The sequence below is a fragment of the Eriocheir sinensis genome, chromosome 48 (assembly GCF_024679095.1).
Source record: "Eriocheir sinensis breed Jianghai 21 chromosome 48, ASM2467909v1, whole genome shotgun sequence".
In the NCBI taxonomy this organism is placed as follows: domain Eukaryota; kingdom Metazoa; phylum Arthropoda; class Malacostraca; order Decapoda; family Varunidae; genus Eriocheir; species Eriocheir sinensis.
This window is the reverse complement of record NC_066556.1, coordinates 11,850,183-11,922,271: the sequence shown is the minus strand read 5'-3', so window position 1 is coordinate 11,922,271 and position 72,089 is coordinate 11,850,183. Positions and strand designations below refer to the sequence as shown.

Below are 72,089 nucleotides of genomic sequence, written 5' to 3'. Positions count from 1 at the left end.
TTCCTCACACTTCCACTATACGATGTTCATTATATTGAGCATGGTCTTACTTTTAATATAGCAACATGTAGCTACAGTTTTCTATGTAGAGCGTCGCAGATTTTATAAAAAAAATAATTATTTATAAACAAAAGGTAGTATAGGGGCAGGAAGGAGTAAACCTTACCCATATGCAAATTACAAGGCAATATTTGACTCAACGTCAACCAACCCTGGTACACAATCATGCATGTTATTGTTAGAACTATAATAACCAGTAGATAAAGAATATGCAATATATAGGTCAGGCAACAATACTTAATTCTCATTGAGAAAAGTTGGTTATATGTTTTGTGGAGGAGAAATAGTTGTGGACCGGTGGAGACGGCTTGATCTCCAAAAATAACAAGACATACAAAATTGGAATTAAAAATAGAAAATAACTCCTGTAAAAGATAGATAGATAGATAGGTAGAGAGAGAGAGAGAGAGAGAGAGAGAGAGAGAGAGAGAGAGAGAGAGAGAGAGAGAGAGAGAGAGAGAGAGAGAGAGAGAGAGAGAGAGAGAGAGAGAGAATGAGAATGAGAGATAATGAAAATGAAAATGAGAGAGATAATGAGAATGAAAATGAGAGGCTGAAAATGAGAATGAGAGAATGAATGAGAATGAGAGAATGAGAATGAAAGAGAATTAAAATGAGAAAAAGAGACAGACAGAGAATGTGAGAATGAAAATGAGAGGTTGAGAATGGGAATGAGAGAGAACGAAAATGGGAATACGAGAGAGATTGGGAATGAGAATAAGAGGGAGAATGAGAATAAGAGAGGGAATGAAAATGAGAGAGCGAATGAGAATGGGAATGAGAGAAAATGAGAATGAAAATTAGAGAGAATAAGAATGAAAATGATAGAAAGCGAGAATGAAAATGAGAGAGAGAGAGAGAGAGAGAGAGAGAGAGAGAGAGAGAGAGAGAGAGAGAGAGAGAGAGAGAGAGAGAGAGAGAGAGAGAGAGAGAGAGAGAGAGAGAGAGAGAGAGAGAGAGAGAGAGAGAGTAGTTGAAGGCGACTCGGTCCTACCAAGGCTCGCACTCATTTCACTTGTTTTGAGAAATAACTATGTGCTCATAGTATTTCTGATAGCACCCAAAGAACTCTACATTCCATTAATTTGATTTTTTTCGTGTGTAAAAGTGATGGAAGACGAATTACAAATGACTTCCTTGAAATCACTACTTGGGCAATCATGCAACATGTGCATTCTTCTGGGCCGCTCTTTTTCTAGCCCAGTTATCTTGCCTTTTATGTAAGGTTTGCCACAGAAATCATTGTATCTAACCGATGAAATGTTATGCTTCCATCCTGACCTCTGTGGGTGCAGCCAAAGGCCAAGAGTAGCAACAGTAGAAAGAGGAGAATGAGTAGCAAGAGAGAAAGAGTAGAAAGTCGAGTGCAGCCGGGCTGCGGGAGGGGGGAGGCATGGAGCTAGAAAGTTCAGTGGAGCAGTCAGCATGAAAATATTGATAGAAGATAGAAGTAGAGGCAATATTTCGGCGGAATTTAAGAGGTAAAAGGAGAGCGAGTTGATGAGACGAAGAGCCTTAGACTCTATTCTGTCCAAAAGGGCTGTATGTGTGGAGTCCCCCCACAGGTGAGATGCATACTTCATACGAGGGCGGACAAGGAACTTGTATATGGACAGCATCAGTGAGGGGGAGAAGACCTGGCGGAGACGATACAGAACGCCTAACCTCGAGAAAGCTGATTTAGTAAGAGATGTGAAGTTTCCAGTTAAGATTTTGAGTTAAGGATAGACCGAGGATGTTTAGTGTAGAAGGTGACAGATGAGCGTTGTCAAGAAGAGGGGATAGGTGTTGGGAAGATTGTGTCGAGTGAATAGGTGGAGAAATTGAGTTTTGGCGGCACTGAAGGACACGAGGTTCCTCTTACCCCAGTGAGAAAAGATGGCAAAGTCTGAGGTTAAGCGTTCTGTAGCCTCCAATCTGGAGTCTTGTAATTCCTGTTGGGAGGGTCTTTTGTTGAAAGAAGATGAATAATGCAGAACAGAGTCATCAGGGTACGAGTGGATAGGACAGTTTGTTTTGGAAAGAAGATCATTGATGAATGATAGAGAGTGGGAGATGGGACAGAGCCCTGCGGGACACCACTGTTGATAGGTTAAGGGCAGGGGTCGTTAGCCTTTTCAGTGCGAGGGCCAGAGAAAGCTTCTAGGAGTAGTCTGTGGGCCGGAGTGCCATAGATAACCCAAAAATGACAGTGTATAAAGATATTATAGAAAAACAGGCAAATCAGTGACTAGATTACAATAAACCTATTGAAAAACATGCAAATCATTGACTGCAGAAAAGTTTGTAACAATATACAAATAAATATAGAAAGGCAGGCAAATCAGTGACTAGATTACAAGAAATTTATTAAAATACATGCAAATCAGTGACTGCAGAAAACAGTTTTATCAAGAGACATGCAAATTAGTGGGATGATTGGTGATGTTTGCCATGGAGAAGTGATTCAGTGTCTGGATCGATTGATGAGGTAGACAAGAGCAGAATGTTATTGAGGTGGCGATCATTTAGCTGGGAGCGAATGCGAGACTTTGTATATTTAATTTTGGAAAAGAGTTGTTCACAACTGTAAGTGCTGCCAAACATGGCAACGATGCGTTTGACATGGTCAGTGTAATTTGGAAATTTGTTAAGAAGGAGGACGAGTTCACAGAAGAAGAACAGTGGAGAAGGGGTACGGTAGTTTGCCTTCAGTTCGTATTACACTGAAGCTCCACCAACTCCATCTGCAGGGGGGCAGGGGCTTCGTCCACAGGGAAGTCAAAGGGGGAGGTAAACAGCTTGAAGCCCGGAGCCAGTGGCCTGACACCTGTGAAACGGGAGGCAAATTCCTCCCGCAAAGAAGTGACAACACCAACACAAGTGTTCAGGTCCACGTCATCAGGTGCACAAGCCGGCCGCAATACAAGGAAAATGCATAAACTGACCAGCAGCCAGTTGAGCCTCCCAAAAGCGCAGCTTTACCTCAAAGGCGGTGATGTGCGAATACATGTCTGTGACTAGATTTTTTTTGCCTTGCAGCTTCACTTTGAGGTCATTTAGGTGCGTAGTGATGTCTGCGAGCAGGGCCAGACGAGCAAGCCATTGCGGGTTGGAAAAATGATCAGCAAAGGGGAGGTTCTTTTGACGGAGGAAGGTGGCCATCTGCTGCAGGTCGCACACGCGGGACAGCATGGCTCCATGGCTCAACCAGCAGACATCACAGAAGTAAAGCAGGTCACCACAGTGTGCGTTGACTTCGCCCGTTAGTGCCTGGAACTGGCGGTGGTTAAGGCTGCGGAAGAGGATGGAGTTGACAATCTTCACGACTACAGACATGACATCAGTAAGGCTGGCAGACATGGAGCACAGGGACTCTTGGTGGATGATGCAGTGCAGTGCAGTGGATGGGCTGGGTGTGTCCGGCGGCCTCACAGTGACGCACTAACAGTGAGGTGGTACCCCCTTTATATCAAGACACCTCTTAGGGGCCCAAGGGGGAGTTCAATCTGGGGGTAGCTATTTGTGGTCGCCCCTTAGACCGGTACTCCGAGGCTGTGTTATGTTTAGCCATTTTAAATTTTGATAAATTTTGGGAAATGGTATATGTGTTGCATGTATGTAGTGTGGAAAGTAAGAGGATTTGTCTTCAGAGAGCATGTGAATTACTCTCTGGTGTTAATGAGACAATAGGGAAACGAAAAGTGAGGACACGGGAAGGGTCTTTGCTGGGCTTGCAGCACCCTCTTCGCTTCCCGTATATACCTCACCGGGAGTGGCTTGCGCCCGTTTCGGTAGGTATCCTCCTACCTACTCCCCTCAATACATACATATATATATATATATATATATATATATATATATATATATATATATATATATATATATATATATATATATATATATATTGATAGATAGATACATAGATAGATAGATAGATATGTATATAATTATGTATGTACATATATATATATATATATATATATATATATATATATATATATATATATATATATATATATATATATATATATATATATATATATATATATATATATATATATATATATATATATATATATATTTATACGTTACCGCCTGTGGCGCCGATAGGCTTTCTTGAGAGGGCCTGATGGTCGGCCCCAGCATAATGTGTCGCAGGCAAGTGTTCATAGTGGCCCCATCTTCTTTGGCTTATGCTGCCCTCTCGGAGCTCTTCGTTGACCCTCTCTTTCAATCAATCAATCAATGGGAGACAATCCGATGAGCAGGATAAGCTTCCGGAAAACGTGCCACGTGCCCTTATAGCCGGAGTTGGCGTTGACGGACTATGCAAGTAATATATGTCGAATCAGTCTCACGGAGTAGTCGCCGGTTTGACAGTCATTCCAGCGATATCCCATGATTCTGCGTAGACACTTCTTACCAAAGGCATCAATCCGCCTCTCCAAGTCTCCATTTAGTGTCCACGTCTCACAACCATAGAGTAAGACAGGGAGCACAAGGGACTTGAAGATCCGGATCTTTGTCCTTCTGCACAGGTATCGACAACGCCATATACTCGTGTTGAGCGAGTCCATAACACCGTGGGCCAGACCAATCCGTCGTAAGACTTCCTGGCCAGACTCACCGTTGTTATGAACTACGCTACCAAAATACGTGAAACTTTCTGAGATCTCAACGTCCTCGCCATACGCATGAACAGGCTACTGTGTCATTCAGCAATCCTCCAAACACTTGTACCTTGGTCTTGGCCCAGGAGACCTGAAGTCCCAAGGGCTTCGCCTCCTCGTGCTGTGCCTCCAGAGCCATCACCAAAACCTCCAGCGACTCCGCTAGGAGTACTGCATCATCAGCAAAAAACAAGGTCAGTGACCCTGGTATTGCCAGTGGATGCTCCGCAATGACTCCGGTCCACAACTTTGCCCAGTACCCAGTCCATACAAGTTTTGAAAAGCGATGAGGCAAGGACACAGCCCTGCCTCACTCCTGCATTCACAGGAAGAAGCTGGACAAGCCCCCCTTACACTTCATAGCACTCTCTGTCCTAAAATACAGGCCAGTCAGCAAACCAATAGTCCTCGCAGGAATCCCACGGACTCACAGAAGATCCCAGAGTGCCTCACGATGCACTGAATCAAATGCCTTCTTGAGATCGACATAGGCTGCAAGCCTCCCCTGTCGAAACACTCGTCGACGCTCCACCAGTACGCGAAGCGCTAGGATATGGTCAGTTGTTGACTTACCAGGCGTGAACCCAGACTGTTCAAGTCTCTGCAGCTTCAGCAGCTGGCTGCGAATTCGCATTAGCAATAGGTGGGCAAGCACCTTGCCTGGCACACTGAGCAGTGTAATACCTCGGTAGTTGTTGCAGTCCTGGCGGTCCCCTTTCCCTTTACAGATAGGGACGACCAACCCCCTCTTCCAGTCAGGAGGAATGGTACTGGACTGCCGTACGGCAGTCAAGACCGCATGTAACCCGCGGATCATGGCCTTACCTCCGGCTTTGAGCAGCTCCGCGCTGATGTTACAGGCGCCAGGTGCCTTCCCACCCCTCAACTTGGCCACAGCCTCTCTGACCTCGCCCAGAGAGGGTGGGCTTTCGTCAATGGGTGTGTCAGCATTCGCCACCTGCAACCCAGCAACTGGAAGCTGCTCACGTGGAGGGTCCGCCATGTACAGCTGCTCAAAGTACTCAGCCCAACGAGCCCTCTGCCCATCCATGTCCGATACGAGGTAGCCGTCAGCTGTTCGGATAGCGCTCACCTGAGAGAAAGACTTGGAGCGGAGCTTCATCAGGGCTCGGTTGGCAGGTCGGAGGTCATTCGCATTTAAATGGCCCTCGATCTCCTCGGCGAGACCCCTGACATACCTCTCCTTGCCTCTCCTCAGGAGAGCTCTAGTCCTACGTGACAAAGCCCTATATTGGTTCCGGTTCCCAGCAAGTCTGGCAGCGCGACTCTCCTCGATATTCTCCAGCGTCTCCACCGAGGCAAAGCCACTATTAGATCTCGGACGCTCTCCAATGCACTCTTTGGCAGTTTGCAGAGTCTCACGTTTGAAGGTATCCCACAGTTCTACAGGGTCCTCCAGGGTACCGAGCACTTCAAACCGATTTGAGACTGTCACTGCATACTCCTGAACACATGCCAGGTCCTTCAGCCTCTTGAGATGGAATACAGTTGTGTTGCATCTCGAGATTCTTCTTGACCTGACATGAAGCTTGAATGTTGCAACAACAAAACCTGTGGTCAGTTGCAAAGAACTCAGCACTCCGGTAAACCCTTCAGTTCTGAAGGATCCTCCAACGAGTACTTACGAGAATGTGGTCGATCTCCTTAGCTACCCCTCCGACATCGCTGTACCAAGTGCGGCTCTGGTCTCTGGTACCAGGAACCCGCAATTCTCAACCTTCTGGATTTCGCAAAATTCAGGAGGAGAGAGCTGTTGATGTTCCTGGTACCAGATCCATGGGGACCAACACATAGCTCCTAGCCAACCCTGTCAATGCCAGTAGTAGCATTGAAGTCGCCCAGGACAATGAATGTTTCCCGGGGAGGGCAGTGGTCTATTACGGAGTCGAGTTTGGCGGTGGCTGAGTCGACAGAGTGACGGCGCCGAGTTCAGGAGGACGCGAGTTCAATCCTCGCCCGGTGCCACCAAGTTGGGATTTTTCAGCCGCCGCCGAGTGGCTTTAAACTACCCACATGCTGTCCAGAAGACCACCTATCAACCCGGACTCTAGATTCTAGGATTAAAGATGAGCTCCGGGAGGGCAACATGAGCCAATGCAAGAGGCGCCACTATAAACACTCGCCTGCGCCAGAACGGGCTGGGCCGACCATCAGGCCTCACCGTGAAGAACCCTTGGGCCGACCATCAGGCCCCACCGGGAAGAAACCTACTGGCGCAATAGGCCGCGACGTAAAAAAAAAAAAAAACCAAACGTCTCCTCTTCAGTTTCACGCATCTCGGTAGAAGCGTACACTGCAACAAGAGACATGAAGCCCAGTGTGTGCTTCAGCTTCGCTCGCATTATACGCTCATCAACCGGAGCAACCTCAACCACAAACGGCAGCAGTTGGCTGGAGATGCCCATAGCTACCCCCTTGACATGGAAGCCATTGCTCATGCCGGAGCAGTAGAAAGTGTAACCCCCCTCACTGATCTCGCCACTGCCAGGCCTCATTGTCTCAGAGAGTGCCACTATGTCCACCCTCAGCCTTCTGAGCTCATTTGATAGGTAGGGCAGTCGATCATCGTCCGAGAGGCTCCGGACGTTCCAGGAGCCCATACGCAGAGCCCTCCGAAGGTTAACCCCGGGCCTGGTTCTGCGGGTGGGCGCAACCTCTGTACTACCCCGGCCATCCCCAAAACAAAAAGAGGGGTAGGGGGTCCTTCCTCCTTCGAGGTACAGGGGTCCCGTAGGCTTTGCCCTGCATCCGTCACTGACGGCAGGCTCCCCGGATGCGGATGCATCGTGGAAGCCGCCGCGCGGTCGGGGCCCCCAGCAAGACCGGATCGGGGTCGAGGCTCACGCTCCGACCCCGAAAGATAATCTAGATTCCGGGATGATAGGCGGTCTTCTGGACAGCATGTGGGTAGTCTTAAGCCCCAAATACACTGCCGAATTTTGGCCACGAACTTGACGCCGAATCAGTTCGTGAAAAAATTCGGCGACCGGTTCGCCGACATAACCAAGATTCTTACAGTTCGTGAGCATTCGGCGACATGTCGGCGAATGCTCAAGACAATTCGGGGACAGTTCGGAGACATGTCGCCGACTATTCGGCGTCCATGTCGCCGAGCTCAAAATCTGAAATTTTAACGTTTTTTTTTGTCGCGGAATAACTGGCGACAAGTCTCCGAATTGTCTTCGCATGTCCCCGAAGTGTCGGCGACATGTCGGGAACAATTCTCCGACATTGCCAAGATTTCTGACAGCTGATCATCTGATGCCCATGTGGCATATAAAAGCACGGGAATCCGCGCCTACCTCATGGACTACTACAACACCCGAGGAGCAGTGGCCTAGCAGGACAGAATTGTGGGCTAGTAAATACCATGTGTGGTAATATGTATGATAGTATGTGTAATAAAATGTATAAATGTGACTTGTTTTTGTTTTGCTCTCCTTCAAATATTTTAGAATGAATTAATGTTTACGTAATATCAGTAAACAAACCAGTAACTGAAAGAAGAAATAAATCTAAATAACTGAAAATGAAACAAAGGTTAAATAATGGCAGAATAATGATATTAAGAAATAAATAAAGCAATAAATAGTAAATTAGTTATGAAATAAATGAAAATGTTAGTTCCATACCTATTTTATATATTCATGATTCTTCTTGTTTTCATATTTTCTTGTTTACTATTTATTATTATAGTATTATTTCATTCCGTATATATATGTATATATATATATATATATATATATATATATATATATATATATATATATATATAGAGAGAGAGAGAGAGAGAGAGAGAGAGAGAGAGAGAGAGAGATAGAGATAGATAGATAGATAGATAGATAGATAGATAGATAGATAGATAGAATGAAAGATAATACATAAATAGATAGATAGATAGATAGATAGATAGACAGACCCCCGTGTACACCTTCCACCGCGACCCGTTTGCCGTGTCGTGATTAATTCGCCGAATATTCGGGGACATGTGCCCGAATAGTCTTGGCCATTCGGCGACATGTCGGAGACATGTCCCCGAATTGTCGGCGACATGTCGGCGACAAATTTGCCAATAAAATTTAAATTTCAACGGTCAAAATTCGGCGACAATTCGCCGAACACCGCGAATCGGACGCCGAATTGTCTGCGACATGTCGGCAACATTTCGGCGACAATTCGGCGTCCATTTTGCATTCGTGCACATTCGGCTAACGGCCGCGAATTTTTCATGCAACATGAAACTTTCGTGGCGGTCGTGACCAACTGTCAAAAGTCGTGTGGTGGACGCAGACATGTCCCCGAACGGCCAAGAATAGGCAAGAAAGATGCCGAACTTGTTCGCGACACAGGATGACTTACATATTCGCGCACATTCGTGAGCACAAATTCGGCAGTGTATTTGGGGCTTTAAGGGGCTTTCACACATACACGATCCTGAACGCGACACCTACACGACTGCCATTCGTGCAGCATTCGAGTTCATAATCGTAGCACATCGTCTAGTCATCGTTAGAGGAATCCGTGTAGAGCTAGTGCTAGTCGATGAGTCGGCAAGGTGCACGAAAAATAACCGCTGCGTTTATTTTTCGTGCAGCCCTCGGCGTGGCCGGCGACCTGTCAAAGATCGGGCAGGAGTGCTGTAGGCATCACGCAGCAATCTCAGTGATTGTCCAGCTATAGTGCAGCATTCATGAAGCTTTCGTTTTAGGTCAGGCAGAACATGTTGAGTGATCGGGCACAAAATTCAAATTTTGGCCGTTACAACTGCTGTACAACAACTGCACGACAGCTGCACAACAGCTGCACGTTAGTTGCCCGGCAAATCGTTTACCTGATCGAATGCCGGACGATAGCTAAACGAGTACTGCTCGATATGTGTGTGTGTGTTTGTGAGTGGTTTGGCAACTTTGTAGCCCGTCGGCTACAAAAACCTCCACCACGATCGCTTCCCCTCGAAGTTCTGCAACCCTACTTGACACCCTGGTTCTCCCTGTCGCCCTGCCTGCCACCCTACGCTCCAGACAACCTACCTGACGCTCCTGTGTGCTACTCTGACTTGACGCCCCTGCTTCCTGCACTTGCTCACCCACTTAGCATTATTGCCCGATCACCTGACAACTTTGCTACCGAAAGCCAGACACAGAGGGTGGCGGAGCACAATAAGCTCACGGGGGAGAAGCCCGAGACCCAGGATTCACAGGGCATGGACCCGTGGGATGAGTTGACACCTGTGATCTCTCTCTCTCTCTCTCTCTCTCTCTCTCTCTCTCTCTCTCTCTCTCTCTCTCTCTCTCTCACACAGAGAGAGAGAGAGAGAGAGAGAGAGAGAGAGAGAGAGAGAGAGAGAGAGAGAGAGAGAGAGAGAGAGATTTACATAGATTTACATAGAAAATCAGACCACACAGACCCCATGGTCCAGACTTGGTGGTCTGTCCTTAAACCTAAGTGATTTTACATTAATCAGAAGACTCCAAAACGTTGCATTTCTACTCTAGTTGATATTAAGTTGAAGGAAGTGACGGTCGAGCTTATTTTTGAAGGAGTCAATCGTGTTACACTGGACCACTGATGGTGGAAGCTTATTCCATTCTCGCACTACAACGTTGGTGAAGAAAAATTTGGTGCAGTCTGAATTTACTTGTCTACATCTGAGTTTTACGCCATTGTTCCTCGTGCGCAAAGTGTCATCGATCATAAACAATGTTGATCTGTCTACATTCGTGAAACCATTAAGTATTTTAAAACATTCGATCAGTTTTCCTCGGAGGCAACGTTTCTCAAGAGAGAACATGTTAAGGGTAGAAAGCCTTTCTTCGTAGGATTTGTTGCGCAAGGAAGGGATAATTTTCGTTGCCCGACGCTGAACACCTTCTAATTTAGCAATATCCTTTGCATGGTGGGGAGACCAAAACTGTACCGCATATTCCAAGAGAGAGAGAGAGAGAGAGAGAGAGAGAGAGAGAGAGAGAGAGAGAGAGAGAGAGAGAGAGAGTTCCCAGACCAAGTGATTATTGAATGAGGGTAAGGGCACGGCACATACCCTGTCAGGAGTCGTCCTCTATTCGTCCAGCAATTGAGCAGCATTTATTTAGAAATCGGCAGTATTCTTTATTGTCGTTTTGTTGCCAAAAGTCGGGCAGAAATCGTCTTCTCAAAAAACACGTTAAATACAAATTGTTATTATTATTATTATTATTATTATTATTATTATTATTATTATTTTTATTATTATTATTATTATTATTATTATTATTATTATTATTATTATTATTATTATGATAAGCTACCAAAGCCTCCCTTCAGGGTGCAGATACAACAAGTTGAACCACACAAAATACCAAAATTACTGGAGAGCAGCAAAGGCAACAAATAGTTAAAAGAAACTGGACAGTCAAAACCAAAATGAGGAAAAATAAAATTACAGTTTCAAAACGACATTCGCACGAGACTTATATGTAGAAATGTCTGCAGAAAGGACAATCTCATTGGGTAACTGATTCCATAAAATTGTTAACGATGGAAGAAAACATCGTGAGAATTGTGTCGTTCAAAAAATCATAGGATTAAAAGCAAGATCGTTTTGACTAAGAGCAAACCTCGTGCCCCGAGCAGGAGTAAAAGGATCAGGCAAAGCATTGTGTAAGGGATGCCGATTATTCTCAAAAACTAAAAATAAAATGCTAAGGGCAAAAACTTGACGCCGTTGATCAAGATCAAGAACAAATGTCGGAGAAATAAATTTAATTGATTTGATAGCTCTGTCAAGTAACTTTAAATGGCAATTGGCAGCAGACATCCAAACAGGAGCACAATACTCAAAATGGGGCAAAATGAATGCATAAAAAAAGATTTGATTACAGTTGAGTCACAAGCAAATATTTTGAAGCACTTACAAAGTAAGCCTGTCTTCTGTGCAATAGTGGAAGACATGGAACGGATGTGCTTCTCAAATGTCAGCTAAGAATCAAGAGTGACTCCTAATAAACAGATACTAGAAACATCCTTAATCTGTTCACCAAAAAATATGCAAACAAGGATGAGGTGGATTCAAGGTACGGAATCTACTGATATTAACGGAATCCGTTTTATTAGCATTAATCTTCATGCTCAAGCGGTGATCATTGCCAAGTCTCTATTCAGAGATGCAGCAACTTCACCTCTGTTGCTAGGAGAGTGACCAGAGGAGTGTAGAGTTGTATCATCAGCATATGAAATAAGCTTATTTTCGAGGATAATCCCCAAGTCAGAAAGAGAAATGTTAAAAAATAAAGGTCCAAGAACACTGGCCTGAGGAACACCAGAAAAAAAACAGGCAGAGCAGGCACCATCAACAACCACACACTGTAATCGATTAGTTAAATATTCTTTAAAATTACTGAGAAGACTTCCACCAATACCAAGGAGTTGTAGTTTATAAATTAGGGACCTATGATTCACAACATCAAAAGTAGAACTAAAATCAATAGCAACAACTCGAGACTCCTGCCCACGATCCAACGAAGACTGCAGGTCATGAGAAAGAGTCGAGAGAGCGTTATATGTTCCCAAACCCTTACGGAATCCGAACTGAGAATCAGGTAACTGATTGAATTTATCGCAGAATATGGAAAGCCATTTAGCCAAATGCCTCTCAAAGATCTTTGAGAGGATAGGAGTTATAGAAATTGGGCGGTACTCAGTAGGAAAAGTTGAAGCTGAGGCTTCCTTCGGGATGGGGGTGATGTTGGCCTTGCGTACCCGACCACTTAAGGTCTGCTCCGGACAAGGGGCCATTGGTAAAAGAATCATGCATAAAAAGCTGACAAGATGATGGCAGAAAACAACAGGATCCAGCCGCCATCATACATCCCAATGACTTGTCAGCTCAGCATGGGATAGGCAGTACCCTGGGAACAGAAAGACTGGGAAGTGCCCCCAGATGAAGACGAGCAGTGTAGTTGGGGAATGAGAGGCACTTCATTATGGCTCAACTACAAAACTCCACTAGCTGTGCATGGGAGATAAAAACAAGAATAAAGAGGGAGGAGTACCACCACAAAAGAAAAAGTAGAGGACAGAGCTATGGGAGGTAGAGGGCACTCACACCTCACTTGGATAGAATCCACCTACCACCAAAAACAGTGGACAAATAAAGACGTGGAGAAAGGACCACACAGTGTAAAGCTCAGACCCTGTACACTACAATGCAGGAAATACAGAAACACACACACACACACACACACACACACACACACACACACACACACACACACACCTGCTGCGGCACCATTCCCATACGCTGCTGTGGGATGTGCTGAAGTGGGTACGCCTGTGGAGGTAGTTGCTGTGGGTGCTGCTGTGCCATGTGTGGGAGGACCTGCTGTGGTGCTGCTACTTGCTCTTGGTACTGAAGGGGGTAAGATTGTTGGGGGATGCCGCCCGCTAACTGTGGCATGACCTGGGGCTGGAATAGCTAAATGGAGGCTGCGGCTGTTGCTGGATGAGCAGTGGCTGCTGCGGTAACCCTTCCTGCTGTGTGGGGATGGACTGCTGTGGCGTGGGTGCGGCTGTGACTGGGCTGGACTGTGAGGCGGGAGGGGTGGACTGAGATGATGCGGGGGGCTGCTGCTGCTGTTGCTGTTGTGGTTGTTCATGCGTCTTGGGTGGCTGCGGCGGCAATCTCAAGATTGATCGTCGTCGATCGTTCAGATACCGAGCAGCTGTCGGGCAGGAATCGTTATGGTTGTGCAGCTTCCGTCCAACATTCGGGCAATACTTATGCAGGCGTCGTGTCAAAATTTTCCATGCAGGGGGATGGGCCAAAGTGCATCAATTTCCAACGATACAAGAACGAACGAGGATTGTTACACTTTCGTCCCAAGATCGCTTATGTGTGAGTGTGAATAGGGTTTTAGGCCACTTGGCCGTAACTGAAAAATCCCGGCGTGTGTCACCGGCGGGGGCGGGAACTCGCGTCATCCTGACACGCGGCGCCGTCACGCTATCCACTCAGACACCGCCTACCATATAAAATATATATATATAAATATATATATATATATATATATATATATATATATATATATATATATATATATATATATATATATATATATATATATATATATATATATATATATATATATATATATATATATATATATATATATATATATATATATATATATATATATATATATATATATATATATATATATATGAAATGTGTCTTCTACTTCAACTGTAGATAAGATATAATATGAAATACGAGAAGTGTCAAGAAAACGTTTTTTTTTTTTTTCCTTTTACCAGGATTTTGCGTTAATTTTTCACTCAGTACTATCCTATTATATATTGTTGAAAATATATCTTGATGTATATATTATAATATTTCTTCTTTACTACAGCAGGGAAACAAGTATCAAGTTCATTTGGTGAGGCTAAGCGTTTCAATTTCGGGTCCGCTCCATGTAAAGTCACACATACTTGTTCGACGGTATCAATACACTTTAAATAGAGTCTTGAATATTTGCAGGTTGACCATAGTTTAGGGAAGAAAATGCGTTGAAGAACTAATACATCTTTTCCAGTGGCCGCCGTCACGTCTTTGTAGGAGTTACATTTTCACGTAGAATTTGATAAAACGTTTAGATTTGTTGCATGTCAACATTGTTTAAATATTTTCTTTCATCTGTAAATCATATCTGCTGTTTAAATTTAAATATATAATATCAGACATGTTCTTTATTTCGGCATGTTTTTTAAGTCTACTTTTGCATTATGTCACACACTACATGTACGATGAGTTTTGTAGATTTTTATTTGTGTTTAGACTTTTGTTGCTGTGCTGATAAAAATAAGACCGACTCCTATAATTTTTGTTTATCAGACTTAGAAAGCACCATGACTAGTGAAATATAAATTATTTGAATCGTCACGTCTGATCTGATCTGATGTTGTTTCGGGGGGAAGCCCCCTGATATGTCTTTTCACCTTCACCTGTTGTTGGTCTGCCTTTACGCTGTCCTTTACAGGGTTTTTTTTCTTCTTGTTCCGGTCTGTCTATTCTCTTTCAACTTCTCTTAGTTTCAACACTTTACTTATTTCTATACTTATTTTCACCTTCTTGATAATTTTTCACTTTAATTTATTTCTAGTGTTACTTTTCACATCACTTATTGTCTTAGTTTCCTTTCTCTTATTTTCAGGAATTTGTATATTATCTCTTTGACATTTTTTTATCTTCCTTATTATAAGTCAAATAAAATAATTCCTATGATATGTTCCTTGTCTTCTGCATATGGCTGCTGTACTTTCAAAATTTTCTTCCTTTCTTCACTGTAGCCTTCACAGTATAGTAAATAATGCTCCAGATTTTCTGTTATTCCAACCCACACTGGGCACACTGTATTTTCTCTGAGGGAACGGACTCTGTTATGTAGGAAGGGACATGCTATTGGTTCTAGCTTGGAAAAAGATTACTGCTGCTGGTCTGTTGTCATATAGGTGGTCAGCCTCCCCTATTCCCTTTTTTCTTCTGCCTGTATATTTTTAAATTGGATATTTGTGCCATCGCCTACACCCACTTCTTTATACCCATTCTAGTACAGTATTTTCTTTTCCAGATCATCTCTTCTCATCAGTCCTAGCATTTGCATATTAATTCCAATAGTTTAAAAGATTTTTCTGCTATTCACAAACCATACATCTGTTCCACCTGATATTGTGCTCTTCATTATTTTTCTACCACATCATTCCTTCCTCCTTTGATCATGCTTTGTATGTATACGAGATATTTTTATTATTATTCTAGTTTCAAAAAGTGAGACGCCCATTTCTCCCCTTAATTCTTCTACTGCAGTGTACCTTCTAGCTCCTAAAATCATTCGAAATACTGCATACTCTATGCTTTGCAGTTTCCTTATTTCTTCCTTATTGAAATCTGTAACACTTGCACCATGGAGTAGCATAGGTATGAGTCCATAGCTGGGCGTTATCGCGATAAGTTATCGCGATACTTTATCGCTGATAACAAAATCGGTTTATCGGCCATCCGCTAATTATTTAAATACATATCGGTATCTTCGTTACTTTTGTAACCAAACTAGCGATAATCGCTATTTTTTTCCGCCTCTGAAGAAAAAAAACACGTTGTCTCCTCCCTACTGCGCATGCGTGGCCTGGGCGCCCGGTGTTGTATGAAAAAAGTTCGGGGTATGAAATGTTTTCGGTGAAGAGATTTCATACTTAGATCATCAACATTAAAACAATAGGTAATTTTTTATGTTAGACTCAAAAATCAATATATCAAAGAGAAAAATCATTTAACTTTGCCCAAAAAATTATTTATTCACTGCCTCAAATTTGATATTCCATATTCGTTTGTGAGCATGCCATGGTATTGAAGGCACCCGGTGTTGTGTTATTTGGTGTCCCATCGTCAAAAGCTGGCGCTTTTGTTTACAAACACTGGTCTCTCGTGAACTGCGCATGTTCAGACCAGTAAGTGTAGCCCTGTACAGTCTCACAAAGCTTTTTAACACATTAAGAGTTGCTGGAAGGCTGAATCAGACATACAGTACCACCATCCTCGCTGTTTCTAGAACGACACTCATATATATACATATAAATACAACTCGTACAGAGTGTCGTTCTAGAAACAGCGGGGATGGTGGTAGCGGTATTGTATGTCTGATTCAGCCTTCCAGCAACTCTTAATTACGGTTAAAAAGCTTTGTGAGAGTGTACAGGTCTATGCTTGCTGGTCTGAGCATGCGCAGTTCACGAGAGACCAGTGTTTGTAAAGAAAAGCGTCCGCTTTTGATGGTGGGGACGCCGAATAACACAACACCGGTTCAGGTGTTTCTAGTATTACCGTCCATAAGTACGTGTCAACGTGTGGCTTTCAGGTTTTGTAAGTTTTCTAAAATACAGATAATGAAAATTTGAATTCATCTATGTTTTTTTATTTGAAATATCAATATAGTATCGTTTTCGCCTACCGGACTTATCGCTAGCTAGTATCGAAATTGTGGATTTATATCGGTTATCGGTTATCGCCTATATTTCTGTCTCCAGTTAACGAATATCGGTTATCACCGATAAGGTTTTTCATTATCAGTTATCGGTTATCGGGAATAAGGTTTTCTGTTATTGTGCCCAGCTATGGGTATGTCCACCGATTTCCAATAAGTTTTCCCAATCAACATCTTATTGCAGCTTTTTAATATAATGCTATATGCCAAATTTGCCATTTTGGGGCTTTTTTTTTAGTATTTCATTTTTATGTTCCTTAAAGCAGTTATTCTTGTTGTTATATTTACACCTAAATACTTTGTTTAATTTGTCACCTTTATTCCTTCTATTTCTTTTATCTCATCCTTCACGTTGAATAGTATAAAATAACTCTTCTCCTTTTTTAGTTCTATCCCACAGCTTACACTTACCTTCATTAATTTCATGGTGTTCTTCTCTGCCTCCTCTTTGCTTGTTGACATTTGTAACCAATCATCGGTGAAAAAAAGTATTAAACTTTATTTTGTCATCTTTATATCCATATCCGTTGGTTTATAACCTATTTAACATTACGTATGTTATTAGCTTGAATAATGTTGTTGACTCAGTACACCCTTGTCTTATTCCATTAGTGATGACTATATCCAACTCCTTGCTTTTATTTATTCTAATTCTGGTCTTGTCATTGCTATAAATCTCCTTGATACATTCAATTATTTTACAATCAATTTTATATTTCATTATTGCTTGTACTAATTTATCCCTTCTTACATAATCATAGGCTTTTTTAATATTTATTGCTGCTATATAAAGATGTTTCCTCTGCTTGTATGTATTCCTTATGCAGTACTGGAGTATATGCAAATTATCTTCAATCCTTTTCCCTCTGGTGGATCCTGCTTGCTCCTCTTTTTCCTCCTCATTAAACTGCAAGTGTCTATCTATTCTTTCTCTCACGATTTTCATAAATCTTTTGTAGGATAGGTTAGTTAATAAAATTGGTTTTAAATTTTTAACTTCACGGTTTCTTATCTTTGAAATCATTGCTGTTCTTGACTTTTCCCCACAGTCTGGAACCTCCCCACTTTCGAGGATTTTGTTTAATTTTCCTTTCAAAATCTCCAAATATTTCTTTCTTTCTTAGAATGCTTTGAAAAACTCTGGCTTCAATTAGTCAGGTCCTGCTGCCTTCTCGGCTTTCATTGTCTTTAGGCAGTAATGTTTCTCCTATTTTTATTTCCTTTCTGGCCATATTCTCACATTTATTGTTTATGGTACAGGTCGCGTCCATGTGCTCTCTTAACACCCATGGCACTTACGTTTCCAGATGCTGATGTTTGATTATAAAACCTTCTATTTCCTCCTTCAAGCCTCTTTCATACTCTCTTCTTTTCTCCTTGTTCCAAACTTCGTGAATTTTATTTCTCTCTTTTAGATATATTCCTTCCCCGTAATTCTTCAATTCTGTCTCCATCTCCTCATCCTCTGACTTCTTTCCATCTTTGTATATTTCTGTGCAATCGTTTCTTTTCGTTTCTTTTCCTCTTAATTTCTTAATGTTGTTCCATGATTTCTTTCCTTGGTCCTTTCCTTCTTTTATTTCCTTCGTTACTTTTATTTCATCTCTTTCTTGACCTTATCCTGGCCACTTTCTTCTGATTCTAGTATTCCCTCTTCAATCTTTTCCTAGTCTCCCATAGCCTTCCCCTTCCTCCTGTTATGGTCCTTCCTTAAGTCTATTTCTTTCCTTATTTCTTCTGACATCCAAGGGAGCTCGTTCTCTTCTTTTACAAGTCTTTTCCTATAAACCCTTCTTAATGTTGCATTAGCAACTTCATTATATTTTAAAATTTCTGTATATCTATATTTTCCTCCTTATGGCACTCTTTTTCCACACCAGTAAAATTATTTTAAGTGACCTTTCATCTTTCTTATAATACTTCATTTCTTTCACCTTATTTACTGACCTTTTTTTTTGCTGTACCTTTCTTTTTAAGTCTGATTTACATTAGGTTGTGGTCTGCTAAATCAAAAAAATTCTTTTACTTCATCTGTTACCATATCTTTATATCTTTAATATAACAGAGTTTACTAAAACAAAATAAGTCACACTTTTTAATCTCTTCCTTCCTAAGTGTTTAGGCCTTTCCAATCATTATTTAATAAAATTGAATTGTATTTATCCATCAATCTTAACACAATATTTCCTCCAACGTCTAATTTTTGTTCCCCTAGGAATCCCACGTGTCCTTTAAAATATCCAATGATCATTAGTTGGTTTTCTTGTTTCTCTTCGATAATTCTTTCTATTTCCTTATGAATTCCCTTCCCCTTTATTCTATTTTCTTCCTGACCACCACTTGGAATATAAACTATCATTATATAAAAATGCTTACTCTTGAAGCTACGTTTCACATACATTAAATCTTTTATTTATATTTGCACCTCTTCTGTTTCCACTTCCTTTTTTCTCTTCCATAACATCATCAATCCTCCTCCCTTCTTGTCTTTTAATTTTCTCATACTAGTCACACAGATCATATTTTCTGATACCTTTATCTTATTCATCTTGAGTTGCATTTCTGTTAAGCACATTGTGGTGTCATCTAATATTATCTTTTCAACCTCACACATGTTTATATTGGTTAGTCCTTGTATGTTTATACACTTCACAAAAACTATATTTCATGCTTTCTTCCCCATCCTCATGATTTTTGTTGTTCTTAAACTTTACTGAAAAATTCCCTGAACAAATTGGCCTTTCCTTGTAAACCAACCTCCTTCTCCATTTTCCTTTTCTCTTTGAGCTGTTCTCTTAGCTCCCTTTCCTTACTTCCCTCCTTAGTCTCTCTCTCTCTCTCTCTCTCTCTCTCTCTCTCTCTCTCTCTCTCTCTCTCTCTCTCTCTCTCTCTCTCTCTCTCTCTCTCTCTCTCTACCAAGTCAAGTCACGCTGCTTCAAAATTGAGACAGGTACAGTACGCACAGGGGGCGGTTTGGGGCGAAACAGTGGGATGACGTCACTTGAAGGTAAAAAAAATACCCGCCAGTTCAGGGGTGCCTAAAGTTGCGGCCGTGTGTGCTCTTTGGATGTGCATGCTTGCCTTCTTTCACAGCGCGTTCAGGCAAACCACTGACGAAAAATATATGCCTTTTTATTGTGCTATGCGTGACTGTAATTCCAATGCCTACAAACGGCAGTGTGGGGTGTGAGAGAGGGCATGTTGAAGTGATTGATTTAAATTAGTCCGCCTTTCTTCGTCTTCTCTAAATCCCTGTTTCTACATTCTCTAGTTTGGCTCCAAGCAGTGTCACGCATAAGCCACGCCTCTGCCGTGTCTCCTCCCACAAAGCTGCGTATGACTTGACTTGGCATATATAGACTTAGACTTCTCTCCTTAGGTGTTGAATCTGGGACCACATACACTCTCCTGTATTCCTCTTTTCTTGCCTCCCTTAGTTTCTTTTCTCTTTTCACTAATTCCCATTTAGCATACACTTCTGTCATCTTTACCAACAGAGCTCTGGGATTTCTGTCTCCCTTCTGCTCTCTCCTCCCTAACCGAACTTTTCCGATTCTCTGTACTCTCTCTCATCCAAGATTTCTATCAATTTTTTCGTTATGCTTTCCTACAAGTATTCCTCCATTCTCTGCCACCTCTTATCTATTTTATCTATCCTTGTCTGCACTCCTTTCATCTGTTTTTTTATGATTTCTAGCTCATAACCCCCCCCCCACCCACCCACCAGCCCATATGTCCTGCCGCGCTCTTCATCCCTTTCTCTACCTTGTTTTTGTTTTTTTTCATACTTCCTAATCTTCTCAATTACTACCTCATTTTGGTCCTTTAGCCCTCTCAGCTGCTTCATTTCCTTATCATATACTCTGAGTTTCCTTGCTTCTGCTAGGGACTTTTTCACTTGGTTAGTGCACTCCTTACAAAACCACAGCTTTCCTTCCTTTTGTAGCTCTCTGAACTGCCTTTCTCTTATCTTCTCACACTGAACATGAAACCATACTTCATAGTTACCACATTGGATGCCGTCCTCTCCATCACTCACTCTCCTTTGGCACTCTTTGCATGCACACATCCTTCCGGAAGGGCCTTACCAGCCCTTCCTTGTATGCACAGTTCCCGCATTGCCCCTCATCATTGATTTTTCCTTGGAATCCGCGGGTCTTGCAGCTTCTTTTCCTCCATCCTCTTCCTCCTAGAGTTTCCATTAGCTCTTAAATCGTACAAAACGTACAGAATGAAGAAAACTGTGAGACATTAATAAGTGCCTGCTTTGTCAATTGCACCAATGAAAAACTTAGAAAACCCACAGTAATCTATTTTGGAGAAATTCTTGAATCACTTGTAATTAGAGAAGATGATGTTCATGAACGTTTGATGGCAGATCTTGGCATGCTTTCTACCATTAATGTTCTGTGACACTCAAAGTGATACGAGACATGTGCCAGCAATGAAAATGTTCTACTAATCCTCTCAGTAAGGGTACCAACCCTGCAAGACTCTTTCTGACCTGACCTACTCATGAACTCCACTCAGGTAATGCCTGATATATGTTATCACAATTCTTCATAGTTGCCTAATCGAAAGTTGGCCACATGCTTTTTATAGAATTTGGTACATGCTTTCCATTTAAAAGTAATCCCACTTTCACTTATATGTATATATTATTCCCTATTCAATGGAGCAGAGTTAATCAATATTTCTTCTTTCTTTCAGTTTTCTCTGCTATGTTACTCTGAAGATAAAGAGAGTACAGTGGAGATTTGAGATTTGACTGCCTCAAATACTCTATAAGAGGGGCACCATAAGACTGCAACTTTTAAAGAAAACACTGACTGGAAAGAAACAGAGCAGAAACTGTCGACTACTGCAGAAATATGCGTCTTACATTTATCATGAAGGTAAGATATCCTTGTGTCTTGGTATGTCAGGTTATTAACGATAGTAAAGATTACTAATAAGACTGTGTGAATAATTTACCATGGTTTGATCACGTGCTGGACTCGTAATCGCAAGCCAGTACAATTCCAGTAAGAACTAGAAGCTTCATAGTGACGGAACCCTGGGTACGAATGGAATCTCACATGGCACTCAGGGTCCAGAGAATATCGGGTCTGATCAAGGGGCGACCAAAATTCAAACGGACTGCGCATGCAGTGACGTCACTAGGGGCCAGCGAGGGCCAAGGGTGTGTTGCCCGGCAAGTCTGTGTTTTAATGCATAACTTTGTGAAAAATATTTTTTTCTGTGATAAATAAAGGATTTCCAACATTAATATCTTATAAACATCATCAAATTAGACATAAAACAGAGTAAATAAATAAGATATAGTATAAGGAGAGGGAGAAATATTCACATAAAAATCATATAAATACATTGACAGTCGTAACAGAGTAGACTCCTATTATTTTGATTTGTCACCGTTTCTAAACATCTCTTTTTGGCATTCATAACGCTGTCGTTACAATTACTATATTCAACAAGCCGATCCTCCATTCCGATACTAGGCAACTCAGTCACCTGGTATCTGGCAACTACGAGTGAGGGCGGGCTGCTACAACCCTGTTATAGTGGACACTATTAACAAAAGGGCATAGAAAAGCAGTCAGGGGAAGAAAGGAACATAAAAAAACTTGCTTTAGGGTGAAATGTATAAGTGTACACTGTGAAGTGACTAAGTGCATGGTGTGAAGTATAGAAGTGTTGAGAAGGAGGACATAAGAAGCGCGGGACACGAGAGAGAGAGAGAGAGAGAGAGAGAGAGAGAAGGTGGTGAGGGAGAGAGCCTCCCGCAATATATAAGCCTCAAAATAGTCAGTAAGAATTGGATTACTTACATTATTAGTGTGGTAATATGCTGCAGGAGAGAGAGAGAGAGAGAGAGAGAGAGAGAGAGAGAGAGAGAGAGAGAGAGAGAATTTAAATAGATTTACATAGAAATCAGACCACACAGACCCCATGGTCCAGATTAGGTGGTCTGTCCTTAATCCTAAGTGATTCTACATTAATCAGATGGCTCCAAAACGTTGCATTTCAACTCTAGTCAATATTAAGTTGAAGGAAGTGACTGTCGAGCTTGTTTTTAAAGGAGTCATTCGTGTTACACTGGACCACTGACGGTGGGAGCTTATTCCATTCTCGCACTACAACGTTGGTGAAGAAAAATTTGGTGCAGTCTGAATTTACTTGTCTACATTTGAGTTTTACGCCATTGTTCCTCGTACGCAAAGTGTCATCGATCATAAACAATGTTGATCTGTCTACATTCGTGAAACCATTAAGTATTTTAAAACATTCGATCAGTTTTCCTCGGAGGCGACGTTTCTCAAGAGAAGACATGTTAAGGGTGGAAAGCCTTTCTTCGTAAGATTTGTTGCGCAAGGAAGGGATCATTTTTGTTGCCCGACGCTGAACACCTTCTAATTTAGCAATGTCCTTTGCATGGTGGGGAGACCAAAACTGTACCGCATATTCCAAGTGGGGTCTGACCAAAGTATTGTAGAGTGGAAGTATTGCATCTTTATTTTTTAATAAAAAGTTTCTTTTAATGAAGCCAACATTCTGCTCACTTTATTTGCTGCATCGATGCATTGCTGTGAGAATTTGAGGTTTGACGCGATTTTGACCCCCAAGTCCTTAACGCATTGAACGCTTTTGAGTTTAACGCCGAGCATTTCGTAATCGAACTTTTTATTCCTTGTTCCAACATGAAGGACCTGGCACTTGTCTACGTTAAGGGCATCTCCCATCTATCCAACCGAGCTGAAATTTTGTGCAAATCCTCTTGGAGGCTTTGCCTGTCTTCGTCAGTGAGAACCGAGTTACCAATCTTTGTGTCGTCTGCAACTTTACTAATGCGATTATTGAGTCCAACATCCACATCGTTGATGTAAATAATGAAGAGCACTGGGCCAAGAACCGAGCTCTGAGGGTCGCCACTTGTGACCGGCGCCCACTCTGAGTTATATCCGTCAATCACTACTCTTTGTTGTCTGTTGCTCAACCAATTCGCGATCCATTGATGTACTTGACCGTCAATACCTATTTGCTTTAATTTATAAAGTAATTTATGATGTGGGACTTTATCAAACGCTTTCTGGAAATCAAGATAGACTACGTCCAGTGATTTGGTTACGTCATAAACTGTGAAGAAGTCGTTATTAAAAGGTTGATAGGTTTGATAGGCAGAATCTTTTGTCACGGAAGCCATGTTGTGAGTCCCCAATTAATGAGTGGCTTTCAAGGTAACTCACAGTTTTGTCTCTAATTATGCTCTCAAGTAGCTTACCGACAACCGAAGTTAGACTAACGGGCCTGTAATTACCTGGTAATTTTTTGTCTCCTTTCTTAAAAATCGGTGTCACGTTAGCCTTCTTCCAATCCGAAGGGATGATTCCTTGTCGCAAGGACATATTGAATACGTTTGTGAGGGAGGAGAGTATTTCGCTCTTTGTTTCTTTGAGGAGTGTAGGATATACTTTGTCAGGTCCAGGACTTTTATTTGTTTTAAGTATTGAACACCGAGGAAAAGTAATTGTTTAATAGGTTTGCAACGTGTTGGCTGTCAGTCACTAGTGCACCGTCGCTGTTTGTTAAGGGTCCTATTCCACTTCTGATCGCCTTTCTGTTGTTTATGTAACTGAAGAAGGATTTCGGATTATTATTACAGTTGGCCGCAATATTTTCTTCATATCTACGCTTTGCCTGACATACTAATCTTTTTACTCGTCGCCTGGCATCATGATAAAGTCTAATGTTTTCGGGCGTGCTTTGTTCTTTTTTTAGCCTGTAAAACAATTTTCTCTCCTTGACTGAGTGTTTAATTTCGCTATTAAACCAAGGTGGGCTTTTATTAGTGTTACTTCGCCTCTCACACAAAGGGGCGAATTTGTTCTGCTGAGTGAGTAAATGATTTTTAAAGCTTAGCCAGGCGTCTTCTACATTACCGTCATCTGATAATTGCATTTCTATTAGTTTTCGTCGGATTTCTACGAAGTTAGCTCTTTTGAAATTGGGTACCTTTACTTTATTTTCAGTCACTGATGTTTGAGCTATAATGTCGACGCGCACTAATTTATGATCGCAAGAACCGATCGCAAGAACCTACTGACTAGGTTATCTTGGGTCGTTATAACAAGGTATAGTATGATATTTTGTCGAGTTGGTTCAGGAACCATTTGGCTTAGATAATTTTTCTTCTAAAAATTCGATCATTCTATGTGACTCGCCTTCTGTACCTGACAGTGTCGCCCAGTCGATATGGGGGAGGTTAAAGTCTCCTAATATCAGTGAGTCGCTGTTATTAAGTGACTGCCTTAAAACGCTGTACATTTCAAGATCGGCATCGAGTGATTGCCCCGGAGGCCTGTAGGTGACAAATATATTTAAATGGACCTTTGCAATGTTTACTCGCACGCACAAATTTTCAACGTTACTGTCTCCTGGTGTTCTGTCAGTGGATTGCAAATAGCTTTTGACAAAAAGGGCGACACCACCCCTCTACGGTTTACACGATCTTTGTTGAAGAGTCTGTAGCCATCTATGTTGTATTCTGTACTTAAATCAATATTTGTGGTGTCGATAAATGTTTCGGTTATAGCAATTACGTCAAAATTTTCTGTCAGAGCAAGACATCTCAGTTCATCAAACTTGTTTCTTGGGCTACGCGCATTGAAACTAAGGACTCTTAGGTTATCTTGAGGCTTGGTAATAGAGGTGGTGGTACTTGTGGGTGCAAGGTTACGAGTTTGTTGCGATGCATGGCGTCTATTTACACGGGCGGAGTGGAGGGACGTGGCTGAGAGTCGTATTTTGATCGGGTGTCACGTACTGCGTCGTTGACGAGCCTTCCGAATCTGGCTGCCCCGATGGGGAACGGGTGTATTCCGTCCCTGTGGAAGAGTTTACTCTGGCCGTAGAAATTGTCCCAGGCGTTAAAGAACTCAACGTCAAGCTCTCTGCAAAGAGTCTGTAAGCGGTTGTTGAGGCTGAAGGCCTTGCTGAAGAAGTCGCTCTCATCCCACGTCCGTTGTAGAATTCCTGAAATCAAAATGTTAGGGGATTTAGACTTATACTGCTAGATGAGCCTACGGTACTTGTCCAGCAGCTCCTCAGACCGGGTCGTGGTAACGTCGTTCGTACCTGTATGGAGAACAAAGAGTGAGTCATTAGAAGCCTCAGCGGAGACCTCGTCCAGGGCAGCTGTGATGTCGTCAACTCCAGCTCCGGGATAACAGTAGTTACGCCTACGACGGAGGACTCTTCCACAGAATTCAACCACCTGATGGCGAATCATAGAGTCACCGACCAAGAAGGTGCTCTGCTCGTCGTCCTCCTCCAGTATGGCAAATCTGTTGTAGCAATGAGTAGGATAAATGGCTCTAGGGGCGGGTCTGGTTCCTTCTCTCACGGGGGTGAAGCCTTCAGCGTCAGATGCAGCTATACCGTTCCCCTGTGACGTGCCTTCTTCGGAAGGTGGCTGGGCATCGAAAGCAGATGCGGAGGGTGATGATGCGTCACTTGCAGCAGGGGCGACGATGTTGGCCTGGATAAACTCCTGCAAGGTTTCAACAGTACGTGTTAGTTCGGTGATCTCCTCGCCAGCCGTCAGCCTTTCGTCCTGTTGAAGGAGTCTCGTTTCCATCTGCTGGGTCAACAGGCAGATCTTGCAGACGGTCGATCGTCCTGTGAAGAAATGTCCCGAGAAGTTTCCTGTGCAAGTCGAGCATTTCTTTAGCGCCATCTTAGTAAGGAGGAAAGAGTAAGTGAGTAGTGTTTATCTATTTATTTCTTTTTCATTTTCTTTTTCGTTGGGCAGAGAGACGCGCGCGTGAATAAGTGAGAAAGAGAGAGAGAGAGAGAGAGAGAGAGAGAGAGAGAGAGAGAGAGAGAGAGAGAGAGAGAGAGAGAGAGAGAGAGAGGAGAGGGAGGAGGAAGAATTTGGGGCGCGGGGGGGGGGAGAGGGAGTGAGAGGAAACATGGAAACATGGACTAGCAGGCAGCAGAAAGCCTGTTGGCTCATAACTAGGCTGCCTGCGTTCAGTGATTTAATCAATCCGTTTGCCATAGGAGTGGCTTGCAGGGAAGGATTAAAGCACTTGTGTACCTACTCTTGGGAACGTTCAGTTCACTCCTGTTGCAGCAAAGTGGCGATCAATGCGTTTCTTGAAGGAGTTGATGGTCTCTGCGCTAACCACTTCTGCAGGAAGGCTGTTCCAGTGGCGAACAACTCTATTCGAGAAATAACTCCTGCCGATGTCGGTATTGCATCGCTTTGCTTGAATTGTTTTTCCGTTGTTTCTTGTTCTCAGGTTAGTTTGTAGCGTGAAGAGTTTGGAGTGATCAACGTTGCTGAGCTTGTTCAGGTACTTAAAGACTTGTATCATGTCTCCCCGCAGTCGTCTCTTTTCCAACGTGAAGAGGTTGAGTCGCTCGAGTCGTTCTTCATAGGGTTTCGTCCTCAGTGATGGTATCATCTTCGTGGCGCGGCGCTGTACTCTCTCAAGTAATTCAATGTCTTTCCTGTAATTAGGAGACCAGAATTGCACGGCGTATTCCAGGTGGGGCCTTACCAGCGAATTATACAAGGATAACATAACTCCCGGCGTCTTGTATTCGAAGTTCCTCGATATGAACCCAAGCATTGTATTGGCTTTCTTACAGGCGGACTTGCAGTGTTTTGTTTGTTTCAAGTCACTGCTGATGGTGACACAGAGGTCTCTTTCCTCTTGCACAACATGTAGTGGTTCGCCACCCATGTGGTATATGTGGTTGCTGTTTCTGGATCAGATATGCATTACTTTACATTTGGTAGTGTTTAAGGACATCTGCCATTTTACTGACAACCGAGTTATCTGGTCCAGGTCTCTCTGGATAATTTCGCAGTCTGCCGTCTTTAGTGCCTTCACACCCAACTTTGTGTCGTAGGCAAATTTTGAAATATTGGATTTTAATCCTAGTTCTAGGTCGTTGATATATATGATGAAAAGTATGGGTCCCAGCACTGACCCCTGTGGCACTCCACTTGTGACCGGGAGCCACTCGGAGGCCTGTCCGTTGAGTACAACTCGTTGTTTTCTTTCAGTGAGCCAGTCTTTGATCCACGCTGTCAGATCGTCGCCTAATCCCGCCGACTTAAGTTTCTTGAGGAGTCTTTCATGTGGCACTTTGTCAAAGGCTTTCTGAAAGTCTAGATATATAACATCACTGGGGATATGATTATCCCAGTTTTCATAGATACCTTGGAAGAAGTCCAATAAATTGGTTAAGCATGAGCGCTTGTTCCTGAAACCGTGCTGAGCATCGGAAATGATGTTGTTGTCTTCAAGGAACCTAGCGAGTTTGTCTCTGATGATCTTCTCGAGGATTTTTCCCGCCACTGAGGTCAAGCTGATTGGTCTGTAGTTTAGGGCCACACTTTTGTCTCCCTTTTTGTAGATCGGTGTTACGTTCGCTTGTTTCCAGTCTTTTTGGACTTTGTTTTGTTGTAGTGACAGATTGTAGATGGCGGTGAGTGGCTTGAGGATTTGCTGTTTGAGTTCCTTGAGCAGCCTGGGTGACAAGTCGTCGGGTCCGGTAGACTTGGAGGGCTGGAAGGAGAAAGGAGGGAGGGAGAGGAAGAGAGGGAGGGATGGAAAGAAAAGAGGGGGAAGGGGAAGTGGGTACGAGAGAGAGAGAGAGAGAGAGAGAGAGAGAGAGAGAGAGAGAGAGAGAGAGAGAGAGAGAGAGAGAGAGAGAGAGAGAGAGAGAAGAATTTTATGAGTTGGGTTGATTGTGCCTGTGTCGGCGGCCAGTGGCTTTGACAATCTCTCTCTCTCTCTCTCTCTCTCTCTCTCTCTGCATCTATGAGAGAGAGAAAGAGAGGCAGAGACAGAGGCAGGGAGAGAGGCAGAGATAGAAGTAGAGAGAGAGAGAGAGAGAGAGAGAGAGAGAGAGAGAGAGAGAGAGAGAGAGAGAGAGAGAGAGAGAGAGAGAGAGAGAGAGAGAGAGAGAGAGAGATGCAGAGAAAGATGCAGAGACAGAGACAGAGAGAGAGAGAGAGGCAAAGAGAGAAGCAGAGAGAGGCAGAGAGAGAGAGAGACAGAGAGAGAGGTAGAGAGAGAAGCAGAGACAGAGGCAGAGAAAGGCAGAGAGAAGCAGACAGAGACAGAGGCAGAGAAAGGCAGAGAGTAGCAGACAGAGGCAGAAGCAGAGAGAGAGGCAGAGACAGGCAGAGAGAGAGGTAGAGAAAGAGGCAGAGAGAGAAGCAGAGACAGAGGCAGAGAAAGGCAGAGAGAAGCAGAGACAGAGGCAGAAGCAGAGAGAGAGGCAGAGAAAGAGGCAGAGAGAGAAGCAGAGAAAAGCATGCAAAAAGTCAGAGAAAGGCAGAGACAGAGGCAGAAAGGCAAAGAGAGAGGCAGAGTGAAGAAGAGGCAGAGGCAGAAAGGCGGAGAGAGAGAGAGAGAGAGAGAGAGAGAGAGAGAGAGAGAGAGAGAGAGAGAGAGAGAGAGAGAGAGAGAGAGAGAGAGAGAGAGAGAGAGAGAGAGAGACGAAACGAGACGAGACGAGACGAGAGACAGAGGCAGAGAGAGAGCGAGACAAAGGCAGATTAATTAAGGCCTGCCCTGTGTCCTTTCACCCACGTCGACCTGCCAATAGCCACTGGTGCGCACAGTCCTTGAAGCCTTGCAGAGTCACTCCCTCAGGGTTCTGCTGCGAGGCAAGGAGCGTGTTCCAAAAGCCGACGTAGGTGTTCAGGAACTGTCGCTGGTGGTGCTATGTCCTGCTGCGGCGTTGCTGGTACAGCTCCTGGAGGTGAGGCTGCCTCAGTTGCTGCACTTTGAACACAACCGTCAGGCCTGCCACATCTCGCCTGTGTTGCAACGGCTGCAGTTGTGGCTCCCAGGCCGTCCTGCTGCCCCTTATCAGCCGCTCTGTTCGATCCTGCACCCTGTTCAGATGGGCGAGGTGCTTGTGTGCCGCCCCGCCCCACGCGAGGCACGCGTACTCAAGGGAGGAGCGGATTTGTGACTTGTACAGCACCTCCAGTCCTCTGCCGTCGAGGAGCCACGACATTCTTCTAAGGGAAGCCAGCTTCCCTGAGGCCTCCCTGGCGAGCCGTTCTGTGTGTGTCCTGAAGGTCATCTTGCTGTCGTATGTGACCCCCACGACCTCCATTTCCTCTTGTTGGCTTAAGGGCTTCCCATTAAACGTCAGGGGCAGGACCGAGTTTTTTCTCGTGATATAGAGGAGCTGCGTCTTATGATTGGCAAATTTAACTTGCCTCTTCGCTCCCCAGGCTACGATGCGCCTTAATGATGTGTTCTTCTGCTCCGCTGTGGTCGCCTTCTCCCCCGGCCCGTAGCTTTGGAACAATATGATGTCATCCACATACGCCGTAGCAGTAGGGATGAGATGGAGTAAGTCGTTTATGTACACATTCCAAAGCAGAGGGCCAAGGCAGCTTCCTTGGGGGACACCTGCTGCGATGGGCTGCCAGTCCGATGACTGCCCATTAATCACAACACTGAGGTGTCTGTGATTTAGGTATTTCCCAGTAGTTCTCTCTCTCTCTCTCTCTCTCTCTCTCTCTCTCTCTCTCTCTCTCTCTCTCTCTCTCTCTCTCTCTCATTCTCAATGTCATTCCTCCTCATTTTCAATCTCTCATTCTCACTTTCTCATTCTCTCTCTCTCTCTCTCTCTCTCTCTCTCTCTCTCTCTCTCTCTCTCTCTCTCTCTCTCTCTCTCTCTTACAGGAGTTATCTTCTATTATTTATTGCACTCTTGTAAGTCTTTTTTTCACCTCTGGTGATCAAGCCATCTCCACCACTCCACAACCATTTCTCTCCCTAAAAACATGTAACCAACCCCTCTCAGTAATTAGTGCCTGACCTGTATGTTGAATTTTCTCCATTACTGGTTAAATATTCCTTTAACAATGACATGCATGATTGTGTAACACGGTTGGTTGATGTCGAATCAAATATAGACTATTATTTGCGCATGGGTAAGTTTTTCTCCTTCCTCCTCCAATACTTTCTTCTGTTTTCTCTCAGTGAGTTTTGATTATATCTGAGATGCTCTGCAGAGAAGGCTGTGCATCCTTCTACATTAAAAGTAAGGCCATGATCAATATATAATGAATATTATATAGAGGAAGTGTGAGAGATCAAGGCGGGTGTGGAACATTTCATCTCAGCTTCTACGGAATAATGACAAGGAAATGCTGTTGTTTTTTATATGAAAACCTGTACATACAACCTTAGTACATATACTGCAGCAGTTGAATAACTAAAAACATATGATATGTGGAAGAAATAAGGCAGACAAGCTCATTTACTCCGACGATCTGGGAGCGAGAAAGCCAATGTTTTGAGTGGACTTGCTCACCGGCTAGGCTCCGCCCACCCCTACCCCCCATGCTTCACCTCACAGTGAACAGCGGCGCCCGCCGAGGGCCACTCCATGTATTCTTCCTCCAAGGCTCACACAAAGACGGACCAAAAAGCTGGCATATAATAATTACAAAGAAATCTGTATTCGGTAGATACGTACATGTTGCACACTTACTAATTATTACAATATATATATATATATATATATATATATATATATATATATATATATATATATATATATATATATATATATATATATATATATATATATATATATATATATATATATATATTTTTTTTCTTCTTCAAATTAGTAGACAATCATTTATATATTACCCAACTCCATTCCAAAAAAGCAAGCACAATGGAGTCAGAGGGAAGCTGACTAGGAGGAATATGCTCAGAATCGTCCAGAGTGGATTTTTTAGAAAAAAATGAAAATTCATCTTTAGAGACAGATGTGACAGCTGTGCTGCCATCATAATTAAGGAGAGTTGGGAAATATGAAGAAATAGAATTGTTAGAGATATTTTTGACTAGGTGCAAAAAGTCTCTGAAAGAATAGAGAGAGCAAGGTTTCGACATTTTCTGTGAATGAAAGAATTTTTGGTCGAAGTCGAAGAATAGGTTTGGCACAATTTCAGGCAGAAATGTTAAGATCCTGATTAGCAGGAGTTCGAAGGCTCTGGTTCCTTTTGTGAGCTGCTTTTCTATATTAGACAGCACGAAAACAAGTGTGATTGAACCAAGGCTTTTTAGCATGAGGAGTAAAGAAAGTACGTGGAATTTGTGTCTTCATTCCAGAGACATCACCTATGTAATGCGCTGGGCACATATAGAGGGTTTTCTTTCCTGGAAGCAATAATCATTCTAAGGGATATCGGAAAAGTACATCCTCAGGTTGTCCCACCGAACTGAAGCAAAATGCCAGAAGCACCGCCTTTTCGGTGGGTCCAAGGGCTGCACAGAAGCGATAGAACAGAATTTGGCAATAAGGTGGTGATCGGTGGAGTCCAACAGAGAGAACAGTCAAACAGGAAAGCTGAAGGATTAGAGGTTAAGAAGATGTTTAGAATGTTGGACGGTCGGGAATACGTGTATGGTGCTGAACCAACTGCTCAAGATCATTAGAAGAGCAAAATTGTGGGCTTGTTCATCAGGCTGGTCAGCGAAAGAGGATGAATGCCAGAGCCAGTAAACATTAAAATCTCCTAGGATGGAAATTTCTGCAAAGGGAAAGTGAGTCAAGATGTGCTCCACTTAAGAATTCAAGTAGTGAAAATTTTTACATCGTTAGTATAGTTAGGTGAGAGATAAACAGCACAGACGTATTTAGTAATAGAATATGTGTAAGAGAGAGAGAGAGAGAGAGTGTATGTGTTTTTATATATTTTTTTTTACGTCTTAGCCTATAGCGCCGGTAGGCTTTTATGGTTGGGCCTGGTAGTCGGCCCAAGCCCGTCATGGCGCAGGCAAGTATATAGTGGCGAACGTGGGACCGGCACGCTAACCACTCACCCACCGCCGTGTGTGTGTGTATGTGTGTGTGTGTGTGTGTGTGTGTGTGTGTGTGTGTGTGTGTGTGTGTGTGTGTATGTGTGTGTGTGTGTGTGTGTAATTCACTATGGTCTGACCACGCATCAGACTCGCGATCAACAGCCACTACCTTCCCCGAATTAGCTTGGATCTCTGGGTACGTCTGATGCATATTTCACGTTATATATTCTATTAATAATCTATTTTTATTTGTCTTGTTATTTCTTATGTATTTGGTAAGGATTTCACCATAGCAGTTATCTTATTGGCAAACCGCAATTTCGAGTCCCTAACACTCTTTAGTGGCATATTTTTTGCTAACGGCTTCTGCACTCGCATATATTTTGGGAGTTTTTTTGAAAGGCATATTCACATTTAACGGAGCAGCTATTTAGTATTTTATTGTTTTCTTTCCCCACAGGTGATGGTAATATGGGTGATGGTAGGACCAGGAGAGGCGGCTCTCTCCACGCTAGGGAGTATCTATCTCATCACGCCACAGCGCATTGAGACGGATCCCAACGCAGCCTACAGGTATCCTATCTCTTCCGTCCGTTATGTTCCCTACACAAGCTCGCCTTCCTATGTATACAAAAAAATGCTCTTCCAAACAACTATATTTCTTTTCCCACAATCAGTAGCTTCCATCACTTTGACTGGCACTTTTTCCCACGTTCTAAGTCAGTACCTCGCAACGGAGCTCTTATCATATCAAGTAAATCTTCTTATCATTCGAAAAAAAAAGATAGACAATGGGAGACTTTCTCAGGTGAATTTTGATAGCGGGCAGCACTGTATACTGTTCCTAGGCTTGAAGGAGGCAGACTTGCAATACCTCTTCCTTGCTTCCCTAAAACTGGTGCAAGGCAAATTATTACAGAATTTAATCAAAATAATTTCAATAATTTCGTATGGAAATCCAGCAGAGAATAAAACATTGCTCTACTTCATTTATTTCTTGCAAAAAGGAACTGTAAAGGAAACCTGGCAACTCCATCTGCTTCTCTTCTTTTTTCTGGGAAGCTAATGCAAAGGGGAGTAAAATTAATCTTCCAGTGATATCCGGTCCATGCTAATGTATTCTTAGAACACAAGTTTCATATGTTTCAGATTCATTTTTGACGAAGATAAATATATAATATATTTTGGCATATAATAACTCAACACAACACGCGTCAGGTGAGAGCAGCTGATTGATAATAATTTTATTTGCAACGCTGACAGAGGGCATCTGCATGCTATAAAGATAGCAGATATTTCGTCACTCAGGATATCGACTTTTCAGTAAAGCTTGAAGTAACAAAGTAACTGTCTTTCTGCAAGTATTCCAAGTGAAATAAACAGCATCAGCTACTTTAGCCTGATGGATGTTGTCTTGAGTATTTCGTGCCAACATTTAGATTAATTTTCGCCAAAAAATGAAGCTGACACAGTGAGCTTTTAGGGGCAGGATGGCACAGTGCTGTCCCCTAATTACAAATTTAAAAAGAACCACAATATAATTTTACTTTTATTAGAAAACAGGTAACTGCAGAGGAGTGCAATCAAAGGGAAGCAAATAGAAAGAGCTTTGACTCCGCTTGAGAACGGGGACAGATATTCCGTTTTGACAGGTCAAACTTATTTTTACTCGTATCACTGGCATAGTGTGGCGATCCTTCATCCTGCCTACTTGTCCCCTGACTCTAGATGCAGAACTACCTCTCTCTTTTTAATCTACAAGGTTACATCTTCCTCTTCACCTATTCTCATGTGAGAGAATCTATCTTGATTTTAGTAAAGCGTTTGACAAAGTTCCTCACCAATGACTGTTGCTTAAATTACAGGCTCACGGAGTAGAGGGTAAAGTTTTGAACTGGGTCAAGGCGTGGCTTAGCAATAGGAAGCAAAGAGTGCAAATCAATGGTAAAAGATCTGACTGGGGATGTGTTACGAGTGGGGTCCCACAAGGTTCGGTATTAGGTCCACTTTTGTTTATTATTTATATCAGTGACTTAGATACAGGAATTAGTAGTGATGTTAGTAAATTTGCAGATGATACCAAGATCGGTAGAGTAATTGAGTCGGATCGGGACGCTAGTATTCTCCAAGGTGAACTCAACAGATTATATGACTGGGCGGATAAATGGCAGATGGAGTTCAATGTAGGGAAGTGCAGTATTCTGAGTGTAGGTAGGAACAACCCCTCACATAACTATTGCTTAAATGACACTCTCATAAGCAGGTCTGGGTGCGAGAGGGATTTAAGGGTCTTAGTGAGCTCTGATCTCCGTCCAAGGGCACAATGCATTCAAGCAAGAAATCGAGCTAATAGGGTACTGGGATTTATTTCAAAGAGCGTAAGCAACAGAAGCCCCGAAGTCTTCCTCAAACTATATTTAGCATTAGTTAGACCTCATCTTGACTATGCGGTTCAGTTCTGGTCACCTTACTATAGAATGGATATCAAAATGTTAGAATCGGTGCAGAGGAGGATGACTAAGATGATTCAGGGGTTGAGAAACTTGCCATACGAGGAAAGACTCAAACAGTTAAACTTGCATTCTCTAGAAAGGCGAAGGGTGCGTGGAGACATGATCGAGGTTTATAAATGGATGAAGGGCTTTAATAAGGGAGACATTCATAAGGTTTTGTTGGTAAGAGAACCGGGTAGGACACGAAGTAATGGGTTTAAACTGGATAAATTCAGATTCAACAGGGACATAGGCAAAAATTGGTTTACTAACAGGGTGGTGGATGAGTGGAATAGGCTTAGCAGTCATGTGGTGAGTGCCAATACAATTGTCACATTCAAAAATAGACTAGATAAATTCATGGACAGTGATATTAGGTGGGGTTAGATACACGGGAGCTTAGGGTCAAAGGAGCTGCCTCGTACAGGCCTACCGGCCTCTTGTAGACTCCTGCGTTCTTATGTTTTTATGTTCTAAGGGATTTGTGCAGCAGCTACTTGGCATAGAGGCAAGAGAGGACTTTCCAAACTGTTATATTATAAATGTTATATTAAATAATCAAAATGCTTTTGTGTGAAAATAGAGAAGAAAGCAATGCTATCGTGCTCTATTTTTTGCAAAACAAAGCCATAAAGTTGTCAACTCCAATTGTACTACCGTTTTATCAAGTTGATATAAAGGGGATTGAAATCAGGCTCTTAGCGATATAAGATCCATACTAATGTATTAACTAAACATTGTTTTTCTTTTGGCGAAAATAAATACAGAGTAAATGGTGGCACGTAATACTCAAGACACAATCCGCCGTCAAATGAGAACAGACTAAGTTGTTAGTTTTATTTAGATTTTTATTACTTTCATAAGGAAATAATATACAAAAATGCCCGCTTAGCGCTGCTCCCACGAACAGACGACTGGTACAGTAGCCGCAATAGAGGGTCAGCATATTCGTGTGGTGAGTTGTCTTGCTAAATTCCTCTTTAAAGCGTTCAAGCTGTAGACAGGAAGAAAGACTAACAAAAGAATGCTGTTCTGGAGTTTACAAGCGAACGAGATGAGAGAATAAGGATGGTGGTTAACTCTTTCATAAGAGATTTGGATAGCATAAGAATGAGCTTGAGTTGAAATTCGTGGGGGGACATGCGCACACCACGTTTCATTGAGCAGTTAAAGAAAAATCGATAGAAGATGAAAAAGGGAGGTAATATTACGGCGAAATTTAAGAGGACTGTCAGTATGAGGAGCTGATGAGGCGAAATGGCTTATACGATACTCTATTCAAAAAGGCTGTGGTGCATATGGAACCCTCTCACACATATTCCATGCTACGGCGGAGAGCATGTAGGAGGAAATATAATAGTGGAGACGATACAGAACGCCTAACCTCGAAGAAGCTGATCTAGCAAGAGATAAGATATAAAGTTTCTAATCGGGAGTTTGAGTGGAAAAGGAAACAGTTGTAAGCTATCGAAGAGAAGGGAGTATATGTCTGAAAGATTGTGTCAAGTCGTCAAGTGGATACATTTTTGAGGTTTTGAAAGACTAAATTCCTATTGCCCCATTCAGATATAATAGTAAGACCAGGGATGAAACATCTGTAGCGTCCGGTCTTGAGTCGTGTAATTCCTGCTTATAGGATTTTTTTCGTAAAAAATAGTGATTAATGACAAATAGTTATTGGCATCATCGGCAAGATAGAATAGAACCCCGTGAAACACCATTATCTATGAATTTAATGTCAAAAGAGTGACCGTCCATTACAACGGAGGCAGATTGGTCTGAAAAGAAACTAGAGATGAAAGTACTGAGAAAGCGACAGAATTCGTTGAGGGTAGTTTAGAATGAAAAATATTGCGCGACTCTGTCGAAAGCTTTCGTAATGTCTAAGCCAACAACAAGCTTCAGCAAAACGGCTGGACCAGGAACCAGTCAGGCAGGTAAGATCATCAGTAAAACGCTAACGTGTTGATGTACTGATGATCAAAACTAAGGTTAGAAGTTGATATATGCTTTAAAGTAGTTTCCTGTTAAGGATTGTTTCAAGTTTTAAATAGACAAAAATGTAAAACTACAGGAATTAATTTTGAGGGGTTAGAGCGGTCAAATCTCTTGGCCACAGGTTGAATGTAGGCATGCTTACAGAAGCATGTTAAGAAAGGTCTTGAAAGGGAAAGATGAAAGATTAATCAGCCAGGGTGTTAGCACAACAAAACATTTTTTTTTAGAAATAAGAAGTATTCCATCTGGTCCATCCTTCTGATGGCTCGCTAGACAGGGCACATAAGACATCTTTCTTGAGAATTTTAATATCAGGTGTAGTAAAGTTGGAGGAGTGAATCGTCCAGAGTGAGTTTATTAGAAAATGTTTGAGTGAACATTTATGCTTTAAAGACAGATGTAACAGCTGTAATCTCATCAGGATCACGAACAGCTGGGAAAGATCAAGATGTAAATTTGTTGGAGATACTTTGGCAAGATGGCGTCTTTGGAATTATCAAAGCTGACAAGATTCTGAGATTATAAAATGAAAAAGTTGTTGTAAAGATCATGATCAGTAGGAGTTCGAATGCAAAGATTCATTTTGTGAACTGCCTCTTTATCTTTAATAGGACGATAACAAGCTTAATTGAGCCAGGGCATTTTAGCACGAGTAGTAGAGAGAAAGTACGGAGAGCAAGTGCCTCAGTCCCAAACATTCACTTCTTCAATGCGCTGGGTACACACCGAGGGGTCTCCGACCTGAATCAATAGCAGAAAACTATAAATTCGGTGCATTCCACCGAATTGAACTATAATATCAAAAACACCACTTCCTCGGTGGGTCCAGAGGCCGTACAGAAGTGATAGGGCAGAAAAAGGAAATACTAAGATTGTGATCGGAGGAGCCCAACGGCCGACATAGTTCAACAGAATAAGCTAAGAAGGAATAGGGGTTACGAAAATATCTAGATTGTTGCAGAAAGGCAATTACGTAGTTACTGCAACCTTTCTTCAGAAGTTAGTATCTTAACGAAGGAAAAATTTATCTGGTGGCCCGATAGCATATTGGTGCCCTCTGCCAGCGGAGTTTCGAATATAGTAAACACCATTGTCTGCTTTGGCTTTACGGATGGTAACTTAGATATTATATGCCAAAATTCAATCTCCATTTATTTCCATCAAAACTGAAACTGATACATACGAAATTTGTGCTTATTTAATACATTAGCATGGACCACTTATCACTAGGAGCCTGAGTTTACTACTTTTTAACTATTGCATGAGTTTGATAAATAACATAACGGCTAAAGGCCTACGCCTCCGTGGACTAGAGGGCACCGTACCTGGCTACCACTCCGCGGGCCCGGGTTCGAATCCCGGCCCGGGCAGTCGGTGTGCGGCTCACCCAGCTGTTCATCTACTTTTTGGGGCTGGTCGATAAATGGGTAACTTCGGAAACCTGGGGAAGGTTAACTGTGTCAATCTCGGATTTCACATTGGCCCGTGCCCCGGGGTAATTGGTTATTACCTACCACAGGCTCAAAGGGCCAACGGCTCGAAGATGAGCACCGCAGCCACGCGTAGCTATAGCGTACGCACCCACCTTTACCTTAAATAAGCTGGAGTTGCCAGGTTCTGCCTAATATACATTAAAGTCTCACATTGTGCGTGTTCGGATTTGGCGACTCACATTATTTGCTACCCTAATTGACATACGCCCCAGAGAATTAAACCATATTTGGCCACCATGCATATTCCTGCATTTGGCAAATGTTTATCAATTTCTTATATATTATGATGCAGGTTGTCACTTACTCCACCACCATATAGATGACGTCGTGTCGGCTGACGAAACGTTTGGAACAGTCGTGATCGAGTCCTGCCGCATGTGATAACGTGTTGCGTGTCACCTCTCACTCTTGTAGGTGTGACGTCGTGAGGTGTCCGCCTATCCTAGCTTGCTTGTCCCCTCACACACACTGATATGTGCATGCACAAAACCCATTGTTTACTAACAAAGATTGTTATTACTTTAAAGTTATCCTAAAATGTCCATCAAAATGACAGCAAAAGGTGAGAGCAGATTAATGAAAAAAAAAAAAAAATCACACGATACAGTGCTGTAATGAACCATACATATCACACATTATTAAATGGAGAGTATCCATCGCACCCGAAAAAGAAATAGAAGAAAAATCGGAGGCAGAACGGAAATCATATGATATGAATACATTCCTCATTAGCATCACTAAGGCCTCGATATATTTAACATATTTGTTAAATGTCTCTGTACAGATTGCCGTCATACATTTATGCAGAATCACAGGAAACTACTATACTGTGCAGCCACATTTACTGACATACAAGGGATGCAAGTCATCACATTTCAGTCACATTTACTGACATACAAGGGGTGCAGGTCATCGCATTTCAGTCACATTTACTGTCATAAAAGGGGTGCAGGTCATCACATTTCAGTCACATTTACTGTCATAAAAGGGGTGCAGGTCATCACATTTCAGTCACATTTACTAGCATAAAATGGGTGCAGGTCGCCACATTTCAGTCACATTTACTAGCATAAAATGGGTGCAGGTCGCCACATTTCAGTCACATTTACTGGCATAAAATGGGTGCAGGTCATCACATTTCAGTCACATTTACTGTCATAAAAGGGGTGCAGGTCATCACATTTCAGTCACATTTACTGTCATAAAAGGGGTGCAGGTCATCACATTTCAGTCACATTTACTGTCATAAAAGGGATGCAAGTCAACACATTTCAGTCACATTTACTGTCATAAAAGGGATGCAAGTCAACACATTTCAGTCACATTTACTGTCATAAAAGGGATGCAAGTCAACACATTTCAGTCACATTTACTGTCATAAAAGGGATGCAAGTCAACACATTTCAGTCACATTTACTGTCATAAAAGGGATGCAGGTCAACACATTTCAGTCACATTTACTGTCATAAAAGGGGTGCAGGTCATCACATTTCAGTCACATTTGCTGACATAAAAGGGATGCAAGTCAACACATTTCAGTCACATTTACTGTCATAAAAGGGATGCAAGTCAACACATTTCAGTCACATTTACTGTCATAAAAGGGGTGCAGGTCATCACATTTCAGTCACATTTGCTGACATAAAAGGGGTGCAGGTCATCACATTTCAGTCACATTTGCTGACATAAAAGGGGTGCAGGTCATCACATTTCAGTCACATTTGCTGACATAAAAGGGGTGCAGGTCATCACATTTCAGTCACATTTGCTGACATAAAAGGGATGCAAGTCAACACATTTCAGTCACATTTACTGGCATAAAAGGGGTGTAGGTCAACACATTTCAGTCACATTTACTGGCATAAAAGGGGTGCAGGTCAACACATTTCAGTCACATTTACTGGCATAAAAGGGATGCAAGTCAACACATTTCAGTCACATTTACTGGCATAAAAGGGATGCAAGTCAACACATTTCAGTCACATTTACTGGCATAAAAGAGGTGCAGGTCATCACATTTCAGTCACATTTACTGGCATAAAAGAGGTGCAGGTCATCACATTTCAGTCACATTTACTGGCATAAAAGGGGTGCAGGTCATCACATTTCAGTCACATTTACTGGCATAAAAGGGGTGCAGGTCAACACATTTCAGTCACATTTACTGGCATAAAAGGGGTGCAGGTCAACACATTTCAGTCACATTTACTGGCATAAAAGGGGTGCAGGTCAACACATTTCAGTCACATTTACTGGCATAAAAGGGGTGTAGGTCAACACATTTCAGTCACATTTGCTGACATAAAAGGGATGCAAGTCAACACATTTCAGTCACATTTACTGGCATAAAAGAGGTGCAGGTCATCACATTTCAGTCACATTTACTGGCATAAAAGGGGGGCAGGTCAACACATTTCAGTCACATTTACTGTCATGAAAGGGGGGCAGGTTAACACATTTCAGTCACATTTACTGTCATGAAAGGGGGGCAGGTCGCTACATTTCAATTACATTTACTGGCAGAAAAGGGGTGCAGTTCGTTGCATTTCAGTCACATATACTTACATGCGAGGGGTGCAACTAATCATTTTGTTTACAGCAAGGGAGACAGCTCAAGGGAAATAAAACAAAACAACAACAAAAAAGCTCGCTAGGTGCTGCTCCAATAAAGTGAAACAGGATAAGAGGTCAAAAGAGAGGTCAGTTTCGGGAGAAAAGGTGTCTTGACACTTCTCTCTTGAAAGAGGTCAAGTCGTAGCGTGAAGGAAATAGAGACAAAAGAAGGCTGTTCCAGAGTTTATCAGCGAAAGGGATAAAAGAATGATGCTGGTTAACTCTTGCATAAGGGATTTGGACAGTATATGGGTGAGCATGTGCAGAAAGTCGAGAGCAACGGGGCCGCGGGAGGGGGGGCGGTAAGCAGTTAACAAATTCAGAAGAGCAGTCAGCATGAAAATATCGGTAAAAGATAGAAAGAGATGCACCATTACGGCGGAATTTAAGGGGTAGGAGACTGTCAGTAAGAGGACGGGAGTTGATGAGACGATGAGCCTTTGGGCCGCTTTCACAGTCACGTTTGTTTGTGTTGCTCGTTACCAATGAGCAGCGATCGCCGCTACCAAAAAGAAATCCGCTTTCACAGTCGTCTTCGTGGCGCTGTTTGTTTGCATCAGTACCAGAGATTGGAACCTCTGGTAACGGAGCTCTGGTGGCCGTGGGGGCTCCCCAGTGGAGCTTACCAATGACATTAATTAGTAAATAATACAAATTCTTGCCCTCAAGTGGTTATATTATTTCTTTAAATGGATATTAAAAAATATTACACAATACATCAAGACGTTGCAAGGCTTCAATGGTAATATGAGAACAACATTAGAAGACTTTGAATGACATGAACACACTTCACCTGCTGACCAGTAAACGTCCTTTTTTTTTTTTTTTTTTTTTTTTTTACAACAAAGGAGGCAGCTCAAGGGCACAAAAAAATAAAACAATAATAAAAAAAGCCCGCTACTCGCTGCTGAGAATTTCGATTTGATTGAATGATTGTTTATTGTTGCAAAATACACAATAAAGGAGAAGGGAGGACTTTAATACTTGTCACCATTATTCACCTGTTATGCCTATATGGTTAAACTTTAGTATTATTCTAGATAGCCTCATATGTATGCATGGGGCATACATATAACGAAATCAGCCCTGTTAGGTAAAAAATAAATGTGAAGTCTGCTGAATAAGTGTGAATAATATATATATAGATATATATATATATATATATATATATATATATATATATATATATATATATATATATATATATATATATATATATATATATATATATATATATATATATATATATATATATATATATATATATATATATATATATATATATATATATATATATATATATATATATATATATATATATATATATATATATATATATATATATATATATGTTACCACACACACCATCCACGGGCAGGCAGGCGGCGTAATCCCCACCAGAACAGCCACACGGGCACCAGTCACTCACAGCGGCCCACACCGCACACCGAGGGGAGGAGGGAACGAGGCAGGGCACAAAGGATACACGTTCAACACTAAGTTCTAGTTTAATGACAGGCTCCTCACACAGTACAGCAACTCACAAGGGCACAGAACAGTTAATCAGGCACACAGAGGCACGACAGACACGCACACAGCTCACGAACGGGGCATTCAGCTGAACCCCCGCCAGCCCAGACACGCGTCACACTCGCTTCAGCTCGCCACCCTCAACTGCCCCTCAGCAACTCTTGCTCGCAACTCCTCGACTCAGCACTTCCTGCCCGGCAGCCCGGCGGCCCTGGGCGCCCCCCCTGTCTCTCTTGTCCCAACAAGTAGAGTTGCACCATGCTGAGCTAACATTGCATCATGCTACAATTTCATCACATTACACATACAATCATTCACATACAGCACATTCGTAACACTATCTCCCCCTTCAGAAGGCAGTCGACCCGGCTGCCCCAACATTCAACAAACAAAACATGAAATTAATCAAACTAATCAGTCCCCTGGGACATCACTAAAGTCTCTAAAGTCTAAACCATCCCGGCCGACGCCTCTCTCGCCGAGGGCGCCGCTGAGATGCGGGCGGCGGCAGGCAGGCGGTGGCACCCAGAGCCGCGTCGTCGGCCCCAAGTACTTGCTCAGGGTCGTCACTGACATCTGCCGCTTCGCCCGCACCGCCCATGTTCTCGTTCGCCCCGTGGTCGACCTCTGACACGTCCTCGTCGCTGCTGCTGGGGCCTACGTCCTCTCCTTCCTCGCCGTGGCCCCAGGAGTAGCGCCCTGGACCGTGGTAACGCCACAGCCGGTCCACGTGGACAACAGACGGGTGCTTTCGTCCCCGTCGAATCCGGTAGGTGACGTCAGAGAGGGCTGCCACCACCGTGTACGGCCCCTCCCAGGGGCTCTGTAGCTTCGGCGAGAGCCCTCGTTTACGGCGGGGGTTATGCAGCCACACTCTGTCACCCACGGAGTATCTCACGTCCCTCATGCGCCGGTCGTATGTCTCCTTCATGGCCTGGCCTGCCACCTTGAGCTTGCCCCGTACGCGTCGGTGCACCTCAGCCAGGCTTTCCTGCAGTGCCGCTGCGAAGCCAGAGGTGACGGTGGGCAAGCTCACGTCGGGGGGCCGCCCCGTGGCCAAATCCACCGGTAGCCTAAGCTCCCGGCCGAACATAAGGCGGGCGGGCGTGTAGTCCGTTGCCTCATGCACAGCGGACCGGTACGCCATCAGCATAGCGGGCAGCTTGACGTCCCAGTCTTCTTGGCCTTCCCCGCAATACTTGGCCAGCTGTTGCGCAAGGGTCCGATTGAAGCGTTCCACCATGCCGTCAGACTGCGGATGGAGGGGCGTCGTCCGGGTCTTGCGCACCCCCAACAGCTCGCAACACTCCCGGAACACTCGGGACTCAAACTCACGGCCTTGGTCAGAGTGCAGTTCCGCGGGTACACCAAACCGGGTAAAGAATTCATTCACCAGCACGTCGGCCACGGTCTCGGCCTCGTGGTTAGGGAGTGCATACGCCTCGGGCCACTTGGTGAAATAGTCCATCACCACACAGATGTACCGGTTACCCCGTGGCGTGAGAGGCAGTGGGCCGGCAATGTCCACGGCCACCCGCTCCATGGGCGCCCCCACGCAGTACACCTGTAACGGAGCTCGGTTTCTCTTAGCGGGGCCCTTCTTTGCACTGCACACGTCACACGCTCTACACCACTCGGACACGTCACTTCGCATTCCCACCCAGTAGAAGCGTTGACGGAGACGGCACAGGGTCTTTTTCTCGCCCAAGTGGCCACTGGTAAGTCCGGCATGTAACTCCCTCAGCACCTCAGCGCGCAAGGCTCGGGGCACTAACACAACCCACGCGTCACCACCCACGCCGCTCAACGCCACCCAGCGCTTTACTAACACACCTCTCTCGTCTACTCGCAAAGTTTCCCACTGATCTACTAGGCACTTGGTGGCGGGGCTCTCCACCGCCACTGCCTCCCAGCCGGGGCGCTCCCCGCCAGCCTCGAGCCACTGGATGATGGGAGCGAGATCAGCGTCCTCACAATGCGCCTTACGCCACTTGTCATCCCCGTCAGCGACGCCCGCTAGCACCTGCAGGCGGAGGCACAGAGGGTCAGAGTCCTTCTGGGCACAGTGTGAGCAGCCAGCCTCACACGGGCGTCGACTCAGACTGTCAGCGTTGCAGTGGACACGACCCGGGCGATGGACGATGCGATAGTTATACTGCTCGAGACGCCCCAACCATCTCGCCAGCTGACCCTCCGGCGCTTTCAGCGTCTTCAACCACTGCAGGGCAGCGTGGTCGGTCCGGACGGTGAACTCAGCGCCGTATAGGTACGGGTGGAAGTGCTCGAGACTCTTCACCACCGCCAGCAGCTCCTTCCTCGTGACGCAGTAGTTGCGCTCAGGTCTACTAAACTTGGCGCTGTAGTAGGCCACGACGTGCTCCCTTCCGTCCTTCACCTGTGACAGGACCGCCCCGACGCCCTCGGCACTGGCGTCGGTGTCCAACAGGTAGGGAAGCTTCGGGTCCGGGTAAGGCAGGACCGGTGCCTCCACCAGTGCCTTCTTCAGGCCGTCGAACGCGGCCTGGCACGTCTCGTCCCACAGGAAGCACGCCCCTTTCCTGGTGAACCGGTGGAGAGGGGCTGCCACGCTGGCGAAGTCCTGCACGAAGCGGCGGTAGTACGTGCACAGGCCCAGGTAGCTCCTAACTTCCGCCACATTGGTGGGAACGGGCCACTTCTCCACCACTGCCACCTTCTGCGGGTCGGTGCACACGCCGTCCCGACTGACGACATGCCCCAGGAACGGCACCTCGTGCTGGAAGAGCGAACACTTCTTGGGGCTGAGCTTGAGGTTGGCCTTCCTCAGCCGCTGTAGTACCTCCTCCAGCCGCTCCAGCTCCTCCTCGAAGGTGCTCCCGAAGACGATGACGTCATCGATGTAGACGAGCGCTGTCTTCCACTGCAGGCCCTCCAACACCCTCTCCATCAGGCGCTCGAAACAGCCAGGGTCGTTGCAGAGACCAAAGGGCATGACGTTGAACTGCCACAAACCCTGCCCGAAAGAGAAAGCGGTCTTCGGCTTATCCTCCTCTGCCATCTCCACCTGGTGGTAACCCGACTTCAGGTCGAGTGTGGAGAACCACCTGGCCCCCACCAGTGCGTCGAGCGTGTCGTCGATCCTAGGCAGGGGGTAAGAGTCCTTGACAGTCACATCATTCAGCGCCCGGTAGTCCACACAGAAGCGCTGCGTGCCGTCCTTCTTCTTAACCAGGACTACCGCTGAGGACCAAGGACTGTCTGAACGCTCAATCACCCCTGCGCCGCCAGCTCGTTGACAGTGCGCTGCATTTCCTCCCGCCTGGCTGGTGCAATACGTCGGGGCGGGCTCTTGATGGGCACACTATTTCCCGTGTTGATGCCATGCTTCACCAACCCCGTGCGGCCCAGATCCAAGTCACCCCTGCTGAACACGTCCGCGTACTGGGCCAGGGTGTGGCGCATCTTCTCCGTCTGCGCCTCCGTCAGGTTAGCGGCGCTCCCGTGCGCCAAATCCTCCAGGAAGTCGGGCAGCGGCCCCACAGCGGCCGACTCCTCGCTGCCCGACGTCTCCTCTGGGCGCTCCACCTCCTCACAGGTGCCCAACTTGGCACCAGCGGGTACCTTCCGGGCCTCGTCGGAGAAGTTAGCTACCAGCACCGTAACTAACTCCTCCCCCGCCCCAACGGGCTCCGTCCGACTGCCACGCCGTCAGCCAGCCGCAGGTTTTCCGTGGGCTCCACCATGCCTTCCGCTCCACGCATCGCTCTGGACAGACGACACCGGCCCTGGCCTCTGTCCAAGGGGCAAGGTGCAGACGCTCAGCCGCGACTACCTCTGCACAGCCAACCTCCGGAAGCAAAGGCACGTCTTGACCGCGTACCCTCACCAGCTTCCGTCCGAGGTCAACACAAGCCTTGCTCTGCGTCAGGTAGTCGAGGCCCAGCAAACACGGCTCGTCCAGATCGGCGACGTACACCGGCAGCCGCTCCACAGCGCTGCCTACGCCGATACGAACCTCCACTGGGCCCTTGAGCTGCACACAGTGCCCCGTGACGCCGCACAGCCTCTGTGGCGCGTCTGGGAGCTGCGTGGCGGCCAGCATATCAGGCCGCACCAAGGTCTTCTCAGCCCCGGTGTCCACTGTCAGGCGGCATGGCTTCCCGTCCACTGAGCTCTCCACCTGCATCGCACTGGTTATCCGGCGGCAGCTTACGCAAGTCGGGGCCCGGGGACTGACGGCTGGGATTCGGCCCCCTTCTCCAGCCTGTCCGGGTTTCCCGCCTGCACTACCTCCTTTGGCTTGGGGCAGGCGCTCGAACGGTGGCCAGACTTGCCACAGTCCTTGCAGCAAGGCTGAAAGGTGTCAGAACTCAGTCGGTCAAGGGAACGCGTCCTTCGCTCCCTCGGACAACGACTGCGCATGTGCCCCTTCTTGCCACAGCCCCAACACGAGCCGAGAAAACCGTCCGGGCTCGCCTTCCTCGACGCCGCCTTCTTCTCCACCTTCGCCTTCCGGCCCCGGAGATCACGGCGGGGCTGGGGGGCCGCCCCTAGGCCGCTGGTCGTCTTCAGGAAGGCCTCGAATTCCAAGGCCCTCGCCAGCGCCACCTGCAGGTCCCCAGGGTGCGCCTGCTTAACGTAAATCTGCAGCTGCTGGTCGTGCAGAGCGTCAACAAAGAAATCGCGGGCCAGCACCACGATCATCTCTTCCGGGGCAGCAGGATACGACCTTCTGACCAGCGCTTCCACGTCCTGCGCCAGCTGCGACAGTGTCTCGCCGCGTTCCCGAGTCCGCTTCTTCAGGCGAGCTCGGTACACCTCGGCCTGAAGGTGGTGCCCGAAACGTCGCCGCAGGGCCTCCGCCATGCTCCCGTAAGAGGCACGTTGGGCCGGCGGCAGGTGCCCCAGCACTTCCACAGCCGGGCCCCGAAGCGCTGTTGCCAACTGCAGCGCCTTCTCAGCCTCGTCCCAGCCCTGGGCAGCTGCTAGCATCTCAAACTGGGCAACATAGGCCTCCCAGGCCACCTTCCCGGTCATACTCCGCCGGCTTGCGCCTCCCCGAACGGCGGGAAGCCGAGGGGCTGGATGGGGGAGAAAGCGGAGCCCGTGGGCTGTGCGCCGGCCGGCATGGAGAGGGCGGCGGTGAAGGCGGCAGAGAGGCTTGGTCAGTGGGTCCGACTCTGTCGCCAGTTGGACCCAAGGGCGCAGCTCCGATGGCTCCCCAACTTCCTGCGGCAGCTGCTGGCTCTGACACAACGCTGCGAGGCCCCAGGGGTTCTTGCCAGGGGCCCCACGAGGACCCCAGCAAGTTCGTCACCCTGGTGCTTGTCGCCAGCACGCGTGACGCTTCTTGTTCCTCCCCGCGTGACGTTGCCAGCTCTCGCCGCTGCCTCTCCGCCTCCACCTCCTCCCTTAGGCCCTGGACCTCGCCTATCAGAGTCTGCACCTCTCCCAGCAGTTCACTCTTAACGCTGTCGCAGGCCTTGTCGGTGTACTGCTGGGTTTCCGCCTTCAGGGACGAGAGACTGCTCTGGAGGACCTCGGCAAGATGGCGTGCCTGCTCGTGTGCCCTCTCTTCTGCCCTCTGAGCCTGCTCGCGTGCCCTCTCGTCTGCCCTCTGAGCCTGCTCGCGTGCCCTCTCTTCTGCCCTTTGAGCCTGCTCGCGTGCCCTCTCGTCTGCCCTCTGATCCAATTCCTGCCTCATACTGGCCAGCATGGCAGCGAACAATTCCATCTGGCCCGGCTTCACCTCACCCGGGTCAGCCTAGGCCTTGCCCGTCTCCTCACCCTCACGGCGACCATTGGGGGACGCCATGACACTCGGCGCGCTTCACTGTTCACTTATATCCACTGTTCACTTATATCCCACTCCTATGACACCAAGTGTTACGCCACCCCCCCACACACACCATCCACGGGCAGGCAGGCGGCGTAATCCCCACCAGAACAGCCACACGGGCACCAGTCACAGTGCGGAGTCACTCACAGCGGCCCACACCGCACACCGAGGGGAGGAGGGAACGAGGCAGGGCACAAAGGATACACGTTCAACACTAAGTTCTAGTTTAATGACAGGCTCCTCACACAGTACAGCAACTCACAAGGGCACAGAACAGTTAATCAGGCACAGTACAGGGGCACGACAGACACGCACACGGCTCACGAACGGGGCATTCAGCTGAACCCCCGCCAGCCCAGACGCGTCACACTCGCTTCAGCTCGCCACCCTCAACTGCCCCTCAGCAACTCTTGCTCGCAACTCCTCGACTCAGCACTTCCTGCCCGGCGGCCCGGCGGCCCCGGGCCCCCCCCTGTCTCTCTTGTCCCAACAAGTAGAGTTGCACCATGCTGAGCTAACATTGCATCATGCTACAATTTCATCACATTACACATACAATCATTCACATACAGCACATTCGTAACAATATATATATATATATATATATATATATATATATATATATATATATATATATATATATATATATAGATAGATAGATAGATAGATAGATAGATAGATAGATAGATGAAAAGTCTGTCGTGCTGACATCTGCCAAATAATATAACTTTAATACTTGTCACCATTATGAAATAAATTTTCAACTATTATCCCTAGGAAATATTAGGCTATCAGCAGATTTGAGCGGTGTATTACGTGGTACTCCACATTTTATCATCATATTTATTCTTCACAATTATTTTTTATATTCATTCTTCACGTTTACTTTTTAGTACGTTTATTTTTCACATTTATCCTTCATAATCCTCCGCTCAGTTGATGTAATGTTGACATTTCCCGCCACTCCGCCATACCAACACTGCCGAATCACGCGCCTTCGTCATGATCGTTACCGCGCTGGTAGTCGCCGATACCACGAAAACAGCGACTGTGAAAGCGGATCGAGGCGATGGTAACGCCTGTTACCAGGATGGTAGGGCCTTTGGTTAGGGTGCGTACCAGCCGACTGTGAAAGCGGCCCTTAGACTTCACTTTGTCCAAGAGAGCTGTGTGTGGAGCCCACTCACACGTGTGATGCATTTTCCATAATAGAGCGGACAAGGCCCTTGTATATGGACAAAATCTGTGCGTGGGAAAAGAACTGGCGGAAACGATACAGGACGCCCAACCTCGAGGAAGTTGATTTAGTCAGATGGATGTAAAGTTGCCAGTTAAGATTTTGAGTTGAGGATACACCGAGGATATTTAGTGTAGAAGAAGGTGACACCTGAGTGTTGTCGAAGAATAAGAGATAGGTGTTTGGAAGATTGTATCGAGTTGATAAGTGGAGAAATTGAGTTTTTGAGGCATTGAAGGACGCCAGGTTTCTCCTACCGCAATTATAAATGATAGCATGGTCTGAGGTCATGCGATCTGCTGCCTCCAGTCTGGAGTTTTGTAATTCCTTTTGGGAGGGTATTCTGTTAAAAGAAGTTTAAATATGCAGAGTTGAGTCATCGGCATATGAGTGGATAGGACAGATTATTGTGGAAAGATAGGTGATTGATGAATAACAGAAAGGGAGTGGGAGATAGGACAGAGCCCTATGGAACACCACTGTCAATAGGTTTAGGGGAAGAATAGTGACCGTCTACCACAGTAGAAATAGAGCGGCCGGAAAGGAAACTGGAGATAAAAGTACAGACAGAGGGACAGAATCAGTATGAGGGTAGTTTAGAAAACAAAAATTTGTGTCAGACTGTCAAAAGCTTTCGAGATCTCTGAGGCATTAGCAAATTTTTCACCGAAACGGCTGAAAGGATGACCAGGAGTGAGTTAAGAAAGCAAGATCACCAGTAGAATGCCCCTTATGGAACAGATACTGGCAATCAAACAGGTCAAAAGTGGATAAATGCTTATTAATCTTCCGGTTAAGGATTGATTAAGAAGCTATAGAAACACAGGAAAGTAAAGCTATAGGACGGTAGTTTGAGGGATTGGAACGGTCACCATTCTTAGCCACAGGCTGTATGTGGGCGTACTTCCAGCAGGAAGGAAAGGTAGATGTTGACAGTCAGAGACGAAGGAGTTTGACCAGGCAGGGTGTCAGCACGGAGGCACAGTTTTTAAGGACAATAGGAGGCACTCCATCAAGTCCATAAACCTTCTGAGGATTGAGGCCAGAGAGGGCATCAAAAACATCGCTCTTAAGTATTTCAATAACATGCATAATGGAGTCAGATGGGGGATGAGTAGGAGAAAATATGCCCAGAATCGCCCACTGTGGAGTCTGAGAGGAGAGTTCAGTCTTAGAGACAGATGTGACAGCAGTTCTGCCGTTTAGGCTAAGGAGTGGTGGGAAAGATGAAATAAAATTGTGTGAGTATTTTTGTCTAGGTTCCAGAAGTATCTGGAAGAATTAGAGAAAGCAAGGTTGCGGCACTTTCTGTTGATGAAAGTGTTTTTGATTAGTCGGAAAATATATCTGGCACGGTTCAGGGCGGCATATTTACAATCTGCCAACACCAAAATTCCCCTGGCCCGGGGCTCCTTTCGCACGCGTGACGTCATGATCTGTCGTCATAAATCTCGCAAATCACAGCGCTACTACAGACTCCAAAGGGAGGGTTTGGATATGAAATATATTTATTCACGTAATTATTCAGGTTTATTGATGGTTACATTACGTAGTTAAGTAGATGTACTATATAAACACATCTATTGCACATTTATTTAATCATATTGCATGAGTTTTCATGTATTTCAAACGAATGCTCCTTGTCAAATTATGTAAACAAAACACTAGGGACGCTGCCGTGTGCCCGCTAAGCTGCTGCTGGGCAGTCGTACTAGCCCCATAAAACACCCAAGAATCAGCAGCTGAGCAGTCGTACCCTCAGCCCCAACACTGCTTTCCAAGTAGTGTTCCAAGCAGCCAAATCATACCTTAAGCCCCGTCCACACGGGAATACACTGTCCGCCTTATACACATACAAAAGCGAGGCAGAGGCGAGTGAACAAGCGGAGGACGGGCAAAACCCTCGCTTTTATCTGTGTCTGCGGCGGACAGTGTATGCCCGTGTGGACGGGGCCTTAGACATATTCAAAAGATATCATCTGACCTTGGTGTACTTAAACTATGCCTTGTCATCATTAGTAACCCTTGTTATCCCACTTGGATAACACAAATCTTTGCTTTCCAAACTACCCTCCTACGGTTTCTATCCTTCTCTCTGTACCTTTATCTCCAGTTTCCTTTCTGACCGTTCTATTTCTGCCGTAGTAGACGGTCACTGTTCTTCCCCTAAATCTATTAACAGTGGTGTCCCACAGGGTTCTGTCCTATCTCTCACTCTTTTTCTGTTGTTCATTGATGATCTTCTTTCCAAAACGAACTGTCCTATCCATTCCTACGCCGATGATTCCACTCTGCATTACTCAACTTCTTTTAATAGAAGACCCACCCTACAGGAACTTAACGACTCAAGGCTGGAGGCTGCAGAACGCTTAGCCTCAGACCTTACTATTATTTCCGATTGGGGCAAGAAGAACCTGGTGTCCTTCAACGCCTCAAAAACACAGTTTCTCCACCTATCCACTCGACACAATCTTCCAAACAACTATTCCCTATTCTTTGACGACACCCAGCTCCTCGGTCTATCCTTAACTCAAAATCTCAACTGGAAACTTCATATCTTATCTCTTACTAAATCAGCTTCCTCGAGGCTGGGCGTTCTGTACCGTCTCCGCCAGTTCTTCTCCCCTGCACAGTTGCTGTCCATATACAGGGGCCTTGTCCGCCCTCGTATGGAGTATGCATCTCATGTGTGGGGTTTTTCAGCCAGTGACCGTGTAATACAATTTATAACCCTTTTTCGAAGGCCGATGGTATGTTAACGTGTAACCTCCCCTATGTTTACATCCTTGTAACTCGTTTATGTTAGCATTCCCTCCTAACCAAGCTATTTTACCTGGAGCCATTTTATTTATTTTTTATTTGGTCCTGGGACTGATTGAGTACGGATGCTGTCGAGGTTATTTTTTTTTTTCTTTTATTTTTTTTTTATTTTTTTTTTTTTTATTTATTTTTTTTTTTTTTTTTTTTTTTTTTTTTTTTTTTTTTTTTTTTTTTTTTTTATTTTTTTTTTTTATTTTTTTTTATTTTTTTTTTTTTTGTTTTATACTTTTTTTTTTTATTTTTGTAAACTTTGTGTTTGTATTTAATGTGTGTGTACAGTTGAAATAAAAAATACAGTTGAGTCACAACAACAACTGCTGCTGGTTCAAGTAGCACTGGTTCAGATCTGGTTGAAAGAAATTGGTCTGGCGTAGAAAAACTACTTTACACTGGTTTACTCAGTTGTTACTGGTTTTCCACTGTTCTGGTTGTTACTGACACAAATGACCATGAGTTCAAATGACCACACTGGTTCTTGACTACTTTGGTTCAGGGTGAGGTTCCACTGGGAGTAAGGACTGGTTCAGATGAGAAATGGTGGTCTGGTCAACTGCTACTCGTAGTAGCTGGTGCAACTTTCTTAATTCAAGTTTCTGGTTAGTTCGGTTCTCGCTGGTTCAAATAGTTACTGGTTCAGTTGACCACCACTGGTTCTGTCTACTACTGGTTTGTTCAGTTACTGGTTCAGTTGGTCACTGGTCACTGGTGCATGTGGTGTTGGTAAGTGTGGCAGTTGTGTCATTTGACATGGAACCGTGGGGGGGCTCCACTCACACAGCTCTTCTGGACAGAGTGGAGGCTAAGGCTCTTCGTCTCATCAGCTCTCCTCCTCCTACTGATAGTCTTCTACCTCTTAAATTCCGCCGCAATGTTGCCTCTCTTTCTATCTTCTATCGATATTTCCACGCTGACTGCTCTTCTGAACTTGCTAACTGCATGCCTCCCCCCCTCCCGCGGCCCCGCTGCACTCGACTTTCTACTCATGCTCATCCCTATACTGTCCAAACCCCTTATGCAAGAGTTAACCAGCATCTTCACTCTTTCATCCCTCACGCTGGTAAACTCTGGAACAATCTTCCTTCATCTGTATTTCCTCCTGCCTACGACTTGAACTCTTTCAAGAGGAGGGTATCAGAACATCTCTCCTCCCGTATTTGATCTTGCTTTCGGCCACCTCTTTTGTTTCTTTTTTAGGAGCAGCGAGTAGCGGGTTTTTTTTTTCTTATTGTTTTCTTTTTTTGTGTGCCCTTGAGCTGCCTCCTTTGTTGTTAAAAAAAAAAAAAAAGTGTTGACATAGAAAAATTGAATAAACCTAAAGACTCCTGCCTTCCTCAAGCCCTGCAGGATCATTTCATGTCCATATTGTCCACATATCCACATACCGAGGCTGTCTGTGTGTTTTGTGACGAGTCTGTTTATGGCAGCAAGACTGACTGTGGATTAATTATTAAAGACTATACCTCCCCCACTGAATACACAGACACTGAGGTTTCCAAAAGGCTTCCTGACCATATGTCTTCCACAAGGGTAGAACTCTATGCTATTCTCTCGGCCCTCCATATTACTGTAGCTTTACGGAAAACTGTGCACCTGTTTTTTGACAGTAAGTGTGCCATGTATGCACTCATGTCTTCCTCTCCCTCTGACTGTGATATAGTCAATAAGTGCCTCTGTGCCCTTAGCCTGCGAAAGCGCAGTGGTGCCAATGCACACTTCATCTGGGTGCCCTCACATGTTGGGTTACACCATTATAAAAAGATGAACAGACTTGCTCGTCGGTGCTGAGTACACCTAAAATTATATGAAGAGTAGATTTAGATCTCATGTTAGTGAATCTGTTACCTCCCAGCTTGCCTTGTGGTGTCATGACGGCAGTGCTTCCAACATGCACTATGCCCAGGTATCAAATCTCTGTACCTATACTTATGGCAGACACAGTGCATCCTATGATCTTGTGATGAGTGAGACTGGGCTATAGGTACTACGTACTGGGAGGTCAGATAGGCTGCCCCTGTCCCTTGTACTTTGTGTGCCAGGCCTGGGGGGTCACATGCCCTTATGTTCTGCAATGTCCCTCTTTTAGTGATTACCAACCACAGGGCCAATGTGTAGTGCGGCGACTATGCCTGATGAACGAGCCTCCCATAACCCACTTAGACAGTGGGGTACCTCTTTGGCCGACTAGGTAAGGAGTGGCTCTCCCGTCACGTTGGTCGCGGGTTCAATCCCAGGCAGCCGGCGAATACCCTCACCTTGTCTTGATTAATTTCTCATGTGTTGTTTCGATACACGTAGAAGTCGTGTAGGAAAATAGAAAAAAAGAGAAAATAAACTCCCAGGGGATGACAGTGGTGGCAGCGGTGGGATCCTCTTCTGCAGTTCTGTTGAGTTTCCCCGAAGGGTTAACAGGTTGGATGGCCCATGCTCTGCGAGGGTAATAGAAAATGGGAGAGTTGGAGGTATGTCTCTACGGGGACATTGTGAAATAGTGCACCAAAATGGGTCACAGTCTAAAGGTCTCAGCACACACAAATTAATCTACATAAAGGGGAAAGTCGTGTAGTGCGGCGACTATGCCTGATGAACGAGCCTCCCATAACCCACTTAGCCAGTGGGGTACCTCTTTGGCCGACTCGGTAAGGAGTGGCTCTCCCGTCACGTTGGTCGCGGGTTCAGTCCCAGGCAGCCGGCGAATACCCTCACCTTGCCTTGATTAATTTCTCGTGTGTTGTTTCGATAAACGCAGAGGTCGTGTAGGAAAATAGAAAAAGAGAAAATAAACTCCCGGGGCATGACTGATGGGGCCTTCCTGAGCTGGTGAGCTGGTTCATTAACAACAATGTTCTCTCATGTAAATTTAAGAGAGCACCCTGCATTTGCACCTCGTCTGTAACTCTTCTTGGTGTAGTCCCTTGTGCCTGCTTCTTTGATTTCATTACAGCTACTATATATTTTAAATATAGAACTTGTCACCTACCATTGTACCTGTTTAGTTCCATGGTGTTACCAACAGATATGTCAAGAGTTGTACATATGTATTAACTGGGGGTCAAGACGGCACGTTTCACCTTTATCAGTCGACCATTTACTAATCTAGGAAGTTACTTATTATTGACTTTGTTGGTTTCATACACCCTCTTGCTATATTTTTCTGTTTTCTATTATCATATTACGAATCTTATCGTTTTGCTCCACTGCATAGTGATATGGATATTGTACACATGTTTCTTATTATTGCTAATGACATTATGTATTGGCAGGAGGTGAGGATGGCATGTTCCTCCCATCTCCTTTGTTATGGACTTGTGCAACAAAAAAACAGCAATGAGTCAAAAGTAATACTGTGTTATTTTTAAGTTATGTGATAATTTTTGTAATGGATTTTTCTGTTTTATAATTCTTATATTTCATTCACTGAAAGTATATATAATCATTTATTATATCATGATTCTGATATTCATTTATGTGAGAAGCTTTTTTCTAACCGAAGCCTCCTGCAACCTATCTGACCGAGGAATCCATTTAAAGTTAATGAGTGGCACCTCAAACTCAGCATAAGAAAAAAAAAAAAAGTTATTCCACCTACAGGGAATAACACCACACGAGGGATAGGTAAACAAACAAGCAAGCAGCAAAGCTCTAACAGAGTCAGAATGGAGGCGATATCTTTCATCATTCATTAACACTTTTTTGCAGTATGTATACGTACTCTCCTTTAGAAATTGCTTTCCATTTCCTTACCTCCTCACTGTTCCTCACATTTTGTTCTCATTATTTGGACTCTTGTATTTTTCTAAAACTATACTTAAAAATCCCTTGTCTGGAAAGTCAAACCCTAACACCATACTTAATATTTTCTTTTTTTGGAGTGTTTATATATATATATATATATATATATATATATATATATATATATATATATATATATATATATATATATATATATATATATATATATATATATATATATATATATTTTTTTTTTTCTGGTGGTTTGTTTACATGTTTTCTCAAGGAGCATTCGTTTCAAGTACATGAAAATTCATGCAATATGGTTAATTACCTGTGCAATAGATGTGTTTATATAGTACATCTACTAAACTACATAGTGCAACCATCAATAAACATGTATAATTCCATGAATGAATACATTTTATATCAAAACCTTCCCTTTGGCGCCTGTAGTAGCACTGTGATTGGCGAGGTTTATGACGTCATATCATAACGTCATGCGTGGGGGAGGAACCTGGGGCTAGGGGGATTTTCATGTAGGCAAATTGTAAATACGCTTCCTGGCGGAAATGTAAAGATCATGATTAGCAGGGGTGCGAGGGCTCTGGTATCTTTTGTGAGCCGCCTTTCTATCTTTGACAATACGAGAACAAGCGTGATATACAAAGGAAGCAGGTAATCACATTTCAGTCATATCACTGACACGAAAGGGGTGCAGGTCACATTTCAGTCACATTTAACGACATACAAGGGATACAGGTCATCATATGTCAGTCACATTTAATGACATACAAGGGGTGCAGGTCATTATAATTCAAAAGAAGCTTTCATATATCATATATTTTTTTTTACAATTTTTAAACATAAATCGCCAGAAAAAATCATATAATGCTCTTTTATTTAATTTAATTGATAAACAATGGACCGTATTGGCTATACAGGCAGCGCCACATGTGGCCACTCAACTCTAAGCTGTACTTTCCATAGAGTTCAAGTAACAGACTAGAGTGCGTTTGAGGCTGTCTCCGGGATACACGTCCATGGTGCCGCCATCGCCCCAAGCCGATGATTGCACACAATTCACTCCTACCCGATTTCAGTTTTTCTCCATGTCAATCAGCAGAGTCAGGAAATCGGGAAGGAGTAAAGCGTGTGCAGTCGTTGGTTTGGAGCGTGGTGGTACCACGGTCTTGTATCCTGGAGGCAGCCTCAGACGCACTCTAGTATATAACTTGAATTCTATTTTTTTTTTTACAACAAAGGAGGCAGCTCAAGGGCACACACAAAAAAAAACAATAATAAAAAAAAGCCCGCTCATCGCTGCTCCCATAAAAGAATCAGAAGAGGTGGCCAAAAGCAAGGTCAAATTCGGGAGGAGAGGTGTCCTGATACCCTCCTCTTGAAAGAGTTCAAGTCGTAGGCAGGAGGAAATACAGATGAAGGAAGATTGTTCCAGAGTTTACCACCGTGAGGGATGAAAGAGTGAAGATGCTGGTTAACTCTTGCATAAGGGGTTTGGACAGTATAGGGATGAGCATGAGTAGAAAGTCGTGTGCAGCGGGGCCGCGGGAGGGGGGGGAGGCATGCAGTTAGCAAGTTCAGAAGAGCAGTCAGCGTGGAAATATCGATAGAAGATAGAAAGAGAGGCAACATCGCGGCGGAATTTAAGAGGTAGAAGACTATCAGTGAGAGGAGGAGAGCTGATGAGACGAAGAGCCTTAGCCTCCACTCTGTCCAGAAGAGCTGTGTGGGTGGAGCCCCCCCACACGTGAGATGCATACTCCATACGAGGGCGGACAAGGCCCCTGTATATGGATAGCAACTGCGCAGGGGAGAAGAACTGGCGGAGACGATACAGAACGCCCAACCTCGAGGAAGTTGATTTAGCGAGAGAGGACATATGAAGTTTCCAGTTGAGATTTTGAGTTAAGGATAGACCGAGGATGTTTATTGTTGAAGAAGGTGACAGCTGAGTGTTGTCGAAGAATAGGGGATAGGTGTTTGGAAGATTCTGTCGAGTTGATAGGTGGAGAAATTGAAGTTTTGAGGCATTGAAGGACACAAGGTTCCTTTTGCCCCAATCGGAAATGATAGTAAGGTCTGAGGTTAAGCGTTCTGCAGCCTCCAGTCTGGAGTCGTGTACTTCCTGTTGTGATGGTCTTCTATTGAAAGAAGTTGAATAATGCAGAGTGGAGTCGTCGGCGTACGAGTGGACAGGACAGTTTGTTATGGAAAGAAGATCATTGATGAATAACAGGAAGAGAGTGGGTGATAGGACAGAGCCCTGTGGAACGCCACTGTTGATAGGTTTAGGGGAAGAGCAGTGACCGTCTACCACCGCAGAGATAGAACGGCCGTAAAGGAAACTGGAGATAAAGGAACAGAGAGAGGGATAGAGTCCGAAAGAGGGCAGTTTAGAAGGCAAAGACTGGTGCCAGACTCTATCGAAGGCTTTCCATATGTCTAGCGCAACAGAGAAACTCACCGAAACTGCCAAGAGAGGATGACCAAGAGTCAGTTAAGAGAGCAAGAAGATCGCCAGTAGAACGCCCCTTGCGGAATCCATACTGGCGATCAGATAGAAGATTAGAAGTGGAAAGGTGCTTTTGAATCTTCAGGTTAAGGACTGACTCAAAAGCTTTAGATAGACATGAAAGTAAAGCTAATGGGCGATAGTTTGAGGGATTGGAGCGGTCACCCTTCTTAGGCACAGGCTGTACAAAGGCATACTTCCAGCAGGAAGGAAAGATAGATGTTGATAGGCAGAGACGAAAGAGTTTGACCAGGCAGGTTGTCAGCACAGAAGCACAGTTTTTAAGGACAATAGGAGGCACTCCATCAGGTCCATAAGCTTTCTGAGAGTTGAGGCCAGAGAGGGCATAGAAAACAACATTAGGAAGAATCTTAATAACAGGCATAAAGGAGTCAGAGGAGGGATGAGTAGGAGGAATATGCCCAGAATCGTCCAAGGTGGAGTTCTTACAGAAAGTTTGATCGAAGAGTTCAGACTTAGAGACAGATGAGACGGCAGTGCTGCCGTCAGGGTTAAGGAGAGGAGGGAAAGAGGAAGAATTGAAATTGGAGGAGATATTTTTGGCTAGATGTCAGAAGTCACGGGAAGAATTAGAAGAAGCAAGGTGTTGACATTTTCTATTTATAAAAGAAGTTTTGGTAAGTCGGGGAATAGATTTGGCACGATTCCGGGCTGAAATGTAAAGATCAAAGTTAGTGGGAGTTCGAAGGCTCTGGAACCTTTTGTGAGCTGCCTCTCTATCTTTAATAGCACGAGAACAAGCATGATTAAACCAAGGCTTTTTAGAATGAGGAGTAGAGAAAGTACGTGGAATGTATGCCTCCATTCCAGAGACAATCATCTCTGTGATGCGCAGAGCACACACAGAGGGGTCTCTCTCCTGGAAGCAGTAATCAATCCACGGGAAATCGGAAAAGTACATCCTCAGGTCGTCCCACCGAGCTGAAGCAAAATGCCAGAAGCATCGCCTCCTCGGTGGGTCCAGAGGATGTACAGGAGCGATAGGACAGGATACAGAAATAAGGTTATGATCGGAGGAGCCCAACGGAGAGAACAGTTTGACAGAGTAAGCAGAAGGATTAGAGGTAAGGAAGAGGTCTAGAATGTTGGGCCTGTCTCCAAGACGGTCGGGAATACGAGTAGGGTGCTGAACCAACTGCTCTAGGTCGTTGAGGAGAGCAAAGTTGAAGGCTTGTTCACCAGGCTGGTCAGTGAAAGATTATGAAAGCCAAAGCTGGTGGTGAACATTGAAATCTCCCAAGATGGAGATTTCAGCGAAGGGAGAGTGGGTCAAGATGCGCTCCACTTTAGAGTTCAAATAGTCAAAGAGTTTTACATAGTTAGTAGAGTTAGGTGAGAGATAAACAGCACAGATGTATTTAGTAATAGAATGACAATGAAGTCTTAGCCAGATGGTGGAAAATTCAGAAGAGTCAAGGTCGTGGGCACGAGAGCAAGTGATGTCGTTGCGCACGTAGGCGCAACATCTAGCTTTGGATTGAAATTTAGGATAGAGATAGTAAGAGGGAACAGAGGGAAAATACTGCATCAACAGTTCACCGAGTGGCCACGTGCATGTATAGCCAATACGGTCCATTACACTTTTTCCATTATTGTTTTTCATTTATAAAAAAAGATCAAAAAATTTTACGAGGATATCATAGGATAGTGGATGGCTGTACCGTGTCAGACATGTCCACCTTGTGTTTGTAAACTAATAGGGTGACAAACCAGGATAGGCGTACATCTGATATTCATTTATGTGAGAATTTTTTTCCAACCGAAGCTTCCTGCATGTTGAAATACCCCAGAAATGAAGGGAAAATATAATATAAAACCCGAGTAGCGTGTAGGAAAGAATAGGTTTAAAAAAGGTTTTAAGCCAACTAGTAAACAAAAGAAAAAATGTTGCCTCTCTAAGGGCTCAAGTTCCAGTTAACGTTTTTCCTATTGTTTTAATTATTCTCAGTTGGCGAATGGCGACCTTTCTCTGGCACGATTAGTTGCCAAATGCGATAATTTATTGTGGTTTTCTTTTGCAAGATATAAAGCAAGGTGAGTGATGCTTTGATTCTTCTCTGTTGCGTTTTCATCTGAAACCATTCAAATCAGTTGAGGGAAAAATTGTGGTACTGTGCCTCATAGCCCCTTTAGAGAAGTTAATGAGATATGACTTATTCTGTCTCATTCATTCCGAAGGATCGGACAGTGTTGCCCCTTACCAAAGTTCACCTTAGAAATATTTCAATTCCCATTTTTTTTTTTTTTAATATTTTTTTTTACGTCGAAGCCTGTAGCACCTGTAAGCTTTCTTGAGGGGCCTGGTGGTCGGCCCAAGCCCGTCTTGGTGCAAGCAAGTGTTTCTAATTGCGCCATCTTTTCTGGGCTCATGCTGCCCCCCCCGGAGCTCATTCTTGAATGACTTGGACGGTTCTTCTAGAGTCCGGGTTGATGGGTGGTGTTCAGGACAGCATGTGGGTAGTCTTAGGCCACTCGGCGGTGACTAAAAAATCCCAGGTGGTAGCGGCGGATTCGACCCCGCGTCGTCCAAAACGCAGTGAATGCGGGGCCCGTACGCTAACCACTCAACCACCGCCTCCCCATTAGACAGTATGAGATGTATATCAGAGATGTGAATTAACATCAACTAAGGAAAATGAGATAAGCAATGATTTTCCATTTTTAGTTTGAGAACTGTTGACAAGGGTATGCTTAAATTAAGTAGCATAGGTTAATTGTTAATGAAAAAAAACATTATGATTACTTACAGAAATCAACGAAAATCGGAAAGCAAGTTCGGAAGTCAAGGCGGATTATCACTACAGTCCACGAACGGTCCGTATCAACACCACCAACGCCGCATGGATGCTCCGCTAAATATTTTCATCAGCCCTCTGCAAGGAAAGTAAAGGAAGCTTTCACAGGATACATCTAAATCGAGTGCCAGACTACTTGTTTTACTTAATGTAAAGCCTCGATCACAAATCAGTTGTTAATTTCTTGAGGGCAAAATTGGCTCATAGGACTATTTATTGTTTGTGAGATTCCAGTCTGAAAGCACCTCAATGGTAAGCAGGTTACGTAATGGGAGACGTATTGCCAGCCGATTTACAACAAAAACAAATGATACTCTGTTTTACGTGTATACGTAACAAAGTGAATAAGGCACGGGGCCATGAATGCCATAGTATATTGTGTATTGCCAGGAAATTTAGGTATGTTATATTGTAGCTTAGCCATATATCTTACCCAAATATCATGGATGGAGCAGGGCGAGACAAGCTGTAATATTTAGTGTTCATGTTCCCCCCCCCCCCCCCCACACACACACACACACACACACCTTTTCCCCTTCAAATCGTTGAGAGATGACCCTGGTAAAACAAATTTAAGTGCCATAAATTTTGGGTAACCAGTGCAGTTATTAACTTAATTGATACCCTCCATCCTTCTAGTCTTTATTACATAACTTATTATTTGCATGTTTCAGTGGCTGTAATGAAATATCCCCCACCCCTCGCTTCCCCAGTCACGCGTTCAGACGCATCTTATCCATCCCTTTGCCTGCACCAGGCTGGTCTGTAGTTTCTGCCCGACTGTCTGCAGATAAGCACGTTTCAATAATTCTTTCTCCCTCCCCTTTAAAGAACTTGCGTAATTTTTACCCCCTCTACCCCTCTATATTAACAAATGTTATCTCCATAAATAGTATATACTTAACTGAGGAGTTTCTGCCCGACTGTCTTCAGATTTGCTTGTCTCGCCCTTCTCGCTGTTTCATTTCGACATACGTACACACCTCCCTCTCCCAATTATGCCTTTAAAATGTAGTCCAACTGTCAGTATAAATAGACCGTCCTAGGACCTCTGGGGCATTCCTTTTTGTGTGAAATTATCTTTAGGACTGTAGGTTAAGGCATTCATACTTTGTAATCTTTTCTCATGTCAGTTTTCTTGTAAGTTTTGTCAGTTATTAAAATAACCCTCTCAAGGTGCACTAATTCCCAGTCTAAATATTTCTTCCCCTGATTAGCTTATTCTGCAGTGACTGACCGGATGGCGTGTGGAAATAGTACACACGTCCCTCAATATATTTACTCGCCGCTACCACGCTGATCATTCAGTTTTTCACCATGGGTGGCTGAGTGCTAGTTAACATATTTTTCTTTTTTCCCCAATGAAATGTTATTTCGACCAAAAGATTGTGAGTGGTGCCAGAACTTCCCTTCAGTATATATTATACTCAGCCACTCAGCGGTCTAGTTCTTCAATAATATATTCACTGATTATTCCTACGTATGCCCACACCAAAAAGAGTGGCGGTGCGACACTTGAATATATATATATATATATATATATATATATATATATATATATATATATATATATATATATATATATATATATATATATATATATATATATATATATATATATATATATATACGGCGGACTCTTTTGATTGTGCGGCGCCCTTGTCATTTAGAAGCGAATTTTGGAAAAATCAACTACTTTGGTGCGAATCGCCATAACTCCCCTATTTCTGGGGCTACAGAAATGTTTTGGTATCAATCGACGGCAAAATGAAAGGGCTATTTATTTAAATAAGCGACTGGGCTCAAAAACCGACTCGAAAGGGTAAAAACTCGAATAAATTCGCAAAAAACGACTCTGAAAAAAAAACTATTTTTGAGTTCTCAACCTTGAAACCCACTCATTTTTTTTAAAGTTTCAAATAACGTATTTAACAAATAATCTAGCCCTCCCAATGTGCTTTCCAATATGATGCATAACATTTCCGTACTCCCAGTAGTTTCGTCGCTAGAGCTCGAAACGTAAACCCTTTTGATAGCGATTTTGACGAACTCCAGACACTTTGTCGTTTTTGTCTAGTGTGGCATTGCTATTGCCTCTAAAAAGCTGTAATTTGGCAAGTATTCCCTCTTGGCAATGTAGTTTGACCAGCTCGAAGGAGTTTTTGATAGATCGATTCCAAGTTTGTCGTCGAGCCGTCACAAAATAGCCTGTTTTTCGGTCCTTTGGCCGCGATTTGGACACGTCCGAGTTTTTTGCTTATAAATTTTTATTTATTAATTTAGTGCAGTTAGCAAGTTCAGAAGAGCAGTCAGCGTGAAAATATCGATAGAAGATAGAGAGGCAACATGGCGGCGGAATTTAAGAGGTAGAAGACTATCAGTAAGAGGCGGAGAGCTGATGAGACGAAGAGCCTTGGACTCCACTCTGTCCAGAAGTGCTGTGTGAGTGGAGCCCCCCCACCACGTGAGATGCATAAGATGCATACTCCATACGAGGGGAGACAAGGCCCCTGTACAGTACATGGATAGCAACTGTGCGGGGGATAAGAACTGGCGGAGACGATACAGAACACCCAACCTCGAGGAAGCTGATTTAGTGAGAGAGAGAGATGTGAAGTTTCCAGTTAAGATTTTGAGTTAAGGATAGACCGAGGATATTTAGTGTTGAAGAAGGTGACAGCTGAGTGTTGTCGAAAAATAGGGGATAGATGTTTGAAAGATTGTGTCGAGTTGATAGGTGGAGAAATTGAGTTTTTGAGGCATTGAAGGACACAAGGTTCCTTTTACCCCAATCGGAAATGATACCTAGGTCTGAGGTTAGGCGTTCTGCAGCCTCCAGTCCGGAGTCATGTAATTCCTGTTGAGAGGGTCTTCTATTGAAAGAAATTGAATAATGCAGAGTGGAGTCGTCAGCGTATAAGTGGATATGACAGTTTGTTATGGAAAGAAAATCATTGATGAATAACAGGAAGAAAGTGGGTGATAGGACAGAGCCCTGTGGAACACCACTGTTGCTAGGTTTAGGGAAAGAACAATGACCGTCTGCCACAGCAGAAAAAGAACGGCCGGAAAGGAAACTGGAGATAAAGGAACAGAGAGAAGGATAGAATCCGAATGAGGGCAGTTTAGAAAGCAAAGACTTGTGCCAGACTCTATCGAAAGCTTTCGATATGTCTCGCGCAACTGAAAAAGTTTCACCGAAACGGCTAAGAGAGGATGGCCAAGAAGCAGTTAAGAGAGCAAGAAGATCGCCAGTAGAACGCCCCTTGCGGAACCCATACTGGCGATCAGATAAAAGGTTAGAAGTGGAAAAGTCTTCCGGTTAAGGATTAATTCAAAAGCTTTAGATAGACAGGAAAGCAAAGCTATAGGGCGGTAGTTTAAGGGGTTGGAGTGGCCATCCTTCTTAGGCACAGGCTGTACAAAGGCATACTTCCAGCAGGAAGGAAAGGTAGATTGTTGACAGGCAGAGGCAAAAGAGTTTGACCAGGCAGGGTGTCAGTACGCAAGCACAGTTTTCAAGGACAATAAGGGCACTCCATCAGGTCCATAAGCCTTCTGAGAGTAGAGGCCAGAGAGGGCATAGAAAACATCATTCCGAAGAATTTTAATAACAGGCATAAAGGAGTCAGAGGGTGGATGAGTAGGAGGAATATGCCCAGAATCCTCCAGAGTGGACTTTTATAGAAAGTTTGAGCGAAAAGTTCAGCCTTAGAGATAGACGAGACGGCGGTGCTGCCGTCAGGGTTAAGGAGAGGAGGGAAAGATGGAGGAGTGAAATTGGAGGAGATATTTTTTTTTTTTTACAACAAAGGAGACAGCTCAAGGGCACAATAAAAAGTAAACAATAATGAAAAATAAAAAAAGCCCGCTACTCGCTGCTCCCAAAAAGAATCCAAAGAGGTGGCCGAAAGAGAGGTCAATTTCGGGAGGAGAGGTGTCCAGATACCCTTCTCTTGAAAGAGTTCAAGTCGTAGGCAGGAGGAAATACAGAAGAAGGAAGATTGTTCCAGAGTTTACCAGCGTGAGGGATGAAAGAGTGAAGATGCTGGTTAACTCTTGCATAAGGGGTTTGGACAGTATAGGGATGAGCATGAGTAGAAAGTCGCGTGCAGCGGGGCCGCGGGAGGGGGGGAGGCATGCAGTTAGCAAGTTCAGAAGAGCAGTCAGCATGAAAATATCGATAGAAGATAGAAAGAGAGGCAACATGGCGGCGGAAATTAAGAGGTAGAAGACTATCAGTAAGAGGAGGAGAGCTGATGAGACGAAGAGCCTTAGGGGCCGGCCGCTTTCACAGTCGTCTGGTACGCACCCTAACCACAGGCCCTACCATCCTGGTAGCAGCCGTTACCATCGCCTCGATCCGCTTTCACAGTCGCTGTTTTCATTTTATCGGCGACTACCAGCGTGGTGACGGTCATGACAAGACGAAGGCGCGTGATTCGGCGGTGTTGGTATGCCGGAGCGGCGGGAAATGTCAACATTACATCAGCTAAGCGGAGGATTATGAAAGAGTAATATGAAAAATATACGTAAAATAAGTAAACGTGAAGAATAAATATAAAGAGTAATTGTGAAGAATAGATATGATGAAAAAATATGGAGTGTCTCGCTGATACACCCCTCAAATCTGCTGATAGCCTATTATTTCCTAGGCGGAAAATGTGAAATAATGGTGAGAAGTATTAATAAAAGTTTTCTAATTTTAGCAGATGTCAGCAAGACACTCTTCACCTATATCAATTACATTTATTCATTATTCACACTTATTTATCAGACTTCACATTTATTCTTTACTTAATAGGGCTGCTTTCGTTATATATACATCCTATGCATACATATTAGGCTAACTAGAATAATACGAGTTTGACCAAGAAGGCATAACAGGTGAATAATGGTGACAAATATTAAAGTCCTCCCTTCTTTAATTGTTGTGTACTTTTGCAACAATAAACCATCAATCAATCAAATTGAAATTCTCAGCAGGACGTTTACTGGTCAGCAGGTGAAGTGAGTTCATGACATTCAAATTCTTCTAAATTTTCACTCATTACCATTGAAGCCTTGCAACGTGTTGCTGTATTGTTTAATATTTTTTCACATCTATTTAAAGAAATAATATAACTATTTGAGAGCAAGAATTTGTTTTATTTACTAATTAATGTCATTGGTAAGCTCCATTGGGGAGTCCCCGTGGCTACCAGAGTTCCGTTACCAGAGGTTCCAATATCTGGTACTGATGCAAACAAACAGCGCCGCGAAAGACGACTGTGAAAGCGGATTTCTTGTGGTAGCGGCGATCGACGCTCATTGGTAACGATTAACACAAACAAACGTGACTGTGAAAGCGGCCCTTAGACTCCACTCTGTCCACATGTGAGATGCATACTTCATACGAGGGCGGACAATGCCCCTGTATATGGATAGCAACTGTGCGGGGGAGAAGAACTGGTGGAGACGATACAGAACGCACCAACCTCGAGGAAGCTGATTAAGTGAGAGATGAGATGTGAAGTTTCCAGTTAAGATTTTGAGTTAAGGATAGACCGAGGATGTTTAGTGTTGAAGAAGGTGACAGCTGAGTGTTGTCGAAGAATAGGAGATAGGTGTTTGGAAGATTGTGTCGAGTTGATAGGTGGAGAAATTGGGTTTTTGAGGCACTGAAGGACACAAGGTTCCTTTTACCCCACTCGGAAATGATAGTAAGATCTGAGGTTAAGCGTTATGCAACCTCCAGCCTGGAGTCATGTAATTCCTGTTGAGAGGGTCTTCTGTTGAAAGAAGTTGAATAATGCAGAGTGGAGTCATCAGCGTATGAGTGGATAGGACAGTTTGTTATGGAAAGAAGATCATTGATGAATAACAGGAAGAGAGTGGGTGATAGGACAGAGCCCTGTGGAACACCACTGCTAATAGGTTTATGAGAAGAACAGTGACCGTCTACCACAGCAGAGACAGAACGGCCGGAAAGGAAACTGGAGATAAAGGAACAGAGAGAAGGATAGAATTCGAAAGAGGGCAGTTTAGAAAGCAAAGACTTGTGCCAGACTCTATCGAAGGCTTTCGGTATATCTAGTGCAACTGAGAAAGTTTCACCGAAACGGCTAAGAGAGGATGACCTAGAATCAGTTCAGAGGCAAGAAGATCGCCAGTAGAACGCCCCTTGCGGAACCCATACTGGCGATCAGATAGAAGGTTAGAAGTGGAAAGGTGCTTTTGAATCGTCCTGTTAAGGATTGATTCAAAAGCTTTAGATAGACAGGAAAGTAAAGCTATAGGGCGGTAGTTTGAGGGATTGGAACGGTCACCCTTCTTAGGCACAGGCTGTACGAAGGCATACTTCCAGCAGGAAGGAAAGGTAGATGTTGATAGGCAGAGGCGAAAGAGTTTGACCAGGCTGGGTGTCAGCACGGAAGCACAGTTTTTAATTACAATAGGAGGCACTCCATCAGGTCCATAAGCCTTCTGAGAGTTGAGGCCAGAGAGGGCATAGAAAACATCATTAGGAAGAATCTTAATAACAGGCTTAAAGGAGTCGGAGGGGGGATGAGTAAAAGGAATATGCCCAGAATCGTCCAGAGTAGAGTTGTTGCAGAAAGTTTGAGCGAAGAGTTCAGCCTTAGAGATAGAAGAGACGGCAGTGCTGCCGTCTGGGTTAAGAAGAGGCGGGAGAGAGGAAGAAGTGAAATTGGAGGAGATATTTTTGGCTAAGTGCCAGAAGTCTCTGGAAGAATTAGAGAAAGCAAGGTGTTGACATTTGCTATGGATAAAGGAGTTTTTGGTAAGTCGAAGAATAGATTTGGCACGATTCCGGGCGGAAATGTAAAGGTCATGGTTAGCGGGAGTTCGAAGGCTCTGGTACCTTTTGTGAGCTGCCTCTCTATCTTTGACAGCACGAGAACAAGCGTGATTAAACCAAGGCTTTTTAGCATGGGGAGTAGAGAAAGTACGTGGAATTTATGCCTCCATTCCTGAGAGAATCACCTCTGTGATGCGCTGGGCACACACAGAGGGGTCTCTATTCTGGAAGCAGTAATCATTCCACGGGAAATCGGAAAAGTACATCCTCAGGTCGTCCCACCGAGCTGAAGCAAAATGCCTGAAGCATCGCCTCATCGGTGGGTCCAGAAGGTGTACAGGAGCGATAGGACAGAATACAGAAATAAGGTTGTGATCGGAGGAGCCCAAAGGAGATAACAGTTTGATAGAGTAAGCAGAAGGGTTAGAGGTAAGGAAGAGGTCTAGTATGTTTGGCCGGTCTCCAAGACGGTCGGGAATACGTGTAGGGTGTTGAACCAACTGCTCTAGGTCATTGAGGAGAGCAAAGTTGAAGGCTTGTCCACCAGGCTGGTCAGTGAAAGTGGATGAAAGCCAAAGCTGGTGGTGAACATTGAAATCTCCTAGGATGGAGATTTCAGCGAAGGGAGAGTGGGTCAAGATGTGCTCCACTTTAGAATTCAGATAGTCAAGGAATTTTACATAGTTAGTAGAATTAGGTGAAAGATAAACAACACAGATGTATTTAGAAAAAGAATGACAATGAAGTCTTAGCCAGATGGTGGAAAATTCAGAAGAGTCAAGGTCGTGGGCACGAGAGCAAGTGATGTCGTTGCGTACGTAGACGCAGCATCCAACTTTGGATTGAAATTGAGGATAGAGATAGTAGGTGGGAACAGAGTAGAGATTGCTGTCAGTAGCCTCAGAAACCTGTGTTTCGGTGAGGAAGAGAAGGTGAGGTTTAGAGGAGGAGAGACGGTGTTCCACAGAATGAAAATTAGAACGAAGACCGCGAATGTTGCAGAAATTGATTAGAAAAAGGTTCGAGGAGTTATCAAGACACCTCTCAGGTCGGCAGCCAGAAGGGGAGTCCTTCCTGGGGGAATTTGTGGTCCCCCCCCCAGGCGGGGACTCCGAGGCACTGTTGTTGAACGCCATTTTGAATTTTGAATTTTGGGAAAAGGTGTGAGTGTTGTGTGAATGTAGTGTGGTGTGGATAGAGAGAGGCTCTGTCTTTAAAGAGAATGCTGAACTACTCTCTCTGGTGTAGATGAAACAATAGGGAAACGGTTAATGAGGTAATGGGAAGGGTCTTTGGAGGGCTTCAGTACCCTCCTCACTTCCCATATATACCTCACTGGGAGTGGCTTGCGCCCGTTCGGTAGGTGTTTTCCTACCTACTCCAACCAACTTTTGGCTAGGTGTCAGAAGTCCCGAGAAGAATTAGAAAAAGCAAGGTTTTGACATTTGCTATGGGTGAAAGAGGTTTTGGTAAGTCGAAGAATAGATTTGGCACGATTACGGGCAGAAATGTAAAGATCATGGTTAGCGGGAGTTCGAAGGCTCTGGTACCTTTTGTGAGCTGCCTCTCTATCTTTGATAGCACAAGAACAAGCGTGATTAGACCAAGGCTTTTTAGCATGAGGAGTAGAGAAAGTACGTGGAATGTATGCCTTCATTCCAGAGACAATCACCTCTGTAATACGCTGGGCACACGCAGAGGGTCTCCCTACTGGAAGCAGTAATCGTTCCACGGGAAATCGGAAAAGTACATCCTCAGGTCGTTCCACTGAGCTGAAGCAAAATGCCAGAAGCATTGCCTCATCGATGGGTCCAGAAGATGTACAGGAGCGATAGGACAGGCTACAGACAGGATACAGGTTGACAGAGTAAGTAGAAGGGTTAGAGGTAAGGAAGAGGTCAAGTATGTTGGACCAGTCTCCAAGACGGTCGGGATTACGTGTAGGGTGCTGAACCAACTGCTCTAGGTCGTTGAGGAGACCAAAGTTGTATGCTTGTTCACCAGGCTGGTCAGTGAAAGAGGATGAAAGCCAAAGCTGGTGGTGAACATTGAAATCTCCTAAGATGTAGATTTCAGCGAAGGGAAAGTGGGTCAAAATGTGCTCCACATTAGAGTTCAAGTAGTCAAAGAATTTAACATAGTAGAGTTAGGTGAGACATAAACAGCACAGATGTATTTAGTAATAGAATGACAATGAAGTCTTTGCCAGATGTTGGAAACTTTTGAAGAGTCAATGTCGTAAGCACGAGCGCAGGTGATGTCGTTGCGCCTACGTGCGCAACATCCAGCTTTGGATTGAAATTTAGGATAGAGATATTAGAAGGGAACAGAGTAGAGATTGCTGTCAGTAGCCTCAGAAACCTGTGTTTCGGTGAGGAAGAGAAGGTGAGGTTTAGAGGAGGAGAGATGGTGTTCCACTGAATGAAAATTAGAACGAAGACCGCGAATGTTGCAGAAATTGATAAGAAAAAGGTTTGAGGAGTTTTCAAAACACCTCTCAATTCGGCAGCCAAAAGATGAGTCCTCACTGGGGGAATTTGTGGTCCCCTCCAGGCGGGGACCCCGAGCCACTAGTATTGTACGCCATTTTGAATTTAGAATTTTGGGAAGAGGTGTGTATGTTGTGTAAATGTAGTGTGGTGTGGATAGAGAGAGGATCTGTTCTTAGAGAGCATGCTGAACTACTCTCTGGTGTTGACGAGACAATAGGGAAACGGTTAGTGAGGACATGGAAAGGATCTTTGGAGGGCCTCAGCACCCTCCTCACTTCCCATATATACCTCACCGGGAGTGGCTTACGCCCGTTTCGGTATGTGTGTGTGTGTGTATATATATATATATATATATATATATATATATATATATATATATATATATATATATATATATATATATTTATATATTAGATGCAAGGGGTGTGTGGAGGGAAGGACGAACTCCTAGAAGGGGCGTGGTAGTAAAAGGGTTAGGAACCACTGAATTAGAGAGTAAAAGGCTTTGATCTTATAGTTTTTAACCCTTAAACGACGGCTATCGTTTATTTCATCAAACCCGGCGTGGTCCACACAGACGGCCAGTGTTTATTAATTAAGACAAATAAACATATCACATTTAAAATAAACAAGATAGAGAAAGAGAAAATTATTCTTCCTGTTCACGACAAATAAGTATCCTTGGCTTGGAACACAATGAATAAAGGAAAGATGTGCATTCCCATTTTTTGAGTTCATTGTTCTCCCTTTGCATGATATTAGCCATGATGTTTCACAGTGAAGCATTCCAGGCACATGGATGGACTACCCTCACATCCAGCACAAAAGGTTGACATTTTCTTTGCTCTTTTTGCTGCAATTTTCCATCCTTCGTTCAATGAGGAGTCATAATTTGAAGATGGACTGTAGGATTCATCACAAAAATCTTCATCACCAGAGCCATATTCTGGAATAATTCTTCGTCTTCTTCGCAGTAGACAAATTGATGGGTTCCATTACCAGTAAAAAAAATACAAGTAGAAATGGTTAATTTACTGTACTGTAAGGCAATCACTTGAACAATTGTAATAACAAATCATATACAGTAGCTTATATTCATATAT

The 72,089-nt window shown here is 44.2% G+C and overlaps 1 protein-coding gene across 1 annotated transcript; it reads right to left on the bottom strand.

Moving 5' to 3' along the window:
• Positions 1–46,924: 46,924 nt before the first annotated feature.
• On the bottom strand, positions 46,925–47,763 carry LOC126981601 (uncharacterized). The gene has a single exon (XM_050833044.1). The coding sequence runs from the start codon at positions 47,753–47,755 to the stop codon at positions 46,928–46,930; it is 828 nt and encodes a 275-aa protein (XP_050689001.1). The 5' UTR covers positions 47,756–47,763; the 3' UTR covers positions 46,925–46,927.
• Positions 47,764–72,089: the final 24,326 nt, after the last annotated feature.

Excerpts from the sequence above, each read along its gene's own strand:
- LOC126981601 (XM_050833044.1), bottom strand. The coding sequence starts at position 47,755 with ATGACCGGGAAGGTGGCCTGGGAGGCCTATGTTGCCCAGTTTGAGATG.